Source organism: Anarhichas minor, unplaced genomic scaffold (assembly GCF_050575085.1).
Source record: "Anarhichas minor isolate MPS153535 unplaced genomic scaffold, ASM5057508v1 ptg000004l, whole genome shotgun sequence".
NCBI classification, from domain to species: Eukaryota; Metazoa; Chordata; class Actinopteri; order Perciformes; family Anarhichadidae; genus Anarhichas; species Anarhichas minor.
In genome coordinates, this window is record NW_027466450.1 from 13,664,596 (window position 1) to 13,732,748 (window position 68,153).

A 68,153-nucleotide genomic window follows, 5' to 3' on the forward strand; every position below is an offset into this window, starting at 1 on the left:
CCTCTGTTAATGTGGCAGTCGTCGTATGATCCATGGATGTATTAACAGAGCTAGAACTAATCAGCAGCCTACTGCAACACAAATAAACCCTGTGTCCCAAAAAGCACTTTCTCTTTAGACTGCGTTTATAAAAGCAGCGGTCTCACCGCATGTCCACGATGCCATTCTTGCTTTTTGTGTCATTTTATGCCATGTAGTCTCAATGTAAACAACACATACGTGTAAACATATAAAAGAGAGAAAGACTATTCACATTGGTTGTGACGGGGGGTGGATGAGTCAAACAAATGGAGGTCTTTCAACCAGGAGAACAATGTTCCTGTCCCAAAGAACTTACGTTAGTGACGTTTTTTACATTCGCATGTGGTGTTGTTTATGTTTTAAGTTGTTTATGTACTTATTTCAAACCCAACCGTGATGTTTTTCCTAAACCTTAATACGTGGTTTTGTTGCCTAAACAAGCAAGGGGCTGCGTTGGTGTTGGCGTCCTGTTTTTAATCCAGCATTCCTAGCTATAGCTACAAAAAAGAATGCTCTGTAATTCATACGTACCCCACAAAATTAAATCCATGTAATCATGAACTAGACGGCAAAAAAACATCACAGAGTAGGCGGGAGAGGCAGCAGATCGGTCAAACAAAAAACTATCTGTACCCCAAGGAGACCGCTGTTTGTTGAAAAACGAGAAATGTGAAACGAGAAATCAGCTTTGATTTATTTGTCCTTTTGCTTGTATACTTCAGTGACGGCATAACCATAGTTATTTATACCCAAACAACGATCTTTTCCTAAACCTAACTAAGTATTTAACAATATTTGTAGTGGCACAGGACGATTCAATCTGGTTTTAACTGATGCCACCATGAGACGGCAATTGGGCACAGTGGTTTGTGACTCTGGAAAGTTATCAGGACACACTAAATATGACTTTAGTTTGTTCATAAGCAAAAACTTTAATTCATGCAAATGTGGTGAGTGAATGTTTTTTTCCACTGCCAGTGTTTATGAGCGAACGTGTGTCGCATCCGCTCATGTTTTTCCTTTGACTTTGTTTGCAGTCATACAGCATCTAAAATTCATGCAGCGTTCAGTCTGAACAAGAGCTGTGATCAAACACAAGTCCACAGGTCTGAGCGCACCTTGTTAATGCATCCATGGTTCAGGACTACCTTCATGCATTAATCCAGCTTCTGTGCTTCCTGCAGACGATGCTCTCTTCGGCCTCATTAGATCCACATTTAAAACAATATCTATACTCGTGGCAACCAACTACTGGACCATTTGTTACAATCTGTTAAAGACTGAAGAAAAAACATGATGCGTCTGCAAAACAAATGCCAATTTTCTGCACTGTTAGTCTGAGAAGAACACATTGAAAAGTATGACTTTCACAGTGGAAACATCTGCAGTTAAATCCTCTTAATTTCCTGTCAACGTAATCTCATTTTACAATCTTCATACTGCATCACATCTGTGGAAATAATCCTTGTGAATAACAGAACTTATTGACCTCAACAATCATTTACATTTATTCACATACATCTGCACAAAATACAAATATAGATTTATTCACGTCTCTCTGTAACATCATTATCTTGTGAGCATCTGTTTTCAGACGTAATATATATTTTTCTTGTTATTTCCAACAGAAAATACAGAGGAAGCAGGAGCCTTTCCTTCCCCTATTTGGCAGCTTTATCTGACCTCTGCAAGAGTCTGGAGTCCCGGTGCGCCAGGCTCATCCTGGATCTCCCTCCCCCCGACTCTAACATCTAATAAGGTTGCAAGAAATCCAGTTTAATCCCTGTTGTTCCAACCAAAAGGTATGATGGGAGGAAGAGGCCACTCGACTGGTAACAGGGAGCCAGCGAAATGAGAGGGGGGCGAGGTCACTGCAGCTGAGCATCCGTCAAACAATTAAATTATGTGAAGAATCGACTACATTTTTTAACCTTTTGTCCAAAGAGATTGTCAGAGAATAGGTAAAATATGCCACCTTTTGCACTGGCCATATGCCCATGGTACATGGTCTGTTCCCAGACTGGAAGATATTGATTGATTCAATATCTTTACAAAAGAAGTGAAAAACAAACAATGTGTTTTCTGAGAATAATTTCATGTGCTGGCAGTGTGGAGGAGTCTCTAAAACTTTTATACATTTTGTTCCGTGAAAGAAGCACTGATTGACTGATTCTTTTTAGGTTATCAAAAAGAGTTTCGTTGTAACAAAGAACTCACTAACTTGATTCAGCTGATTCAGACCCTTGTGATGAGGAGTGGATCAGGAAATGTAAAAGTTCAGACTATAATTTCTTGAGAGGTTGGGCAACTCATGACGTCAGTGTTTCTTAAATCCTGACTGGGAGGCACTTTGTCTTTGGCATTTTAAACCTCAAACCCTTCGCTTTATGTCAGTATGGTGTGACCACAGAAGTGAAAGGTTTTATATAATCCGTGAGTTTCAAAGGATCAACCTTGAAGCAGGCTTTTATTCACACACAGCTCTCGTCCTTGCCGCCGTGACTTTTGTCCGGCATGAACTTCTCCGTTTCCTGTCCAGGTAAAGAGAAATCCGTCACTTCGCCACGAGAGTGAGCCACTCCGTTTCGTAACTTCTCGATGTCGCCCAGGGACAGCTGGGTGGAGCTGTAGGCCAGCGGCGGGATGGTGTTCACCAGTATGAGCTGAAGAGGCTTCTTCTCCGGCTGGTACTGGCAGCGGACGTAGCGCAGGAATGCTGCTCGGTATGTTTTATTAAACAATGTGTATACCAGCGGATTGACCGCCGAGGACAAATATCCCACCCACACGAAAACGTTCAGCAGGCCTCCCATGAGTGCTGCGTCGCACACCGCCGGGTCACACACCACCACCAGCACGTTAGTGATGAAAAAAGGGCACCACATGACCACAAAGAGAAAAAACACCACCCCGAGGACCTTAGATGCCTTCTGCTCGTTGCTAATGGACTGCATTGTGCGGCGTCCGAAGAGCGAACCGGAGATGCTCCCGCGGGCGCCTCCCAGGCCACCGTTGCTTCCTCTGCCACTGGCCTCGCGGCTTATCGAGCGTCTGAAGAGTTTCTCAGAGGACAGCGAGGTTTGCGGCAAGAAGCTCAAGGTGAATGTCGTGCTCCATTTAGGCCGCGGGACCAGCTGGTCCAAGCAGAGGGTGGCTTCGTTCTGCAGCGCTTTGATGGTCAGGAAGTAGGTGACGACCATGATGGTGAGGGGCACGAAGAAGGCCACGAAGGAGCCGACCAGCACAAAGTTGTTATCTGTCAGCAGGCAGCTGCCATCTTTGAAGACCTTAGAGTGGTCTCTGAGTCCAAGAACAGGAATCGGCATGGAGATCCCTGCAGAGAGGAAGGAAGCAGCACAGAGATGAGAAGAAAATTACAAACCCAGAACAATCTCTGCCATTTATGTACATGTTTGTGGTTGTTTGTGTGAAAGGAAAGCTTGATTTTCTGCAGGGGTGGAAGAATTAGGGTTAGAAACACTCCTACACTACGACATCGGAAAAAATAAACCTTTTTAATTTTTGAACTTGGAAAAGACAAAAGCAATTGAAAAGAACAAATTAATCCAATTGGAAGTTTGAAGAATTTCAAGCATTTAACAGCCATCTCAATATGGCTGAGCTGTAATTCGTCTTTAAATTCTTGAATTATTGTATTTTTTCCCCTTGCAGCAGCTAACTGCTGGCAGCGAAGGTACGGTCTGTCAAATATTTCACCAGAGAAGCAGTGCTATTTGATAGTCCCTGTTCCTTTTTAAATCTGTCAAAGTTTCCATTAAGTCTGGGGCTAAAGCTTTATTTTTTCCCATTTGGCTGTCTGTCACGGTGAGGGAGGAAAGTGCAGTTTGGCCTCCACCTCTCCCTGTCAACAGCCTCTCCTCTGGGTTGAGTCCGAGGTCCGACCATCTCCGCCTCTCTCTCTGTGGCCGACCCTGCGATCAATACAGCAGTTCAACTTGTATCATTCTCTGTATCAATCTTTAACCTACATTTCTGAACTGGTTTCTCAAAGGTGAAGTCCAGGAAATAGGGCCGTTTTCAGTCTTGATCTCCCAGGGGAAATATGCTGCCTTTATTATTTAGTTTCCACAACCTAAATTATTATTATTCTTCTTGCTGTTTTGTCGTTTTTCTTCAGATTTTTTATATATTTGCCTCTCTGGCCACACACTATTATGAAAGGTTCTGGATAGCTGTATGATAGCTGCACACACACCGTATCAACAGGAACTCATATAACTCCTCATAACAAATATGAAGGAAGTGAGGAGAGAGAGATAGAAATAATGCAGGGGAGAGGAAGAGGAGGAGGGCGAGGAGGTTGGAGATTGACAGACACAGCGAGGGTGGCCAGTAATGGCTGCTGCACGTCGGGAGCAGTCGGGTCAAAGACGGATAATTCTCATTAAGTCTGGATGGTTTGGCAGAAAAGCAGCTGGAGGGATTCAGTCGGAGGGTTTTTCAGTTAACAAATGTTTATTTTATTTTTTACCTTACGCCTGTTTCATACTCTACATAAAGACATCATGGGTACTGACATGCTGATGAGACAGAGCCAGGCTAGAAGTTTCCACCTGTTTCCAGTCTTTATGCTAAGCTAAGCTAGCTGTCTCTGGTTCTTGACCGACCCAACTGTTTCAATTATTCTTTATATAATCAGCGATAGCCGTCGCAGCAATACCGGCACACGACATCCTCCAAACTGCAGACACTCAAACTGCATCAACTTTTCGTCGAAAGACTCTTTAAGAGAAAGACGACGAGAAACTGTTTGATTGACAGGTGATCTAAGCACCGCAGCGATGGGACCCACCAGACCCCGAAGCTCAGGGACAAACACTTTTCTGGCATCTGCTGTTATTAAAACTCCACGGTGATAATATTCAGGCTAAATGTGGAGTCGCCGCAGGCTCCTCATTACAAAATGAGATTTAGAGGGTGAATACAGGCTGTCTGCTGTGAATATGAGGGTCTGTGTGTGTTTAAAAACGCAGCTGATTCGTTTTCTGACTAATCCCGGTCATATTATTCAACATTAGAATGTTTAAATGTTCTGTGTGATTGACTGAAGGTGAAGAGAGAGGTGGAAACAGACTTTTCATGAGAGTTGTATACAAAGAAAGAAATATCGTGACTGTCTGCTTCATATCCAGCGGATCAAGTGTGATTTGTCGAGGTGACATCGTTGATTTGAGCACCTGGATTCACTGTGTTCTTCAGATAACCCCCCCTTGAGCATCCATCCCCCCACACTTCTACATAATCCACAAATCACAAGCTAGTTTTTGTCAGTTTTTTTCCTTCCTCTCTTTCTCTCCCTGATGGCAACTCTCTGCTCTAAATACATGAAATCAGAGACATGAGATGGTGGAGAGAAAAAAGAACTTGACAGAAATGGGAGAGAAGAAGAAAGGGCATCAAGTGAGGAAAAAACAGAGGGGAGGGGGACACTTTAGACACAAAGGAGCTGACGGCGGAGAGAGAGGAGATGGAGACTTTCAGGGTTTTATTTCAGAATGCAACAATGGAACTCAAGAAGAAAAAAAACGCGGCTTGAAAACTTCAAAATCTTTACTGAAAACTCTTCATTTTGAGAAAATTGCTCTTTAAAGTGCTTTTTATTGCATTGCAATCAAGCTGTGATTTACTTCAGTTGTCTGTACCTGGTGTAACTGTGAGGTGACACATGTAATCATTCAACATATATTTATATTCAGAATGACTAATACTATCCAGGGATGTCATTATCATAGATATCCAGCATGAATAAACGTCCTTAACTCTGCTTATGAATCGAAAAAATATGCAGAAATCACCTGACAATCATTTAAAAAAGTTTTCTTCGGTATCAAAGTAATCCAGTGATAGTTGTCTTTACATCTATACACTGCAATCGAGCACACACCTACATACACACTCAAACACATACTGACACTAGATGCCCATCATGCATACTCTCACACTGACAGAGAGAGACACATACACTCAAATGTCCCAGAACATTCCTCGTCTTTCGGTCCTGATGAGATCAGTTTCTGGGTCATAACAATGAGGGAAAGAAAGATGAGGGAAAAGGAAAAGAGCATCTAAACCCCACAGATACATAAAAACTCAAGAGTCAGGGAACAAATAAACAGAAACACACACACACACACACACACACACACACACACACACACACACACACACACACACACACAATGGCCTTCTTTCTTGATGTAACAGCACTTGATGCCAACCTCCAGCTCTGTGTTGCATCTGCCAGGCTGTGTGATTATTACACTGTGGGGGTTCAGATCACAACAGCAGCTCTGCATGGATTAGAGCTTTAATTCCTGCTAAAAATGTGTTTACTCTCAGCACTGACAGACACTTTGAACACAAGTGTTTTGGTGTCAGAGCCTCTATCTTCAGTGTAAGTAAAGAGTTGGCAGCTTTCATATCTTTTTCATATTAAATCCATCCAAGACTCTGATTGTTTACTGTCCTCATACGCACAACTGTGAATACACCAACGGTACTGTCAGACACAAATGTCTTGAAGCCCCAGATTATGATCATTTTGTAATGAATGCCAATGTTTAAAAAAAAAAATTACTTTCGAAATTATCTGCATCGAGAAGATCGGAGAAAGATTGTTGTTATGTTAAAATAAACTATGGTTCGACACATTGGGACATATGCTAATTCGGTGTCTGAGAGTTAAGCTCCTCATATTGATGCCACTCTCATGTCTGTGTGATAAATATGAAGCTGCAGTTAGCAGCCAGCTAGCTTTCTCTCCAAAATGCAGTGGAGCAGAAGTATCATAAAGCATAAAACGACAACTTCAATATTTTACTAGAATACTAAATGAGCAAATCATTTTTCTATTTACGATGAGATATTATGATGTAACTGATGTAAAATGTAAATTACAAATTACTCTAAATAAAATGTGTTTCTAATCATTTTAATAAGTGAAAATATTAACCATCTGTGTGTGAGTCAAAACAGACAGATTGTGTGTGTGTGTGTGTGTGTGTGTGAGTGTGTGAGCGCACAGTGATCTACATCCTCAGACAAGTACAGCATTTGTCCAATAATCTGTCTTCTAATGTCCATATATCTGCATGTATCTGCGTGTGTGTGTGTGTCGGTTGGTCTCCCTCCAGTTTCTGCATGAGGCACTGTAACACTTCCACTGGGAAACACCGAGCCGTCTGTCTGCCTGCACACACACACACACACACACACACACACACACACACACACACACACACACACACACACGCTGTTTGGGCTGCTGCTCCTAACCCTGTTATATAGCAGCACGCGCTGCAGTGTGTGATTTTATTGATGTGAAACACATCTGAGCTGCTGCATGCAGAGTTTGACTCTATTTATTGACAGTGGTGGAAGAAGTAGGTACTCAGATGCTTCATTTAAGTAGAAACACCACAGTCTAAAAAATACTACACGTAATATTATTATAGAATATTATATTTTAATGTTGTAGTTCATCAATATGGAAACAAGTTTAGACATTTTAATTTGTTTACTTGTCTACTGCTTCGTATCATATGTTTTTATCGAATAGAAAGTAACTATACGTGTCAAATACATGTAGTGAAGTAAAAGGTATAAAGTAGCAAAAAATGGAAATACTCAGATGAAGTCGTCTATTGACAGAAATGTATTATAATATTCATAACTATGTTTTCATTGGTGTACAATCACGTTCTCTGAGAATGAGCCCTTCATATCTAGAGAGGGCCTTTCTCGTTTTTACTTAAACCACCATAGGTTCTCTGCACGGGAGGTTAACTTAGGTTAAATTCTCAGCAGGCGAAAAAATAAAAAACAATATTTAATCGCAGAGACGCAGATGTCTTCCTTTTAGACTTCACCAAGCGGAAAAGTGAAAACAAGCCTCGCAGGAAATGGTTTGTAATGAATGCGGTTTGTGTCAAAAGACGTTTCCACACCAGTGAATCAATATTTGTCGTCTTCGTGCTCAACAAGCAACTCTGGAAATTCATAAAAGTGTTTACACTTTGTTGTTTATCCTGCAGAAGCAGATGGAGCCTCACATTGATACAGTTTCACAGACGAACATGCTGAGATACTGACTCTTAAGATCATACGGTCTTCATATCTCAAGTTCCTTATTGGTGAGTTGCATATACATACGTATGAGAAGTGGTATGCACAATAACAAATCTCAAGAACAGATATGTGTATTTAAGTCAACATCTTTGATGATGTCCATTTTATTACGTGTATTTCCCGTAATTCAGAAAGTCATAATGATTATTATCCAAAAGGTATTTATCTCAAAGCAACGCATTAATCTTCTTTCTGTGAGACAACAGTGCTAACCACTGAGCATCACGCTTCACCAGCAACAACCAAAATGGGCTCAACGTGCTGCCTACATAGCCTCCTGACCCAGCTCGACAGGCAGCAGCCTCACAGGAGCAGAATATAGCAGCAAACAACACCAGAAGATCTGAAGGGGAGAAAAAAAGACTACAAATATTGAGGCGCGTATACCTCGATTATTCATGTCTTATGCTCTTCACACATTTAGACATTTTTTATATAGTACACAAAAGATAATAAAGAATTCATGTTGTAGGAACCAAATGCTGAAGTCGTTTTTTTCCTGCATGTTTTTTTAAGTTGCTGCTGTCACCTTAAACTATGTGAAAAGTAAATAAAGTGAAGCAGGGAAGTGAAGTGAGGTATTGTATGTGTGTGTGTGTGTGTGTGTATGTGTGTGTGCGTGTGAATAAACGCATGAATGTTTCAGTTTGGATTATGTAAAGACACACACACACTTCCCTACTTCTATCTTTGTGAGACAGCTCATTGACATTATGCATTCCCTAGCTCCATCACAACTAAATGCCTGACCCCAACCCTTACCCTAACCTAACTCTAACCTCAACTTTAAAACCTAATCTTTTAAAACCTCACTCTGAAGGTCTAAAACTCAAATCGGTCCTCACAAAGATACAAAGTACACACTCACACACAAACGCACACATTACCAGCATGCATTCATGCGTGCCAGTGTGTGCACGCACACCCCCTCTCCTGCTCTGTGCAACGCTGTGTAAGTCCTGATGTTGCGTCCAATCAGATCAGATCGTAACCACAACTCACCGCGGGAGCAGGCTTGACTTAACGCCAGCCACCACACTCCCACGAGGCAACATCAGTGCTACTTTCTCCTCCTCCTCCTCATGACAAACCCGAGGAGGAAACCAAGGCTGTGTGTGAATAAAAATTAAAAATTAAAACGTAATCTCGTTGGGCTCGTAGGTGGCACAGCGTATCGTGGCGCGGAGGCCGGCTGCGACTCCGCCCGAGGCCTCCCTGCTGCTCGCCATGCTGACATCACATTATTAAACTCTTTCTCCTGTCGACTCTGTGGAGCTTCAGCTCAGATGTGTTTTTTTAGCTTTAGCCTTCAGCTATTTACACATGTTAAAAAAACGCACAGAGAATCTGCCGTGAAACTGTGTGAGAGTCCAACAAAACGCTGACAGCGAGAGTTAAATCTCCGCTCAAGCGAGAAGGAAATTAAACGAACATGTTTGAGCAACCTGAGTTACTCTGATAAAATATCAAATTATCCAAACTCAACTAATTAGGAACCTTCCTACTGAAGCTAGAAAACAGATAACATTACTCTGGAACAAACAGAGCTACGTGAGGAACACACTGCTGTTTTTGCCCATTATCTACAAACTGTCCTCTTCACTGCTGAGAGTTTCACAAAGACAACTTTCACTTTTTAGATCGATGTCTTATCTTCAAGGCAGCCACTTAACCTAGCACAGAACACTCCTACTTTCATTTATACCATTGTGTCGTACAGTTGTGATCAGGAACAGTTTTAAAGGAGAACTGCACTGATTTCACACATTTAGATCAGTTTATTTATTATGGTATATACCACAGTGAATAAATATTCTGTTACAAGTTTTGTATAAAAAATGGATTTAATAATCTGCAAAGTAAACCTACTTCGTCACATGTTTTTCTCATAAAACAGTGATTAGAGCAGCATCGTAACAGCAGCCTGCAGCCAGAAGACTTTTTCGGTAGAAATTAAAGTCTTTATAGTAAAGTAAAGTTCTTTATTTGCACATGAAAATAGGTGGATGGAAAGTTATTTAATAGATTGGCAGGTCTGAACTATGATCAACCTGCCAATGATCTCAGATCAGTTGTTCAGATGGAGACCGGGACAGTTCATTGGTCAGCATCTTAGTTTGAAATAGGTGCTCATATTTATTGAACTGCTCTAAAGTTTGGATTAAAGTGTAAAATGCTTTGAATGCAAAACAACAAAAGTCACATCATTATTTTAAGAGTAACTACTTAGTCTTTGTCTTTCTCATATGTTGCTCAGTCAATTCTCGGGGGTTATAGCGTCCATCGTAATACAACTTTGATGAAAATAGTGAAGGTTGACTGTTATTCTTCATACACGGATCACAGTTATCCCTACATGCTTGAATAAATGATGAGTTCTCAGCTGAATGCTAAACAGGCTGATGTTGCATCACAGAAAAAAAAACTGTTATGTCTCTGAGTCATTTCTTCTTGTAGCCTCTGAAGGCTGAAAACAACACAGACGGTTTTCCTGTTAGAGACAAAGCAGAAGTGGTGACACCTACAAAGCAACAAAAATAAATACAGAGAGACATAATCAAACTGAGGAAAAGGATCTGTCACTAAACAAAGAATCAACTTGTCCCGCGTACATGACAAAATACAGAGGCATGAAATCAGAACACGGGATTAAAGGTTGCATGTTTACAGCACAGCCTATAAGTGATCACAGAGCCCACAGAGCAAACCACATGTCCCTAAACCTGATCAAGCTGTTTCCTGTGAACACGGAGGTTTATTTTGAAAAGTCTATGCATGTAACAAGCAGAGAGTGACACGTGCTCTATTGCTGCTAGAGGGGTACGTAGAGCATCGTAGTTCAAGCCCAGCATTTGGCAGCGCCCCAAAAATAGCCGTGATCCATTTTCTAACTATCAATGACTTCACCTTGCTTATGTAATTTCTACATCAATGAGAATTCAGCCTACCTGGGGTGCTGCCAGGAAATGGAATACATACCGCCTATTTCGTGCAATTTGTTGAAAATATGGAGGATGTACTTCTAATCAGCCTGATCAATACGCCTGTGACGCATCTTTACATCGGGCCCGGTCACAGAAATGAAATGAAATGGATTTATGTAGTCGGCTCTGCATGAGAGGCTTAAATAATCATGTGAACTGACAATATAACCCAGTATCCATTATAACACCTATTATAACACCTTGAATGAAGGACTTTGGCTTTATGTTAGGCCCGTATTTCTTTGTTTTCAGGCACTCGTATTTATTACAGTTATTACAATTCATCCCGAGGGGAACACAAATGTCTGAACCACCTTTCATCTCAATTCGTCCAATGGTTGTTTATATATTTACGAAGAGACAGAACTTTATTTGTCCCGCGGGAAATTTGCAGCAGTTGCAGTACAAATAGGAAAGACATCAAATAAAATATAAAAAAGGTGGAAATTAAAAAATATAAACAGGTATTTAACCTTAAATATATAAATTTGAGTCTGGACCTGAGAATCTGATGTTTACTTAAAGTAAATATCATTCAACCATGTCATTCTTATGTCTTGTTTCATTGTTGTTTTTCAGTAGCAGGTGGTTTTATCTGCTCAGAGGAGCTGAACAACACAGTGAAACATTGAAACGTATATCTCCAGATCTCAGATGAATTACACCGCATTCATTTATCTGGAACAGAACGTAAATGACGAGCGAATTCCCAGCTATCGTGATTTGGATCTGGACGAGGAAGGAAGGCTAAATTAGCTATCTGCAGCTCCGGCATCACTCGGCCATTAGCACACAGGGCAGAATGACAGCGCTAATGAAGTGGAGGCAACAGGAAGCAAAACACAGACCTCTGGGCCGCCGAGGAGCTCAGAGGCATTAAGCCAAGGCTGACAACTCACTCCAAATGAATTAATGCCTTTGCTTTTGGTCAATACAGTTTGGAGAAAACACAATAAGTGTAAGGAGGGTTATTTGGTTTAATGAACAAAGGAAGTGGAGACTAGTCGTTTCTTCAGTTTGATTGGTCGAGCTCCCCCTTCCCCCACCCTCACTGGCCTCGTCCTCCACCCACCTGCTCCACCTGCCCCTCTTAAACTGTGAACAATGTGAGGAACTGCTATTGAACTCATTCACACCAATATGTCTTTGAAGGTGTTTAATTGGATTTATTGTAACCGGCATATCGACCGACTACGGTGGATTCGTTATAATCCTACAGTTAGTTGTTACAATGTTCATTTGTTGCAACCAGCAGGAAGGAGTTTCTCTTTAAACTGTCCCTCCCAACCAGTTTTGTTGTTGACCCATTGAGACGTACAGATATTGGGAAATACAAATAACCCTGAGTAGTTTCTTAATAAATTCTTAAAATCAGGTTTAAGCTGAATTAGAGCTTAAAAACAAACTCACGACTCAGGCTGGAATTGTATTTCTGCAAAGATGCATGTAAACAAATGTGGAGACCGCTGTGAAGAAAGGTGTTACACTGACAACACGTGCCCCACATTAGCCACTGCGTTCATACTTCATATGTTCATATTACATTTACTGTTATTACTTATTTTAAATTTCAGTTTATGTTGAACTGGCTGCCTGATCAAAGGCCGTTAATTGAGGGACAGCTGTTTTGGAAGAAGACTTTTTGAATTTACAACAAACTTCCAGATTTGTCCTGTTTGGAAAATCTTCCTGCGGAATTATTAATCCATGAAAAAGAGAATCCACCTCTTTGATCCTCTCGTAAAAGTGAAACATGACAAAATACGATTTTACAAAATACCTTGAGACACTAGCATAGCAAATGTAAGGCTACAAACAACCCATAATGCAACACTTTCTGTAGGAGCTGGTGTTACTCTTATATAATTGTCCTTGAATGTAAGACAACCCGACTTTTTTTGTAATTTCCAGATCAAAATATCATCTTGTATTTGGGACAATATGATGCTTTTTATCATTGAGAGTGTACACTCAAGCTTCTTTTCTGAACCTTATAGGCTTATCAGCACCATTCATTTGCTCACAGATAATGACATCTTAATAATTTATTCTTTTGACCATACAGGTGATCTGAGAGTCTGAACTGAGCTGCAGCAGAACAGACAAGGAGAAACATTAATGAAAAATATCATAATAATGTGACCTGAGTGTCATTCTTTATGAGCATGATGCCATAACAAGCATCTGAATGGCAGATATTTATAAACAGGCAGCTGAGTTTTACTTGAAATTAGAGAAGAAGGAACAAAAAAAGAGGAACATTAATGTGTTGTTGCAAAGAGGCTTTTCTCCAGCGTCCTTCACTTCCACCATTAGAAGACTATTCAGCAGGACTATATCTTTCATCATGATGCTTTTGAGCTGCCAGATGATTTGATATTTGCCAAAAAAGTCACGTGACACTTTAGTCCCTGACAGCTGTATCCTAACAGATCAATCATGAGTTTCTATTGTCGCATTGTCGGTGTGTTTCCAACAGCCTGAAGGACAGAAAATATTCTCTTGATGACAAAAATCATCCTACCAGCACCTCTGAAGCTCACTGATTAACATGTTGTATATCTTGTGTGTTTCATCCGTACAAAAACCAAAGTGTAAAAACGACATGTTGTGGTTTTTATTCGGTAACTAGAGGTCGTGTTGTGTCTCTTTCTGGTCATCTTGCGTATCTTCGTGTTTATTTTGTAGTCGTTTTGCATCTCCGCAGTTGTTTAATGTCTCTTTGTGGTCATTTTGTAGTTTATTTGTGTCTCTCTGTAGTCGTCATGCGTTTCTTTGATAGTTGTTTTGTAGTTGTTTCGAGTCTGTAGACGCTGTCTGATATGATTCTAAATATCACAGCACAAAATATCATATGAAAGCATCAAAGAAAGCCTGAGATGCAGGTTATTTTTCTTTCTTTCTGAAAGCAGAGTTATTTCTATTCTGTTGTTCTGATTTAAATTGCTTTACTAGTCCTTCAGTATTTGATTAAGATGTAACTGTAGCTTCAGTATGCAGGAAGAAAAACAAAACTAAAACAATTATTGGTATGGTCTTTGACATGTATGCAATATTAACCAAGAATAAATCCCAATGAGGACACTTTTAATGAGCTTGATGACTTACGAACAAGTCATGTTTACGGTAACTTTAAACAGGCTCTTGTCCAGAGTCCCTCGGGCCCTTTCAGTAATCCAAACATACAAGTGACATTACATTTGTCAAGGTGACATTTATTCATATATCACATTTCATCCTGTACATTTTGACATTCATGTCACTCTCCCGAAATAAGTGGTGCTCGTCTTTTATCTTCTAACATCGGGATAACTCTACAGCTTTGTCAGCAGTAAATCATTAAGAGCATTGAAGTCGAGCTGTAATGTTCCTGCCATCCATTCATTAGATAGAATCTAAGGGCTGGGCTCACTGCCACCTGGATAAAAATGAACTATTCCAACATTTCTCATTTTAATTAGCTGTATGTGAGAGCATGTTGAATAACAAACAAATCAATTAGGACAGGAAAGTGGCAAAGCTTTCTGATAATTCAACTTCAATCAAACAATAACTGATGGTTTGTTTTTTGCAGCTTGCTATAACTGAAATGTTATCAGCTGAAACTCAAACTTTTTCCTCCTCCTTTGTGCTGATAATGGCCGTGCAGATTTAATGTGCACTCTGCTGCTCTTTCCTCCTACGACCTCCATGTTCTGCAGCCGCGTCATTACATTTACTGCAAATCTAAAGCGCCATTGACCTGAGCAGCTGGATACCAGCCAGGCAGGCAGAAGCCGAATATCAGGACCTGATTGTTCCCTCATCTCCATAGAAATTATATGGAGTCATAAACGTCACTTTTATCTGGAAGAGGACAAAATTGCATTTAATGCGACTGCCCTCCTACTCTCATTGTGGGTGGTTTTGCCCTCTCTCCGCTCTCATCACCGTTTTACCTGCTGCTTCTCCACAAAAAAGAATTTACCAAAGCATTTCTGAGAAATTTTGTTCATCTGCAATAATGAACTTGTTCAAATTTAAAATCGGATCTTTGAATATGCAATTCTCTCTTTCTCAAACACAATACGAGCCCACTTTTTCAAACACAACTTTCAGCACACAACACTTTACTTTTGATGTTGTAACACAGCTTCAACATTCATAAAAAAATAGCACCTCATGTTTGAATATTAAGCTATATTTAAAAACTTTATGTAGATTTAAGGCAAATATCAGAGCTTAAACACAAAATAGACCACATGACATGAACATCATGTCTTTTCAAACAGAAAAACGAGTCTTTCGTTTCAACATGTAAATAACTGAGTGTGATCTTACCCACTGAAATCGTCCACACTGCCATGATCTTGATGCGGGCCTTGGTGTGGGAGTTGAAGCGGCTGTGGTGGATCGGGTTGCGTATGCCGATGTATCGATCCAGAGAGATGGCGCAGAGGTGCATAATTGACGCCGTGGAGAACAGGACGTCCAGGTAGATCCAGATGGGACAAAGGTCAGAGGGCAGCGGCCACCCATAATCTGCCGAGGAAAGGGACGAGTTGATAGATGGAAAGATGAAGAGAGAAGAAGTAAAATACTGTTAGTGTCCTGGTTCTGATCAACCCTTTCATAAAAGGTTGACAGTGGATTTCAAAAAGGTTTTGCTTGGCTGAGATGGAAAAGAAAACCGTATTACAAATACATTCAAAATCTGATTAAAATGAAAACCAGCAAACCTTTACCTTTGTGAAGTCGCAACATGAGATGTTTTTGCATCAAAAAATTACTTAAATTATCAAAATAGTGGCCAATTAATTTTATGTCAGTCGACTAATTGATTAATCACCTAAGATTCGTATGTTTTGTTTCTATTGTAATGTGTAAAGTGGCTAAAGCTGTCAGATAAATGAAGTGGAGTAGAAATAGAAAGTAGAAAGAAAAGAATAAACTAAATGTACATAGTTACTTTCCACAACTGGGAAAGTCAGTGTGAAAACAAACGTACCAGAACTATCGGCCGCTCTGGAGCAGCATTTGTTTTCGTCCCTGACTGTATTTGTTTTAATATAACTGGCCTCTGTATTAAAAAGCATTGGCGGGGCCGCAGTGATGCTTTTGATGGACTCGTTGCCCGTCTGTAAGCTAATAACACAGTGACCACGCCGTGATAAATGGAGTGAGTCGTACAGATGGAACATGGCCGAAGGCCTCAAAACCTGAGCGCACGCTCCAGATACATGCACACGGTCAGAGGCTGGAACTACACACATGTTACCTTCACATATCACACACACACACACACACACGCAGCGGTGTCCTTCATGGCCGCCTACAGCAGCCATCTCTATATTTAGTCCAGTAAATTGGTCTTTAAACCACTCAGCTGCAGATTGAAGTGACGTTATACAATATTCAGAATACATGAATGGAGGCGGATTCTATACATCAAGATGAAGTTTATTTGAAGAGGTAATTTCACGCAAGGCAGTTCGAAGATGTAGAGCATGAAATCAGAAGGAGAATAAGATCATTCATTTATTTAAAAAAAAATGGATTCAACAAGATATTTTACAGCGTCTTCATTCTCTGTATCGACGGACGAAAATCTATTAATTAATAAATCTTTATTTTTCAGTCAACCAAACTGTTTGATACTCAATTGATAATCAGTTTCCCTTATAATGGAGTCTTGTTAATTTCACTTCCTGTTTTATTTTGCATTCACTTGCTAGCTACTTTACTTCCTGCCATCGTTTAGTTTCCCGCCAGTTTTGTTCCTCACCTGTGTTCCATTATCTCGTCAGACCTCCCGGTACTTAAACCCCTAGCTGTTCAGTACCCATTTGCCAGGTTGTCTCAGTTCTTTGCACACGAGCGCTTCAGTGTTTGTTTGTTCCTAGTGATTTACCTCAGCCTGTTTCTTTGTTTTTCTGTATTCCCCAGCTCCTCCTGAGGTGTTCCAAGGCCAGATGAGATATATAATCCCTCCAGTGTGCTCTGGCTCTATCTCGGAGCCTTGTATCAGTTGTACATGTCCCGAAAACCTCCAAAAGAAGGCGTTGAGGAGGATCCTGATCAGATGTTGAACCACCTCTGGCTCTTTTCGACATGAAGGAGCTCAGCCACCCTGCAGAGGAAACTCATTTGTGCCGCTTGTATCTGTATCTTTCGATCACTACCAGCTCATGGGCTTTGGGAATAAGAAACCCATCTTTATTTTTCTTTAAAAATAAAGGGCAGGGTGTCTACATCGTGTTCAGGGTCAAGATGAAGCATTTACTCCTCCTCCTCTATATCCTCTGTCGTCCTCTGTCTCCATGCAACAGGTGAGGGACGACCTGATGAACGCTTTTATTATTTAGGAGATGACTCATCCATGTTGATCCATGTCACCATAGTCACCGCCAGACCCTCATCCTCGTCTGAGTTCCTCTTTTCTTTCAGCTTTCCATTTTATCGTCCTCCTTTTGCACTCAAATGGTGTTTGTCCTCCGTCCCTCTCTCTCTCTCTCTCTGTCCTTCGTTGTCTCTATCACCTTTTATGAATCTCTCTCGCATTCAGTCACAAATAGAATTCTTCCTTCTCGTGCTTTCTACTTCTCCCGAATTAAAGTTCCCATTCAGTCTGTTATGTTTTGTTTGTTTGCCTCATTCTCTATTTTCAACAAATTACAAGTGGAAATGTTGAGGATTATTACAAGTCATCAGGACTCATCCTCTGAGCACCATAAACATTTGCGCCACATTTCATAGCGATCCATCTAATAAATTGAGATATTTTACTCTGCGTGGGACAAATACACTGATGATATTCAATACCTCATAATGACAACGCAAAATCAGGATTCTAGAAATTTTTTTGCAGATGTATTCCAAAGAAAAAAAGTGAAATATCACATTGACAGATCATCTTTGAGATGTCTCTACACCTCGATAGGGGTCCACCTGTGGTCAATGTAATCGATTGGAAGTGACTCGAAAAGAAACGTGTCTAAGAAAAGGTCTCAAAGCTGATACATCAGAGGAAAAACTGAGCCATGAGGTCAAAAGGAGCTACCTGCAGAGCTCACAGACGTGATGGTATCAAGGCACAGATCTGGGGAAGGCTACAAAACTAATATGCTGCTCCCAAGAGAACAGTGGCCTCATAATTATCCAATGGAAGGGTGCTTTCAGACTTTGAATACTGTTGTAAAGGGACAGAGATACACAGGGACAAATTGGCTGCATGGACGAGAGGAAATTAATTTAAAGTTAGTGGGCAGAAACATATGTTAACACAAGTGTTTTGCTTTAAACTGTGTGACTTGTGTTTGTTGTTTCTTGTCCAGCAGGGATGTTGCTCTGCAGTCGATCCTCTGTTCTGAGTTCCCCGTTGAGAAACACAAAGAGAAAAGAGAATTCACCCTGAGGGACTGATAAGGTTTCACGCTATTACCGGCTCCTCATCCTCTGATGGTGATGACCTGGAACCGGAGTGAATTATCCCTCGCAGAGAAATCCCACCGCACACCAACAAACGCACAAACACAGACACACACACACTGAAAAACATCCCCCCAGAAAATCCCACAGGGCCTGCTGAGATGTGACTTTTTGCTCCCACGCCTGCTGCTGCAGACAGAGCCGTCCCTATGAGACCGCTGCTGTGGTTTCAAACTCAACATGTTCTGCCGTTGTCACCTCTGCCTTGTTCCTTTCAAAGAGCCGACGTTTCTGGATCCCCCGGATTGTAAAACCTCAACACAGGAAAGGCTGCGACTGTGACATTATTCCTCAGTACCTGACACCAATTAGACCCAGTCAGCTCTGCACCAGAACTCAACTGTGAAAAGACACCCGTTTTCTTCCTGTTGAAAGCAGTCTTAACAAGCCGGCGTCTTAGAGAAATAAGCTCAAGTTTCACGGAGAATAAATCATTTAAGTGATTATGATACAGACTCCGCAGCAGATCACATGCTTTGAACAGCGCACTGAAGTCGTGTAACTTTAAAATCTGCTGGAAATCAGGGAAAAAAACCTGGCAGGAGTGTTTATTTTTTTACATCCTGCAGTGTCTGACAATGTATCCCGGTGTAATGGAAATGTTAAAGTAATAAATTTAACTTAAGTCAACTTTGTTTTCAGGGGCCTGCTTACTTTGCTTCCATGCACATGTTTGTAGTGAACAGTTACATTAAAATAAAAGACCTTCAGTCACTTTGGAACCAGCAATCATCACAAACACAAGAGCTGAAATGATCATTAACTGACACAAATGTAAGACAGCCTCTATCACACGTGAAGACTTCTTTTAATGTGCAGCAAGTTTATTATCTTTACGTCTTGGGTTGTTGGTGGGACAAAAGAAGACAAAGTGATGGTATTTTCTCTATTTTTGATGTTTTATAGACCAAAGAGAAAGTAATTGTTGGCTGCAGGCCTGTAAACATGTTTTCATCAAGAAGACAGAAGAGATTCTAGAATTCATGAATATGAAGCAAAATTAGATGCATTAGAGTTATGTGACTTAAAGTATGGAACATAGCAACCTGCTGACTTTTTGTAAATAATCTAACTTCTTTCTCTGTTTCGTGTGCGAGTTGTTCGTGAAACCACATAATTAAAACCACTGGATCTGAAACAGCTGTGTTTTCATTGTGTAACAGTGAAGGTTAACAATGGGTCATTCTTTCAAGTCTTCGATGTGTTGAGTCCAGAGAGGGGAACTGCAGGAGAACAGAGTGCAGAGTATCGATTGTCTGACACACTAAGAGATTCGATCACGTCGGTTGTCTCTGGGAGGTGAATCCTCGGTAACTGAATGCTGCAGACTGTTAATCACAGCGAAGCCTTTCATGTGACACATACTGTAGCCGACACTTTGGCTGCTGTCAGTTTGGAGGAACTACAACAAACTGAAGTGGAAGACCTTTTTTTTTAGCTCTCATGTGTGTTTCTGTGGTCTGAGTTAAAGAGAATTTAACCTGGAACATGTGACAGCTGTTGGTTAACATCTGACTCTTTTATACACAGCCCGAACCGCATGAAACAAAACTGCACTCGAGCCTTTTTAAACTCGTTGAACTTGTGTCGAAACAAAGCAACGACCAGGGAGTTTGACTCTGAGCCCACAGACGATAAAAAGATTCACTAAGAAAGAAAATGTTATGTGAAAATCAAAAGATAATTATCAAACATTTTAGTTTTTTCACACTCCTGCAAGTTAAAATTGGAAAATAAATGCTGCAAAAGGATTCTTACGAAATGTTGATTCAAAGATGGTCAATTGAAAAATCCTCTCAATTTCAACATATGCATGAGCATGGACGCACATTTGAATCTGTAGTTTGACAGTGACAGTTATTTGTGAAACAAGATAACGGGCACAATGTGCAATCTACGCGCAGGTAGTTGCAAATTACTTTTGTGAAAATAAAACTAAAGCAGCTAAATGGAATTCAGCCATAATTTATTCTATTATTTACATCTGCGATATGTCAAAATGTCTACCGTGAAAAAGGCCTATTATAGTGTCTCATTCATCACATAATGCAAGAGACCGAGTGCACAACTGCTGCATCAACAATACAGACCAACAAACACATATTTCTAATCTCCACCACCTGCGCATCAGAGTTTAATCAACCAGGGAATCGCATACACCTGTGTTTGATTGCAGGGACTTGATTTGATTTCATCTTCAGAAATACCAAAAAGAAAATAATTCATGAACCCTTCTCTTTTATTTTTTCCTTGAACAAACCGCTAAACTGAGCAAAAACACTGGTTTTGAATCCACTTTTATCAGACTGTTCACTGACTGAATGGGTCTGCAAACACACCAGGAGATGATGGAGTCAGACACTGCAGCTTAGAGCTTCGTGATGCAACTTTAAAAACCTGCTGAAACACAAATCAGAACAGAAAACAAACAAAAGCATTTTTTATTCATTTATTTATCAGGGGCCCATATGTAGAAATGGATTTCTGCCATTACGTGAAGCTGTGTTAAGTTAAGACAGAGGAGAAACTTTCAGAGAGGCATTGGGTAATTTGGTTACAAGGATCATGATTCCTGATTTAAGAAGAAAAGAGAAGTCTGACTGTTGTTTTGGAGGCACTTCAACAGAGAGAAAACATAGGGTGAAGGCTCAGAGACGGCCTTGTTCAGGCCAAGTGTGCGTGATGCTTTTAAAAGCAAAGAAATGTGAAGCAGAGAGAGTTTGTGGAGCAAAGATGAAGACAGACAATCTCTCTCTCACACACACACACACACACACACACACACACACACACACACACACACACACACACACACACTCAGCATGTAGTCTACATACTAAACAGTGACTCTGGTGATCACACCTGAATCACAATACATCAGATTCACAAACTCTCAAACCAGGCTTGGCTCAGCTTGATCCTCCTGTCTCCCCAAATCCAACTTGTTTACCTCGTCAGAAACTCTGCCAGATGTCAGATGAAGCCAGGAACACACACACACACACACACACACACTCATGCACACACACACACACACACACACACGCTTTCAAATACCTATAATCACTCCTCTCCGAACGTGTTTCTAGACCAACAAGATCAAAGCATCCCTTACAAAATCTGGAGTGTCCTTGAAAGAAAAGGCTATTGTACAAAGTACATTTATTTTATCTACATAAAACAGAGACGCAGCGTTCTAATACTGACCCAGTTAAGTAGATCTGGTATTGCTTTAACATCACTCGTCCAGATTAAACAATCTTCTGTTCTGCAGTGTTCAGTTGCAGCACTAAACTAATATTCTTAAAGCTACCGCTGATATCTTGCCACTCGCTGCATGTGCTTCACAATAAAAGCATTTTAATCTAAAGACCGTGGACTTTACTGTGAACTTGGAACTGGTGACGGTGAGTTTCACGGTTACCAAACAAAACAAAAACAGCTTTATTTTTCATGTTGAACATAATATTTCCAATATGTTTTTATCCACAATAAATGAGTTTCAGTTTGGTTGTATTTTACAAAATGCACTGTGTATGGACTGTATCTCTATTAATAAAGTGGTTCCTTTCAGCTGCGTGTCTCTTGGTGAGATATCTCCAAAGGTTTCTCATTAAATTGGATTTGATCGAATGTACGAAGGATCAGCTGATCATGTGAGTGGATATTTACTGTGACAAGCTGCTGACTCAGCAGCAAAACAGGTTTACATTCAGGTGCTTTTTTCAGAAAGAAGCTCTGCTGGAAATCTATTTTCTAATTGTTCGCTCCCAGAGAACCACAGCACCCAGCAGAGCTGAAAGAAAGTCTCAGCTGGGTGAGAAGTGCTGGTAATTATTGCCAACGTTCCATCCAAAGTATGTTTGCGATGATAAAATAAGTTGATTGTGTTCGTTTTCAAGAGCGCTCGGCCTCCTGAGGCGGCGGGATGGCAACGCCAGAGACGAGTCGACAGTCAAACAATAGACAGCAGAGAGCCGAGTGTGAAGAAGGGGATGCAGGGAAATTGCCAAAGTGCTGTTTTCGCTGTGAGTTCATATCCAGGTGGCGAGCTGAAGTCGGATTCAAATTAACAAAATTATGTCAGCCACAAAGGGTAGAAACAATGAAGATGATTGAAAAACTAAAATGTGTGAGAGTGAAGAGTGAGAAACACTACCTCAGGAGCAGTTATGACAGCACCAAAGTGACTGATCGAATGGCCTCCTGTTGACAGATACGTCTGGTGTTTTCTATATCTTTTTTATTATGAACAAATCCAGGACGGTGTAAGATTGAGACACAGTCGTATTGCACGTCGTGAAATATTCACGACATACAATACATACACATTTATTTTGTATCGCTCTGCCCAACCTCTTTTTCGGCAAGACATTCCGTTACAAAATCAAAGTTCCTCTAAAAAGTATTCAGAGGCAGACAGACACCATTCAAAATTTGCGTGCAGAAGTGAACTTTAAAGTTGAAGAAAAAAGCCCGATTCTGTTTGCACGCTTGCTAACGTTCACTGTTCTGTTTGACATTCAAGGATTTGTACTTGACATGTGAACAGCATGAGCTGGTCAGACACATCATCACAAGCTCCTTTACAATATTAATCCCTCAGTTCATCCTGATAAGCTTGTCAGTCCTTTGTCAGTGCGGCCCTTTGTGTTTTTTGAACCATTGTGTTGATGCCCTTCTGATTTCTGTGACCCAATACCTCTTTCTCTGTCTTCTTTCTGTGCCAAGCTGCAAGAAATCTCTTTGTATCAAAAACACAATTTGTATTTTGGTTTAGTATTTCCTGGCTCTCATTTTCAAACGGAAGGCTGAGACTTATGGGACGGTGTCGTTGCTGAATGCTAACATATTCAGTACGTAAAGCACAGGCAAATGGAGGACTGTAAACAACCTGTTTGTTCGTTGGACGTCTTGTTTGGCTTCTTTAATTTAATACTTTAATTTAACAAGATGCGAGGATTGATTGAGTCAGTATTCCAAATCCTCTTTCATGGCTGATTGTTTGTTTTGACTTATTTATGTTATTGCTTTGACAAGAAGATGAAAATTGCTTTAATATAAACAAGGTCATTCCTTGTCAGACCACCACAAAGAGTGATTTGATAAAGACAAAAAAATCACTAAAATCTATCGGATTCATTTTAAGAAGAATTTGAAATAGTTACGTTTAGGGAAAAAAACTCACATTTGATCTTAAAACAACACAATACAGTTAATTTGTGTGTCCACCACGAAAGATTATCCTACTTATTTCTACATTGGCATTGTTTTCGTCCTGAGCGACACAAAAAAAAGACAATTCGTGTCCACGTACACACAACCAATACATAAGTGACTGTTTCACAAACTCCCATGGTACTGGGCTTCTGACTCGCATCCTCTTCTTCAGTTCAGAGCGAGTCGGTAATGCAACGGAAGCTGTTCCATGACTGACAAATAACTTTAGCAGTTTACCAACAACAATAGTTTAGTCAGCTATAGCTACGAACCCTTCATGGGTCAAACTCCAGTTGTTTTAATCAACTTCAGGAAGTCGAGTTGCGTTCCAGGAGCTGTTTAAACTCACACCAGCTGCCTGAGTTTCAGTGTGAAGTCAGGAGGTCTGTGAGAATATAAAGTCTTAAAAGAGGTACAGCTAGTGATCCAACAACTACGTCCTGAATACTAAACAATGCTCTCAAACTCATTAGGGCAAGATGTCCTTACATGAAGGACAGACTGAGGCTGAATATGTGTGTGATGACTTTTGAGTGTAATAAGTTATAGTAAGGCATTCAAACACACATTCATGTTATTAAAGGTACAATATGTACAGGATTCAGATCATTATTATAGCAGCAAACAGCTGTTAGCTAAGATATGGTGGAGTTTTGTTTACCCGAGCAGAGAATGAAGCAGCTCTCCCTCTGTGTGTGTTATCTGAGCTCATGGCTTTTTCGACGTATAGCCGGTACTTTTAGTGCATGTTCGTGAATGTGAGCGTGCACCACTTGCTAGCTCAGATCGGTCACAACAGCTGATCATTATACCTGACTGTCTATTGCATGGTCTACTGGCAATGGGAAAGGAGGCTATTGCCTATTTTTTCCATGTTTAAAAAAATCCTAAATGTGCGTGCTAATTTTGCTGGAAAAGGGGTATTTGAGTTCGTAAGCTTCTGCCTGATTTCTCTTCTCTTCCTCATCATTTCTTTCTACATATGAAGTTAAAAGTAGTTGTGTGGTAGAAGTTCACAGCCCACTCTCTGTGTTAACGTAATTGCACAAATAACAGCCCTGATGACTGTCATTACACTGTCAGCTGTGGCAGCAGCCACAACAAAAACATGCTAACAGCAATGTGTTGTGTGTACGCTGTGATTAATGTTTCCACCCACACTGACCACTTAATGTACACATTCAGCAGGAGAACTAAAAAACTCCAGCTTTCTCCTCAGCTCCTGAAAGTCATTTTCTTTTAAACAACAAGCACTTCATCTGTTACTGGGAAATGTTTTGCAAACCGAGTTTGATTTGAAATATAAATGTAATGTCCTCTCGGTGGAGTAAGTGGTATGCATCCTAATCCTCAGGTTGTTTCGGTCTGTCTCTGATGATGTGACAACACATGGCCTGTTCACTTCATTACATTGCAGCGTCTTAATAAAACACAATTTTCTGTCAGTTGCCCATCTCATCTAATGACACTTTGTCGTAGTGGAGACAAAGAAGACAAGAGATCATTTCTAAATCATTTAAAAACAATAAATTCAGTTGAACAGTTGAATGGGAACAAAGCCAGTCTCTACAGGTCTAATCCTGCAGTTTGTTATAAAACAGCCTGTTAAGCATGGTTACAATACAGGACAGAAACCAGGTAAATATGTCCTCTTCATCCATTCTCATTGTTTTCTCTTCTCCCATCTGTCCCCTAAAGACCTTCTACAGTGATTATATGACTCTGATTCCTTACATATCTTTCTCTAGTGTGTGTGTGTGTACCAAGTGCCAGTATGTTAATAGTCTAATAGTCTAAATGTCTACTGTAATTGGAAATAATGATTTAGTCTACTAACTGAACCTGATGATAACCACCAACAGAGACACAGACCTGTGATGATTTCACAAAAGAAAATATCTCTCCGCTTTATTTTTTGTTCTTTATTCTCTTAAAGGTACTTTAAATGCTGGACTGCAGTGGTGGATAGTAACTAAATACATTTACTCAAGTACTGTACTTAAGCACTACTTTCAGATACTTAAGTATTTCTATTTTATGCTGCTTTATATTGTACTCCTACATTTTGGAAGAGATCAATAATACAAAATATAAACAACAAATACACTATAAATTAAAGTAAAGATTAGACTTTATTGATCCACGGAGGAGGATTCACTGTCTACCGAGCAATGTATATATGTGTACATAACTAAAATGAGCTCTTCAAGGTTGTATGCCTTACACCCATGTCTGTCCAAAAGGTCATCATTTTATACTATTGGACATTTGTTTAATTCTTGAGTTATTGCCAAAAATGTTTTTTTATGAGGTCCCAATGACCTTTGACACACAAATCTTTGAATCCAAGTGGACATTTACGGCAAATTTGAAGAAATCCCCCCCAGCTGTTCCTGAGATATCGCGTTCACGTGAATAGACGTACATGGACGGACAACTCGAAAAACATAACGCCTCCGGCCACGGATTACGCCAGCGCATAGAAATAAATAATTAGCTCCATCACCAGCTGCAACATTAAACACTTTAATGCATTGATAATTGTAATCATATATATATATATATATATAATGGTCTATTCTGCATAACAATTACTTTTGGTACTTTTATGCAAATACTTTTGTACTAGGATTATCACTCATTGTATTTGGTCTGAAGGTAAATTATCCCTTATTATATTTACCTTTGTTTTCATGTGTTTCTCATGCGGGTTCATGTGTTTGCTCTGTCTGATCTCATTGCCAAACCTTCTCATGTGTAAAACAGATTGTCTGCCGGCTAATTAAACGTCTGTTTAAATATTTTTTGTTTAGCTCTGAACTGTTGTACAACAAAGGCAATTAAGACACGATGCCATGATGACAAAGTTCCCTGCAGCTCTGCACTGATACACACAGGAAGGTTTCTCTCGTTCTCTCAAATCTTTTTGTTGACGTTACACCAGTATTATTGACGTATCCAAGATGTCCAAGTGAACTGGCGAAAACAGGTTTGTTATTTACAGCACACATCAAGACAGTTTCAAAGTGACTTATGTGCAATTTTCCTAAAAATAAATGGAAGAAACTAAAGAAAACTGCACTAAAGATAGGAGAGGAACACGTTTACTTCAACACACTGAGCTAGTTGGAGGCCTGCAAGTCTGAATAACTAAAAAAGCTGGAAAAGCTTTAAAAGAGTCGGATGCTGTGAGCCAAAGAGACATTTATTAATGAGGTCAATTTGTAATGGTGCGTTACAGATGTCAAAAACTAAACACAAAGGGAAAGAAATAAACAGATGTGGAAGATCTTTTACTTCATTAAGTAAAAGTAGAAATACTATAATGTATATGTTCTCTGTTACAAGTAAAAGTAATCCATTCCAAATCTTACTTAAGTTGCTTAATTGAACTTAAATAATTTTACCGAAAGGAATATTTAGAGACATGGCGGCTAAACTCAAAGTACAGAACCACATGTAACATGAAACAGTCCTGAACCTGATTTTCTTTTTTTTTTTAGTACTGAAGCCACACCGGCTGATTGGCATCAGCTGTTTCAAATACGCTTGACAATCATTGGCTTATTCACAGCTGTACAGGTTGGCCTGCTGATTAGCTGCTGCTGCAGCTCCCTCCCCCACCCTAACCTCCTTTTTTTATTACTCTTGATTAACTATGATTTATGTCGCTGTAGTTGGGATTAGCTCGGTCAGCAGAAACGTCGTTGCTGTTCAGTCTTTGAAAGCAAACAGCAGAGCCATTTCAAACTGCATAACTATTTGCTGTGAATGTGGGCTGCAGCTAATGCTTCATTATTGATTAACCTCCTGTTTGTTGCCTTCATTAATCTTTTAGTCTATAACAGTGTTTCCCAATTTTTTTTCTGGGGGACCACTTTGTAAAGATGACAACATAAACACCACCCAATTCTATAACTTGTGAGAAGACGTACATGGACACCAACCATTTTGAAAAGATATAGATTTGAAAAATCACAATTCTGTTTTACGCATGTTATTGAAAACCTGCACATGTTAAATACTTTATTAATGAGACCAAATAATTGTCTTTAGGCTCTTAACAAGCTCTTGTTTATTTCCTCTCATAACTAAAACAAATAGACTCTAGCCTTTCATATTAAATTACATTTTATAAGTAGGCTACAATCATCAGAACAATACGAAGATTAAGGCTCCCTCGTGTGGCTTAAAAGAGTACTGCAGATATAAATAGGTATATTTAAAAAAAGATAATGGAATTTATTTGGCAGCCCTAATAAAATGGGAATTTGGGAATGACCGGTCAATAAAATGTCAGGGAATAGTGAAAAATATCCAAGGTCACATCTTTAAATGTCTTGTTTTGTCTTCAACACTCCAAAATCCAAAGATATTCAGTCAGTAATGAAATAATTGGGGAAAAGCGACAAATATTAAAAATTAAGGGCCTTGAATTGGAGAATTTTGCAGATCATCACCATGACAGTCTTGTACAACGCCCACCAACTTTACAAGAGTTCGATCTTTAGAGATGTTTCTTTCATGCATTTTAATGACATTCCGATCAAAACGATAATCTGCTGATCATTACTTCATGAGCGCCAAAGGCACACAATCCTATGATTTTCATTTGATTAGGTTTATTTGTTTGTTTTTTTGCAATGAGACAAAGGCCCTTCCCCCTCAAAGACAGAGGCATGTACAGACACTGCGGTTCCATTAAAATAAATAAAGTGTGTAAGAACTGTTCACTGAATGTTAATGAGTGGCTGATTGCTCTTTTTTAAACAAGCTCCTTCTTTAGCTGCTTAGCTCTTTGTCTTCTTTCTTTAGTGGCCCCGTCACTGTAAACAAAGTGCAGCGGTCAACATCTATTAAGCTTCGCTCATATATCAAGTTAAGCAACTATGAGCTCCAAGATAGCTTATGTTACACTATGAAACCATTCATGAACAGTTCACACTTAAGAAAGGCATGAAGTCATTATATAAGCAGCAATTACATTATCTGTTGAGTCCAAGGCTCTGCACTAATTAACTCATTAATCAGGACCAATTAAAAAGGAAACATAAACAGTGTGACCTATGTTTTTAGGCAAAGGAGCCATAACTGCAGTATTGATCACCAATAATAAAACACAACTTGTATTAATTTATGCACAAAAGAGAAGAAAAGACGAAGAGGTGCAGAGGTTAAGTCACCGAAATAAATGGTGTCATTGTTTAGCAGCTTTACGGGCTTTTTCTCAATCATAATTAGATGAATAACAGCAGCAGCAGTGGTAATTATAATAATAAAGTCAATATTTATTAGAGCAGAAGAGACGTGAATCCAAAGAGGAGCAAAAAGGGGAAGTTGCTTTAAGCAACTAAAGTCAATGCAGTCGACTGTTCCGGAAGCAAAGCACAAGTCATCAGGGAGGGACATGACTGGGCAGCAGAGAGCAATATAACTACATGATTAGTCAATTCCAGTGAATAGAATGGCAAGATAAAACGGTGGCAATGTGAGGGCGAGTACGATTAACGCTGCTCTAAACACTAAAGCTGCTCAGGGCCTGAGAAAAAAACACATGAACTGAAGGTACGTGAATACACACAGTTCAATCAACATGTCTGCACGTTATTATTGTGACCCTGCAGACATTTAAACACGTGTTTAGACGGTCGTACATGTGAGGAGCTGACGGGCGTCTTCAGTGGATTGAAAAGGGAGTGTCGTCCCCCGTGAGCGTACCAAATGTGCTCGATCCAAATTACAGCGTGCCAAAGCAGTGTGTCATCATAAGCCCTAATTATTCAACATTAATTACATGCTGCTCTCAGGAGTAAGTAGAAAAGTTTGCATGCGTGAACATCTTCAAAGATCGACAGCCAGGAATGAGAAAGTCTGTCATTCTACTTTCGCTTAGACTTCGGATCTACGGGACTGTTGCCATTTTTAGAAGTACACATTTTATGTTTTTGGAATGTTGGTGATATTTTCTTCAGGTAAATTCAATTGACCGTCATTGTATTTGAGTGGAGAGAGAATTCTCAAAGTCTGGAAAAATAAAACAAAAACTATTGGAGGGGAGTAAGAAATTATTATCCTATTATTTATTTTTTAATGATTTGGGTGAACCCCACCACGAGGACAGGGCTTATGAGTTGCCAAATGTATAAAAGGCCATGAGACTGCAGGTCCGTGTACACAGATTGAAAAGAAAGAGAATCAAGAGGAGAGTATATGTTGAAAGAATTAAGTAAATAATGCTCAAACGAAAGTCTAAAGTGACTGGACTTCAAACTTCTTGATGAAATTCATAATTTTTGCAGTAAATTGTCCCAGTTCTGGACCCAATACTGGTATACTACATATCTTTGAGGCATATCACATTTTCCGACTATCTAAACTATTATTAAACATAATTAGTTTTTATTTCTAAGTCATGCCAAACTTTTGACGCATCCCACACAGGAAATACAGGAGGCTGCTGTATGTCAGACCTCAAAAATAATATGTTGATTCCAGGACGGTTTATTACGATCGGAAGAGTTTTTGAATGTCACAATTACACGGAAATTATATATGAAGGGTTTTTCAATGCTGATTCCAATTTTCTTTATTCAAATTCTGCTTTTTTTCAGCAAAAATAGGATCAAATTTAAATTTAGCAGTATCCATCCTGGGAATATGGAGAAGGTTTGGAACCAGCATTTGCCTGAATTTATTATAGTGTGGTAAGATTTACTGAAAATATATATAGCTTAAATATGTACAACATTTTTAACACATCGTGCACCAAATGGCAGATTAAAATTCACACAACGAGCAAAATTTCTATCCTGACAAAAGGTTTAATTCCTCATCTCCACTGATTCCGCTGTTTGTGTGAATAATAGAAATGGCACAAAAATCAGCTTTCCTTCTTTCAACATATTTAAACAGGGTATTATATAAGATGTTAGCTATTGTACCGCTTTAAAACAACTCTGGAGTCTGCACTCACCTCTCTATCTCTACTGTCTCAGGTGTTCATCTGCTAACCTGCCGGTTACTCCTGCTCCCCTCCACACTCGTATTTTGACATTTTCCTTCCACGTCTTGACCTTTTGCCCTGCTGTCTCACATCTGGCCAGCAGAGCTTGATAATGGTTTTGCCCTTTTGTTTGCATCTGTTTCGTTTTGTTCCGTCTGGTCATGTGAGAGAGAAGAAGGCTGATGATTTTGAATGCCTGCCTGCCTGCCTGCTGCTGCAGCTCTGTGTTTTTTTGTTTTTTTTGTTGAGGCCGCTTTGTTTTTTCGCTCTGCAGCTCAGAGACACACAAAAAGACATAATCTCCTCTATCTCATGCAGTTGCGCACAAATGGATGAGCACAACACTGGCTATTTTCCACTTGGGATGCTCTATCTCACTTTCTGTCCTGATCCCTTCCTCATCCTTTCTTCTAGCGAGCGAGGAATTAGAGGTTGTTTTTGCTCAGGGCGACTGCCTCATCAAGGCGGCTGCGAAACCAGCGTCTGAGGACTTTTCCACCGTTATATAAGACTTGTTACACCCGCCCTACTTCTCAGAGTAAAAAGTGAGCTCAGATTATCAAAGCCTAAACTGTGTCCAGAGCCTTTCAGAGGGCTTTGGCTCTAACGGGAATGTCCTCCACAGCAACATAACGCAGAATTTCCTCAGCCATGTTTGATCTATTTAACCTTTTCTGTCTCTGTCGTTTGTTTGTTGGCATTTGGTCTATGTCGGTGATTCAACAGTTCAACAATCGTGTCATCGTGTAATCACTTTATCTGTAATTGCCCTTCTGGTAGGGGGTCTAATGAGGGCGATGTTAAAATGTTAACAAAAACAAGAGGGTTAAAGTTGCTCCTGGAAAATGATCCAGGAGTCAGTCATCTTCTTGAAGTAGCTCAAAATTTCATGTCAGATTTCAGATATTCTTTTAGAAACTAAAGTATTGATTTCTAATGATGTCTCATATTTTTTTGTTGGTTTGGAGCTGTGTCAGATAAGGCTTTTACGGTGTCCTTCGCCTTTTATTTTCCGATTGAGGTGAGCCACTCTGCCCCTGCCAATCAATACATCAATCAGAATCATGCACACTCCTATAGTTAGCATGAGCAGCACAGGCCACAATGGCTAAACAAAGAAAATGACACAAGGCACTTGAATAGAAAATAAGACAACGTCATAGATTTGCTGTGTTTGGCTTCTTCTGAGATTGTTTCTGAATAACTTCATCAGCACATGATTTAAAGTCATCATGTGCTCCATGTGTTAAGGAGACAGATCATGCTCATTTATCGGTCCATACTTTGGGTTTCCACTACAACACGTTTACATGCTTTAAATGTTCAAAAACCTCTCTGACTGTCTGTCTGAATACACCTGTATTCACCTTCTATTTCAATGCGTTTTAAAGGAATTCAGTCACTCGGCAACAACTTGGGCTCGTGTTTACTTCCTGTCAGCTGACGTCATTCACATCATACTGCAACAAGGAACCTTTTATACATTTCTTGCACTGCAACGGGAAATACACTGGGACACATTTATAATGTTTACTTTCAAACTGTGAAATGATACATTTAGCGTGTAGTTCACATCCCAATCTTGACTGCTCGTTTAAACGCTCAGTTTCTGAATAGTCCTCCATGGACGGAGCGTTTTTATGTTTTCACAGTATTTATACAGCACTTAGACCTGCTTTTTAAAAATGAAAAAAAAATGAAAATCTCACTTTCCAGTGTGAATCCAGGAAAGAAACAGTAAATCTCTAAATCTCATCCTGCTGCTGCCCGTCCAAAGAAAGACGTCAAAACCTGAGAACTTTGAGACAGACGTGTTTGTCCTCTGTCTATCATACCCTCTGAGAGGAAAGCCAATCACATGGATGAACAGGGAGAATAAAGCAGGAGTGAGGGAGAGGAGGGAGAAAATAAACCCCAAAATTGAGAAAAATCCATATGACTATGTTATTTCTGTGCCTCTAAAGAGCAGAGGTGGGACTGGAACAGGAACAGAGATTTTCTCTGGCAAACTGGTTGACTCGGCAAGCTTCCACTGAGCTCAGACTGGAATACTCTGTTCCCATAGGTGCTCTGTTTTCCACTGTTGCCTATAGTGACCAAAGGACCAAAGGCTGAGAGAGAATTTACCACAAGAGGCATTGATTACTGAAGCAACTGAATTACAAAAACCCTGTCGTGAGTGAAAGGAGGGGGGTTGAGTGGAGGCCGTTTTATGCTAAAAACTATTTGAGTGTGTGACGAGGTTTGCAAGTGCACATCAAACAGATACAGTTATGTCCAGCTCACTTAAAACCACTTAAGGTGTTTGTATTCTCCTAGAGCTACCAATCAATCAGGCTTACTGCCGTTGTGTAATGTATAATGACGTTCGACTGAAGGTCCCGGAAGAACAAGTAAGATATATAAATGGATTGAGCTGCTAATTTCACAGCTTCAGCAGTAATCTGATAGCACAAACAGTGAATGGGATTTCAGAATGAGAAGAATGAGAAGAACTAAGAATAATTAGGAATATGTTACCATTTGTAAGAACAACCTCATCAACACATTATATCTGGAGAAATCAAATTACTGTGAAAACCTTCTTGGCAGTCCATCCATTAATTGTTGAGATATTTCAGTCTGGACCAAAGTGGAAGGCCCGATAGGCCGACACCTCCATCCCTGGAGCCACGCTGCGACCTTGGCTAAAAACACGACGGTCCCCAGAGCTTCGTCAAACTGCCGAGGAGATGAGACAGCTCCAGATACGGTAACACGTACCGATACAACACTACGGTACATGTGCTCCTTACAAATGCTGCACTGCGGAAAAATACAAGTTCTGGCTTGTTTTGTGGTGCTAAACGGACAACTCCTGTAAAGTCACTTTACATTTCACAGACATTTTAGTATTAAAACAATGAAAAAAAAAAGCGGATAATTATTTGATTTGACTGACTCACATTAACTTAAGATGAATGTTGGAGTAAATTCACATTGGAAACATGTTATGGAGATATCTTTAATGTCCAGTATGGACAGGAGGAATGATTACAGCAAACGAACTCTGTTCCGATGTTTACTTGGCCACCTGACAACTGTTTTAAGACCGACTTGAAAAATTGTGAACCTGACCTTTAAGTTTTTTGATGACAAGTCGTGACTTCGTCACAAATCTCTATTGTAATTGTGTACCATCTCTCTAAATCTTTTAATTTGTACTGCACTTGTTCCTGTCGGCAACAGTGTTGGAAACTTTTGACTGTTTTTCATAGTAGTGCGCAAAAAAGAAGTGATTTCAAACCAACTTACATGAGGGTTTTGGAGGAGATATGTTTCAGCTGACCTTCCAACACAATGAATAAAGAACAGCATCGCCACCATTTCTATTTGTGTGTTCCCTGTTTACAATTCAAGTTTGCCAATTAGCTAAAGTTGCTCTCTAAAGGATTCTGCTAGTTCTTTGGTTCCTAAACTTTTCACACTGCAGTAAATTTAACTCCACTGATTAACAATTTTTTGCCTCCGAAGCAGCTCAGCCACTGACAAATGTTGACATTTGCTAATAGCAGATGTGATGAACTGCAAAAATCCGCTCGGAGTTTAAATCGTCTGTATGCTGACTTGAGTCACAGTCCAACAAACCGTAGAGTGCCTTCACCTTTAAAAGCATTTTGTTTCAAAGTGCCATCGATCTCTTCGGGGGGAAATCAATGTCTTCTTGAATATCTCCCGAGAAATCGGGCAAAGATGCAGAAGCCATCTGTTAAAAGGAGCCAATCTCAATATGTATCTGTGTTTTAGATGGGAGATAATTCAGATAGAAGCTCTCAACTGTACATTTCAACTATCATGGGTGCAAATTCTAGTCAAGTGAAACCCCTAAGTTATTCAAGCTCTTTAAACCAGCGAGAAGAGTGTCAGGAGGATTGTGTAAGGTGAGAAAGCACATCAGTCTGTAAAGTTTATTTTGACAGCTCATCCCCGGGGAGTGCTTCACAAAAACAAGAGCGAGGACAGGAAGGAGCAAACCCAAACTACACAGTATGAAATGGTATTTGCCTTCTGTATTTTCATGTATAATTTAGGAATCAAGCTCTTTGTCCACTGTGTCCACACAGCCTCAATGGTTAGGCTAATCCCAAATTTCCCAAGACAATTGAAATGTTTATTTTAGTCAAATAGATAGAACTTGATCTGCTAAATCCTCACTGGGCCAACTGACAAGATAAACACGTCAGCCAAAACAGTATTTGGCTGGTAAGCCGACGAGTGTTTCACATGCTCAATATGCTACGTCATATCAAATGTATGACTGTACTCCATCACTGGGTAAAGTATAGTGACTCAGAGGAGAATAATCCTGACAACAACGCTCATAATGTGTCCCAAAATGGGATTCAGAGAGCGATGACAAATTCTGAAATGTGGATAGAAGGTTTCTGGGGTTGTTGTTTCACAAGAGAAATCTTTTTAATGTTGGACATTTTTTCATTAGCCTCTGACAAAAACAGGCCAAAGGGGGCCGTTCACAAATGCCTTTCACGCCGCTTTCTTCCTTTTATCGAAGGTGCTTTGGGGGTTGCACTACTGTCGCGCTTGCCGTCTCTAAGTAACCAAAATCTACGTGCTGCGAGGATGATGATGGAGTTGCGATGATTTAGCAGTAAGTCTGAAAAATAGGCTCTTGGAAATACTTGTGCATGTGAACACAGAGTCTAAGTCTAAGAGTCTACAGCCATGCTAGCAGCTTTGTGAGACTGTACTGAACTAGACACACTGGTGCATTAAATGCTATGAATGGCAACTTGTTCACAATAATATGCTTACATGCTGCTTATAAGTGTTTACCATTTTAGCATGTTAGCATGCAAACACTTGCTGATTAGCATTAAACATAAAGTACAGCTGAGGATGATTAGAAAATATCTGGTTCTTAAATAAATAAAAAGTTAAAAGGTACAAGCCTATCTCCCCATTCCCGACTTTACTCTAGGTTAGCATAGATGAAAGAATAAAGACACTGAAGATGTTTTCACTCTTCTTACGACTGGCTTCGGCACACATTTGATTGATGGTTCATCTATCCGAATCGTGTTTCATGAGTTTACACTCCCCGCTGCTCGAGGGCCTTAATTCTTCAGTGCTCCATTGACGTAATTTGCAGTTGCTTTTACCTTGTTTATCGTAATCATACTATATTGTCACGTATCGTCTCAACTAGTTTAATATATGATGGCAATACTGAAATGACCACCTGCGATTCCACCTGTTATTTCATGCATGAGTGCCCTTAACCTCATCAATGACCCCATTAATAATCTAATCTTCACAGCCAGGACATCAACCACAAACCAATCTATGCCCTCATTAATAACCATTCACATCCTCATCTCTGGATTTCCTCCCATAATCTTCTTTATGACATGAATAATGACCTATCCCATGGCCACCAACTCACTCTGTGATATTATCGCCGTGCCCTCTCACCCTGAATCAATGCTGTGTTTGCTCTCTAAATCAGTAAATGAATGTGAATCGCCGATCCTGAGTAGCAACATGAGAAAATAACTGCGGCGTGTGTTTGTTTTTGGCGTCGGCGTGGCTAATGACTTCTTTTGTCTTCTCATTAAAGAGCGGGGTAGGCGAGTAATAAGCACCGGGGGTCGTTCTTTTTGGAAGCGCTCTTCCTTCTGACTAATTTACCACCGCTCGTTCTCATGCAAATGAATTTGCTACTTAGGGCTTAAAGCCCCTTATGTGAGCAGCGGCTCGTGACATCTCCAGAGACACAGGGGGAAGCTCAGGGAGGCAGAAGAGCCAGGATCAGCTGTAAATGGGCAACAGTGAAGGACAGTGGATGGTGTGTGTGTGTGACAGATAAACAGAAAAAAATGAGGGCGAGCAGAGAGGAAACATTCAGCTTCCTGAAGCTGACCGAGGGAAGCATTAGTCAGCTGCCACCTGAACCACCAGCAGAGGGACATCAGTGTTCAGGTACAGAGGAGAGAAGAGCTGCAGGCTTCTGAAGTTATGGTTCCAGACTTAACGATTTATTCTTCATGCTGGTATCATGGTTTTAATGATGGCAATGTCAGTCTATCGGTCGATCCACCACTTTGGTTCAGACTGAAATATCTCAACAACTCTTGGATGGATTGCCATGAAATCTTGCACAAGCATTCATTAATCCTCACTTCTCTTCCAGCGCTGACATTTGTGGTTCAGAGTGAAATATATTTCCAACTGTTTCATGGATTGCAACGGAATTTACTGCAGATATTGAAATTGTTAAAATGTTCACTCAGCTCCTTGGATGGATTGGTACCAAATATTACACAGATATCTTACGGACTTGTAACGATGAGGTTAACTTTTTTTTCTTTCAAGTCAATTGTCTCAACAGCTATTGTCTGGTTTTCTATGAAATTTGATTAAATGAGATTCAGATTCTATACAATATTTTGATAGAGACCCATACTTTGGGTTACGGCAACATACCTGCAGAACTAATGACATTACCATCAGCCTCAGGTGTACTTTGTGTTCAGCAGGCAACAATGTATGCATGTGCATTATTTGAAGGGCTAACGGTCTCTTGCAAAAGTTGACCCAGTATCACTGCTCTTGTCAAATTTAAAACCTGTTACCCCATCGGCTAAATACTGAACTTCCACTACTTTGTATGTCACGGTTAAACAGGTGTGTCTGTCAGTCTGCTGTGTGCACTGTATGTAAAGGGAGCTAGGAGGCGACAGGGCGCATGGACACTCAAAACAGGGTGGTGGGTGGTGGGTCGGGTGGTCAACATGGGCCCAACAGCAAGGTCTCCACTCACTTCGTCTTTTCTTGCCATGACTGCTTCTTTCAATCCACTTTACATGCAGATATTTTTTCAGCATTTCTTCCTGTGGCTCGTTTCTTCATCCCCGTAAACTCACTGGTTTTGCAGCTTTCTGTGTGCATCGAAGCGGCACTCAAAATAAACACATCACTGTCAACAACAACACTGAACACGGCCATCAGCGCTGTTCTCCATCTGCCCACGAGAGTCACGCATGTCACGGCAGACATGAGAGTGAAAACAAAGCATTAAAAGGAAATGTCAGATTTTTTTTGTCATTTCTTTTCTTCATGCTGTCATTCCAATAATATTTGGGCCACTTTACTCTGCAGAGCGAGTGAAGCCTGAAACATGCAGGCAGGTGCAGTTTGTTTTGTCAGACAACAATTCAAACACTCTGAGGGGAAAACGACTGTGTGCCTGTTGGACTCGAGTCAGCAACACACCAAATGTCAACTTAATAAGGCTCAATATCAGCGTCACTCAAAGCTTACCGTAGAGAATGGTCACCATGGAGACCGGCATAACCAGGATGCCGAGGAGCATGTCGGCGACCGCCAGAGACATCAAGAAATAGTTGGTGGCATTCTGCAGCTTCTTCTCCATGGAGACAGCCAGGATCACCAGGATGTTGCCCATGACTGTGACGGCGATGACGAGTAAAATCAAAAGCGCTGCCCAGTTCTTCTCCACCGCCATCTCTTGTTGAGGACAATGAGACCCGTAAATCCTACCGCCCTCCTCGCCATAAACTCCTCCGACGTTACGGTAAGACAAGTTCCCTAACTGTACGTCAATGCCATTACGGGGCGCGCCATTCCCGTGACACCCCGGGTTTGTCACGTTATTGATTCGCAGGGTGATTTCCTCAAATCTACGTGGAGACCAGGTATTGGACTCCAGAGTGGTTACGACTCTGACGGTGTTGGAGATCAACTCTGACACGTTGCCACCACGCAGGTTCATGGTGTCGGCTCGGTGAGGGCGTCACAGCCAGAGACAGAAACGCCTCAGGACTGCTGCCTGGAAAATGGGTCAGAGTGGAGACAGAAAGAGGGAAGTCTTGTCATCATTTACTCACTCTCCAAATCCTTTCCCCAGGTGAATGCCATCAATATAACACCATATAGCACTCGAGTAATGAATTGTATTTCAATATGCGCTGTCACGTATTTACTTCATCATCTCAAATCGTCTGTCAAAGGATCAACAGATGACGATCTTGTCCGCACCGGCAAACAAAAATAGCTGCTTGATTCAGCATAACAAAAAGCGCAGCTGTTCAAGCTCAAAGGACAATTTTCAATGGATAGAAATTAAATTGTTTGGTTAATACCGTGACTGTGTGCAGCCCGTCCCACAGCACTGGAAAAACAAACAGGAAGAATAGTTCCAGTTGGGCTCTGCTCGAAATATTCCAAACCAAATGTTGGAGTGACTTTGACTCACATGTTTTCAGTCATTTAAAATAAAAAGAAAAACCTCTTCTCATCTTCCGATTATAGAATCCATTTGAAGCTGGAGCGATGGGGGACACAGTTGCAGGTTTCTCATCCTTGAAGTCTGGGCTTGTCAAAGCTGCACTCATGATAAAAACATTAGGCCCATCTGAATCCCCAGATCTTACAAATCTGAATTTCATGTCCTCCAAGTCTCTGTCTCTTTTCAAACAGACGAAGCTTGACCTTTAGTCTTTGATTGTCATGATGCAAACATCCAAGAATGGTTGGAAAAAAATCACTAATCTTTTCATTTTCACTCTTAAATGACACACGCAGAGAAACACGTAACTTATTTCAGTTTGAAGCCGATCTTAAGAGGTCTTCTTTGTCATGGTGGGCTTCCCCTCCACTACATACCTGCACAGATGTAATTGCTGCGTGTGTGCGTGGTCATGAATGTGTGTGGAAATCCTCTAGTGTCCTTGCTGTTTTGTCCCAACTCATCCCTGCACCTGTGAGAGTGCGTCGGCAGCCGACAAAGATTGATGATGAACATGATGATATTTGACATGTGTGTATAACCTCAAGACACTTCGCTAACTTTCTCCTCTCTGTTGCCTCTTCACAGACATTCAGTTGGTCGATAAAAAAGTGCCAACAGGAAAAAACATCCCTGTTTTCCAAAAACCAGAGATCTTAAGTATTTTAATTTTTCCTCCTCCTGCTTTCATAAGCCCTCAGTTGAGAATGTCAGTCACTCTTCAAATCCTCCACAAACCAACGCAGATCTGGTTCGGTATTCCTTCAGCTCCAACAAAAATCTTCAGGTTCTTAAAACCTTCATCTTTCCCTCTAAGGATATTTCCACATCTCTTTCCTTAAGAAAAACAAAACGAAGAAGAAAGAAGTCTCTTGTTCCTTATTTAAAACCGTCAGCACGCAGAAGAGGTTTCCTGCAGATTTCAGGATTCCAGAGAGAGTCGGTAAGTTGTTGAGTCGTCTTCAGTGATGATCAGGAGCTGAATGATTTTCTGCTATCACTCTCCTCACGCTGCTTCTCACATTCAGCCCCTCACTCTCTCCGCAGCTCTCTCACTGCGCTCTCTCTCTCTCTCTCTCTCTCTACCCAGGGTCTCTCTCCCTTGTTCCGTATTGGCTCTCTCTCTCTATCTTAAGCGTCTCTAATTCGCTCTCACATTCGGTGCATCCTTTTCTCTCTTTTGCTGAGTCTGAAAGTCCTGTGCTCTCTGGTTTTTCTCACTCAACTGTGCTCTCTGTCTCTCTGCCTCCATACATATATGTATATATAATACTAATTAATTGAAGGGCTCAGTCATCTCTCATCACTTTCGTCTCATTAGTCAGGTTTCTATGGAGTTTTTCTCCTGTCTTTATTCAAGAGCATGGTCTTTAAATTTGAGAGCATGACTCATTAATTTTACTTCATAAAACCCATAAACCCTGTCCTCACACTCAAATAGCCCCTGCTTGCGCTTGGATTTTAGGTCAAACTGTATGCTTAGACTCAGTTATGTTATTGCTTGCACAGAATTCCTTCTTTCCAGCTTCAGCCCTTCTCCTCACACCTGGGCTGCTTGTGTGCTCATGAAACATGTGCACAAAAAAACGTTAGCTTGATGCATAGTTAAGATAAGCTCTGTAGTGCTCCGCTATGTTTTTTGTGAGTGAAGGTCTGCTGCCATAGTATAAAACGCAGAAGCAGCCTGAGTGTGAGGAGAAGGGCTGAAGGTGGAGCTCAAGGAATCTGTGCAGGCTACAGAATATACAGTTTGAGCAGAATCAGAGCAAATCCAAGTGCAATAGCGGTTATTTCAGTGCTAGGACAGGGTTTTGAGGGAAAGCATTACAAAATCTGACTGTAAAATCAACGAGTCATGTTCTCACATTGAAAATAACATGTTCTTATATAGAGATTGGAAAAAATTGCATTGGTACCAACTGTCGCTTAAATTTTAACCGAATTTCCAGGAAAGAAAATGCAAATTTCTGCTTGTTTCCATCCACTACTTGTAAGGTGAAGATCATGTAAATGGCACTGGACCGTCGTGAAGGTTATTTCCTCTTCTCGTGCCCCCCTTATATCCTTATAGCTGTTTTTCCTTCAGCATCGTGCAGTCAACCAGAGAAGAAGAAAGGAAGATGAAGAGGGTCTAGCGGTGTACCGGCTGCCTCATGGTCTACTTCCTCCCGTCGGACCTTCATCCAAGTTGCAAAGCTGCCTCGTGCAGGCTAGCTAGTGATTACCCCACCGGCCAATTGCCAGAACTGTGCTTGCTTGCCTACAGAGGAGCTGCGGCGTAGAGTGACGTCATGGACTGTACTTGTATACCGCTTTTCTAGTCTTCTGACCACTCAAAGCGCTTTCAACACTATATTTCACACATTCACACCCATTCATACACTGATGGCAGGGGCTACCATGCAAGGTGCCACACAGCCTTTATTTGTTCACGGTTAATGATACTGTAATGAAGCTGTTAATGCTCCATCTAATGGTGACTGGAGAAAGACAGAACCCAGCTTTGTATTTGACCACACAAACCATTGACAACTTGACGTGGGGTTGTTGTGTCAGGTGCAAAAAATTACATTTAAATCATGCAATTAAAATGTAGTTCTTTCATTTCCCCTCAGGTGAAGTAAATGCTGTTTCATGCTTCGGAACAGCTGCTGAAATAAAAAGCCTTGATCTCACAGAAGCTGTTCAATCACAAAACCTCATAATGGAGATTATCAAACATTATTCTCTCGCTCTTTTTCTCATTTTCTTTTGATGAACCTCTTCCTGTGACTCACGCACTTAAGGAGTCTGTTCTCTGACGTCACAGTGTACTGTGTTCATTTTTCCATTTCTTTTTCACCATTTTGTATTTATGTATTTTTAAAGAGAAGAACGGCTTAATCCTTGTTTTTGTAGTTCAAAGGAAGGATGTATTGTTGTACTTCTCCATGTATTCTGTCTCTATGACTAATGATTCTCTCCTGTTTTTTAATGCCTTTGTGTATTTTTTCTATTTTGAAGGACATGGGCAACATTTTACATGTTTTTTAGTGTATAACTCTAATTTCAGTTGGCTATGAATCGATTTAAGCGGATTGCTTAATTTTCCCCTCAGAGACAACAAAATATATCTTATCTTGTCTTATCTTGGTATAGTTTTTAAATACTGTACACACACTGTTCATGTTTACTAATTGACATAATTTTTTTTCTCAGTTCATGTTTAACTCTGAAGCAAATTCGGATTTGTTATTGTAATCTTAGACTTTTATATTTGCACTGTTCCCACTTTGTATTGTAACTGTTGTCGAGCCAATTCCCTCTCAATAAATAAAGTTTTATATTATCTTATTTTATTAGCTGTGTTAATTTAGTTAAGTCCACTTTATTTACCTTTCTCTATCACAGTAACTGCTCCACACTTGAAAAAAATAAAATATTATAAATAAAATAATATATTCATTTTCATTCATATTCCACTAGTATTAGAAAGTGTCAAAAAATAATTTAATGCAAAAAAGTAGTATTTATTATTTACATAACAAGATATTCAAGATGGTTATCTGAAAACAAGGAACTATATTTCACTTACATGCTACGTGTTAGGTGACTGTGTCTTACATTAAATAAGATATTTTTGTAGTATTTAGACAAATATACTTGGTATAGTTGGTGAGTTTTCGCAGTGCAAAGAAGGAATGGTTTGCAGACACTTCTGCATGATTCCTGAAGCTGCTTCTTCTGATGAATTAAGATGTTTCTGTTTAAAACAACAGGGACAGTAAGTGTCCGGTGTGACTCAGACTGAATGAATGAAATGGTCTCTCTGAGTCTCCCTCTCGTTCTACCTCATGCTCCCTCTCAGTCAGAAGGGTAATTACTGTCTCCCGTGTTCACCTGCTGAGTCTCAAAGTGTCTCTCACACTCCATCATTTACTGAATCTTCTCTCTCAAGCTGACTGTCTGTCAAACTCTCTCAGGCTCCGTCTCTCCCCACTTTCATTTTCTGATTTGTTTCCTGCCTGTCCCTGTTGCAGGAATCTCACCATTAAAGAGCCTCTCTAAAAAACGTTATTGATGGATCAATCAGCTAAGGTCGCGGCCATGACACTGTTAACTCTACTTGACATGTGAGTGTGTGTGTTTGTGTGTGTGTGTGTGTGTGTGTTGCACTACACTTACACGCCCTGAGCCAAATTTAAACTCAGGTCACTGCAGTCAGGACTTTAACTAAAGTAAACTCAATACATCAGTGTAATATACTTTGTTACAAGTGAAAATTCTGCATTCATGAATATACTTAAAGTACCAAAAGTAAACAGACTCATTATGCATGAGGGTCTGTTTCAGAATAGTGGATTTTAACTGCTGTTGCATTTCTGTGTTCACCCCTTTAATGTTGCAGCTGGTAAAGATTGAGATCATTTTAGTTATTTTATACACTGCTCAGCAGTATAATCTATAACAATACATCTTCATTTATTGGCTGATTATATTTTTGTATTAATGATTAACTTAAGTGGCTTTACCTATAAAAACAATCAAATTAGATTTAAAATATAGTGTTGTAAAAAGTAGAATATTTCCCTCTGAGATGTAGTGTAGTGGAGTCGAAGTATACAAGTAGCAGAAAATGGAACTAACAATGAAATCTAATGTGAAGAAGTATTGGCAGAGTTTAAAGATACTGAATAGCTACATGAATAGCATCAAAAAAGGGTTGATTTCATAAAAGTCTTAAGGATCAGCATAGTCTCTTATCCAAGAGATAAGCATCCACGATAGACAGCACACACACCCACACACACACACACACACTGACCTGCCTTGTAACACGAGCAGAAGGAGGGAAACAGATAAGCAGGAATGAAAAGGGGGTGAAGATAATTTAGCAATAGATGGACAACAGAGATAAATGTGAAGAGTCAGCAGGAGGGAAAGCAGATAAAGAGGACAACAGAGATGAAGAAGAGACAACAGCAGTTTGTCTGTTATCCTTCAAACCTAAACAACTAAATCCTCCACACACACACACACTATATGTGCAAACAATGAAACACACAGTAGATGCACTTTTTAGTTTAATTTTTCTTAAATATTCTTTAGTTTTGCGCAAAGCAGCTGGATGAGAGAGAGAGAGAGAGAGAGAGAGAGAGAGAGAGAGAGAGAGAGAGAGAGAGAGAGAGAATAATTCATACCTTGGAGTGAAAATCCCAGGACTCTTAATTTTGTTGATTTTTTAAATTTTGACTTCATTTTAAGGATTACACGCTCTCATTGTTGAGGGAATCCAGCCCTTCGGCACATGAAGTCCTTTCAAAGCCTCAGTGGATGAAATGAAAAATGCAAACTGAAAGCTGTGTTTCTCTTTGTTCATGGAAAGCAGACAGATGTTTTTTTTCCCTCCAGATAAATTCACTCTACGTCAGTGATGTGTTTTCAGTAATAGGAGTCAAATATTACTGACACTATTTCAGCAGAAAACTGACCAATTAAAGCTGCTCTGTGTTATCATTTCAAATATGAATGTAAAATCCTATAGGTGTGGTACTGTATTTACTGTAAACAATTGGTTGTATTGTGGTGGGGGTGATGATGCAATATCTCTCACAGAGCAGTTTTATTGTTACATTGAGAATAAATAAATTATAATTGATTTTGTTCCCAGGATGCAATTGACAACGCCATAACTTACAAAATCCTCAATTACATGACCCCATTTCCTTTCAACTTTTAAATTCAGGCCACTACCAATGATTACAGGCTAAATTACACAAAAAACACAAACTACATCCTACAAAATGATCACACGGTTGAATCAACAGCTAAAATAGTTTCAATAAAGACTATTGAAATCTTCATTACTTAATACACTTTCTATAAATGGTGGCAGGGACAGTGGGATCAAAATCTTATATCTTTCATCTTATATAATAATCGTTTTTTCTTCACTTCTTCCACCATCCAAAAAGCTTAGATCTGTATGATGAATTTCTCTTAAAAAAGACAACAAAGGCCAACACTCCTCCACGTTCTGTCTGTGTGTGCACTGTTGTTAATCTGCAGCATCCGGCACTTCATAAAAAAAAATACATTAAAGTCATTACTGTTACTACACAGGGAGGAAGACATTTTCCATTCTGAGCTGTTCATTTCCTCAACATCACACCAACAACCTGCGGTAGGAAATTGCTTTTGCAATGTAAATGATACAATCTAAATCTAAGTTATGTGTGCAGCGAAAAATGCATCACCAATCGATGCTGAATGAGGAGGCTTTTATATTGTGGCTTCCTTACAGAGATGCAGGGGTGGAGATACTTGTGTGTGTGTTTTGTAGGTCAAGAGAGTTCACAGGGAGCTCCGGCTAGCCGATCAAGTGCTATTTGATTCTGCATATTTAGGTCTTTCCTGTAAAGAAAAACAAAAAAACAGGAAGCTATAGGGTTTCAATCAGATATTGATTGGCGTTTTCAGTAGCCAATTGCGCTGAATGTATGTTACGTTCCCCCGCCATCGATGGCCTGGACTGGGAGCTTCAAGTGAACACGGATGGGCAGTGGACCGAGACTGAAGACCGACAGAGGCCAGTGTTTGACAACAGGGAGTACAGTACCGAGGTGGACCAAATTTGCATTGCTGCTGATATTCTTATTGCAAAATATCCGCAGGCGAGTACTTCGCATTTTTTACGATTATTCATCACGCCCCCGGTGTGGTGAGGCCGTTAACATTTTGGTTGCCCTGAAATGTCTTATCCAGTGTTTCGTACTTAGCTCCACCTTCTCGCGTCACTTCTGCCGGGAAAAAAACAAGATGGTGACGAAGTAAATGCCAAACTCAAGGCTTCAAATCCATAGTCCACGAACAAATGGATGACGTCACGGTGACTACGTCCACTTCTCTGTCAGTCCAACCTGGACCTTGGCATCAGTTCTCCACTATAACTTGTTACTTCTCATCTTCAGGTTCTCTGCTGCATTTTTATCAGCCATCACTTCTTTTTTAATATGCATATGTGTGCAAATGATGTGTGTTTACAATATTTCCTTCACTCTGCAGCCTGACGTCTCGGCCAATTAAAGCAGTCGGTCAGTTGAAATGCTGATGGCACATTTCCTCAGTGACGGTAAAACACTCATTTGAACTGAACCAACACACACATTGATTTTTATATATTTGGGCAGTGTGTACATTTCTGTGTGTATGTGTTGGCAAACATTTGCTCTGTATTTGGCCGATCCTCCATCTGATGGGGGTTTGAGCACAGCAACAGAAAAAACTGTTTGGGACTATTTACCCACCATTTTATTTGCACTGCATGTTGTTCATTAATACAGTTTCCTATGAGGGCAGTGTTTATCTCGCTGTTTTAAACATCTTTTAAAGTTGATTTAATGAGTTTTCGCAAATGCTGCAGAAGGAACTCTTGATAGAAGTCATCCAAGCTTTACATCAGCAGCATCACTGCCCAGTCATGACTCATTTTTAGAAAAACAGCACAAAAAGGAAACAATGGGACTCTGTGTTGCTCTAAAATCTTGTTTATAAGCCCATTTAGCTTGGTAGGTTTTCTGGAGAAAAAAATGCCGCCAATGTGCCACAGATCAATTCCTGCAGGAGAACGTTGGTGCATGTATGTGTTAATATAAAATATTAGTGAAATGACCAGTGAGTATACATGTTTCCTGAATCCTCTAAACCAAAAATCAACATTGACATCCTCTTGTCAACGAGAAACAACTTGCAGTGCTAACCGTTAAAAGTTATCGAAAAGGGAATATAAATCCCTACGAGCTAACACACTCGTTAGCTTAGCTTAGTCGCTAACTGGACAATTTGTGCTCAGAATTTATTATAAAGATGCATTTGTACCAGTAACCCTTGCTGCCTACCAGGACATTTATGCAGATCAATTTTGCCTCCTCGATTGATTTTACAGCAAATTTTGCTGATTTAAATCCTGGTGTGTCTCGGCCTTTATTCGTGTACAGTTGTTTCAAGTAGACGCCCCTCCTCACCTACATACTGGCCACAGTTGTGCTGTATGGCATAACGCAGGGTATTGTCTTCATTTTCTGTTGAGAAACAGTGTTGCCAGTGTTGACTTTTAAAATAATTGGTTAATGTGCTTGTTTGTCTTCATTGATACATACTGTATGCGTGAATAAGTGTTGAGCAACACACTCCTGTAGATATAAGCTTAATGCAAGCAGAGGAAATACCCGGAAGAACAAACTCAGTTTCTCTCATACGCAGACACTAAAGTGCAAAACACACTGAGAAGATGAGTCAACAATCAGCAGCAGGAACTGCTAATATTGAGCTGACACCACGTTAAGTCCTTAATCCTGCCTGAACACGTCACTGCGGCGTCGCTTATGTGACAGTGGGATCCCTTCGGCTGTCGACTGACTCACACTCAGACTCACTGCCACTGAACTCACCGGAGCGGGTCGAAGAGAAGGAGCAGATGGAGGCACGAACTGCGGAAATGTCCAAAGCAATTTCTGCAATTGTTGTTGAATCGTGCTAGACCAATAAACTTGCGTTGCCTGAAGTTTATCCATCATTAAGCCCGCATGCCCCTCAATCGAAACTCATCTTTGTAACCTTAATAACAATGGATCATATTACATTAGATTCTGTCCTTCTAAAAATCCCTGTTCTTCGCTGTTTGGGTCATTGGTTCTGCACCATTTAATAACAATACTAAAAATATAAAGTAGGAGTAGAACAGACATTCCCATTCAAATCAGCGTAGCAGGATGGTCAGAGCGGCAGCCATTTTTATGTGTACTGTTGCCATTGTGGCTGTTGTTTATTAGCTTCCGTATAAACTAAACCGACTTACGTCTGACCTACAACAAGCAGTGGAGTAGTAACGTTACGGAGCTAGAGCCAGAGTAAATGAGTACAATTTAACAACTTAGTGCTTCACTCACACACTCGTGACAGCGTAGGAAAGCACATCGGTTTCGCCGGATAACTGACTATTTCTGATAACTATTTTCTTTCAAAACAAAACAAAAACGTAAAATTAAGTTCAGTCAACAAATGTTGAGCTTACTGATAAGAGCTGCTAGTTTAACTTCCAGTAATGGTAATTTCTTCACACGTAAAGCAGTTTCAAGTCTGATCCCTCCTCCACTACACTGTCTAATCATTATAGCATTTGCTGAAATGTTAGTCACAGACCGGATTATCACTGATCCTGGTCTTAATGTCTGATCAGGCACTTATCATGGAGCTTTTTGTACAGTCCACTCCTTCGATTTTAGTATAGCGTTGAGAGAAAAATGTTTTACTTTCAAGTCACGTCTCAAAGACCTGAGCTTACTTGTCCTCTATAGTCTTGAGACTATACTTATACTTATAGTGGATCAAATTGTTTAAAACAGCTTTGTGCAGAACACCCACTGCAGGCAAACATGCCCCTGCTTCCTTCTGTCAATCCTTAAAAACCCTTCCTCAGAACGTTTTCTGTCTTTTATTTATTTGCGAAGTAATGAATCACTGTTGGTTTTAGGATGTTTTGTGGTATTTTATTCTGCTGGATGTTTGGTGCCAGTAATTCAAGCTCAGGGCAAAGTGCGGCTCCATCAGTATATTAATCCTCATCACATCCCTCTCATTAAACATGACATGGTACCTCCACCATCATGTTTCACATCAGTAATCACCTCCCTATTACTTTGTGAGCAGAGAATTTAATTAAAGCAGAAATGAAATGAAACCACAAAGTAGATTTAGTGTGATGGAAGGGAGCAATTAAACTCTTTTATTCTTTATTTCTGGTCGAGAGATTAACTGGACTTTAGTTCGCTCTTGTTCTTGTTCCTCTCTTCCTCATTTAAACTACATCGTGTTTCATAATTATGATTGGGGGTTTTATTTGGTGTTGTAATTAGGGCGACATATTGTAAGGGTGTCTGCACGAGCTTTGTTAAACCACAATGAATACTAAATGAGAAAAAAAAATCTAAATACCAATGAGTCAATCAAAGTCTTAAAGGTTATAATGGAAATCAATGGAGCCTTCAAACAAAGGTCTTTTAGAAACGGACTCTTAGGAATGTGACTTCTTTCATACTGAGTATATACTGAATGGACCGGTTGGCCAGAAGGGCTGCCGCTGCAGCCAATGCCAAAGCAAAAGCGTATGTGTGGAAGGCTATGGAGGCTATGGAGAAGGACTTACGCTTCAAGGAAGTTCTGACAAAACAGTAGACGACTCTGAAAGGGACAGCAGGGTTTGGCCCAGGCTATGTTCAGAGGGGATAGAAAGTGTGGACCCGTTGAGGAACTCTTGAACCTAACCAACATGCCCTCCGTGGAAGAGGCAGAGTTTGAGCACTCAGGGTTAAGTTGCAACCATATCCCTGGCAAAAGTTGCTAAGGTAGTCAAAAAGCTCCTTGGTGGCAAGAAGCTAGAGTTGTATTTGATTCACCCTGAGATGCTGAAAGCTTTGGACATTGTTAGGCTTTCTTTGCTGACACCTCTTTTCGGTATCTTGTGGAAGTCGGGGACAGTGTCTGTGGAGTGGCAGAATGCAGAGGCGGATCTCAATTTTAGAAAGGGGGACGAGGCAGTGTGCTCCAATTATAAGGGTATCACAAAACTCAGCCTTCCTGGGAAGGTTTACTGCTGTAAAGGAGGCTCAGACCGATTGTCAAACCTCAGATCCATGTTTAACCAATGTGAGAGCTGAGTCTGTATTCTTGGCAAAAAGTCAAATATGTGTCCAGTGGGTCCTGGCCTCCGTCAGTGTTGTCCCTTGTCACTCTTACTGTTTTTGATTTTCAAGGCAGGATCTCAAGGCGCAGCAGAGGGGGAGGAGAGTGTCCGGTTTTTGGGACCTCAGAATTGCATCTATGCTTTTGCAGATGATTTGGTTCTGTTGGCTCCTTGAGAATGTGACCTTCGGCATGCACTGGGGCGGTTTGCAGCAGAGTGTGAAGCAGTCGGGATGAGAGTCAGTACCTCCAAGTGTGAGCCATGGTTCTCTGATGGGAAACAGTGGATTGTGCGGGAGTGAGTAACTGTCCCAAGCAAGGGAGTTCAAGTATCCCGGCTTCTTGTCCCCAAGTGAGGGTACATTGGAGTGTGGTGTGGCATGTCCAAAACCGACACTAGAGGGGTACATAGAGCGTCAAAGTTTAAAGCTTATGTTGTTCAGGGTAACTTTACTTACATTTTGGGAACTCCTCCGTTGTTAATTTCATTAAAATGAATAATCTGATCTATAATGTGGGTTTTGATTTCATTTAAATTTAAAAAGGTGCACAAAAGTCACTCATAATAATTCACTAACTAACTTTGCTGTTATTTTACAGTATCTCACCACCAGAGTCCTTTTACATTTGTATGAATTAATCTACTATACTTCCACTGACTGTGCTGCTTTACAGACCGTGCTCTTCAGGGTAAAACTTGGACTTTTCAAAGTAAAGTAAATGAGTATTCAGTGTTTCCCTGAGATCCTTAACTCATTAAAACACACCAGAGCTCTTGCAGGGAGAGGGAAAAGGAAAAAGGAATCAAACCACATTTTGGACCCCAGACCAATTTTCAAAAGGATTTATAAAATTGAAAGGTCGCTGGCCATACCCTGACACACACACAGACACACACTTGTTATAAGGCTATGATGCAGAAATCCTTCTTTCGAACTGATTCCCTGATGTAATAACTATATGAACATGATGTACACATTTGTGTTTGCTGTTTTGGGACCAGCCACCCTCACTTTCCTGCAGGACCAATAATAGCACACAGCTAACACACATCTGTCTGCCTCAGTATCTCTCAACACATGTACTCTGTTTCACTGTGCTCTCTAACCCTCATTTAAATAAATACCCATCAATCGTATGTTCAGTGTCTACAGATTAAAGCTCTGTCATTGGAGACTCAAGCATGATGTTGTGTGACTCTTCCATCAGGCTCTTTGGCCTTTGTTTTATTTGTTTTCTTGTTTGCTGTGACAGTGACAATGTAATTGTCTTGCTGTGTTCAAGAGGAGACTATTCAAAATTCAAAGCGAAACCAGACCTAACAGTCTACAGTTATAGCAGCTCTGTGAGGCTGTACTGAAACACAGCTGTGCTTTGATCTAAAATGCTAACACCAGCATGCTAACACGCCCCCCAATAATGATGATGTTTAGCAGGCATAATGTCTACCATGTTAAATTAACTTAACAACTTAGTTAAGGGGGTTCGCATGATAAAATTAGCTAGCAGTAAACACAAACAACAGATGAGGCGAGTGAGAATGTCATGAGTTTGCAGATATTTGGTCACAAACCAAAGTATTTGACACATTAAAATGTATTTGTATTTCCTAAATTGAATAGAACTACAAATGTATACTTCTTGTTACATTGCCTCTATCAACTGATATAGAATATTGACTTACGAATACCATATTTGGACTCTTTGGATTCTTTGTGGGCGTGCACACGCTGTGAACATCCTGAGCTAAGTTTTCCTGTCTAACCACCAGTCGCACTCAGTGAGCACATGTCATCTGATGACACACCTGCTCCCCATCAGCTGTGTATGACGCCCTTGCCACAATGTCTGTCTTGTTGGAGGGCTGCAGCCATGCTCTTCTCTGGTGGACCTGCTTTAGTTTTTTGCCTGCTGCATCTGTAATGGAAACTGCTGGACCCCATGTTGTGTCCGCAACTACAAAGCAAAAGTATAGCACCTCGAGAGCGCAGCAGCAGGTCAGTGCTTCAGTATCTACTGGATCACTGAATATGTTAGACTCAAAGCCTAAAAAGATGCTTTTCATTACAATTACTGCATAAGTGAAATGCAAGCTGTCATAGCCCCTGTATGAGACAGCTGTATTGATTAGGATTCCTATGGGTTCATTCAGACATCTAGAGCAAGTCCAATCTGTTTAATCCTCTTCTCTCTGTTTTGAGTTTGGTTGTCTAAAACAATAATGTGTTACAGAACATTATAGATGAGCACTCACTCATTTTCTTCTCACATTACTTTTCATATTTTTTTCTGTAATCCACAAAACACAAACTTTTTAGGCTCTGTCTTCCTCTGCGTGTGCTAAACACACATTACTTTCATAACAAACAAAAAAGTAATGTAAGAACAAGATTTGTTCCTATAGCATGCTAACATGCTTACAGTGCAAATTCAGTGGTGGTAGAAATACATAGCTTTTACTTAGGTGACAGTTGTAATACTGCTCTGTAAAAATTGCTAAAGTCATACATTTGAGATTTAAACAATATACAAAAATATGTACAACAACAAAAGACTTAAATATTAAAGTAAAAATATGTATTGGGCAGAACAGTCCATTTCAGACAGTTATATTATTTTATGTATATTTGTATATCATTTACAGTATAAGTGAAATATGAATACTTCTTCCACCACTGTATAAAATGCACAGTTGTACAATTTATCAATGTGTTCAAAGCACAAAACTATTCATTTTTGAACATTATTACTTTAATGTTACAGCTTTTGGAGGTGGATCTCATTTTAAATATTGAAATACTTTATATACTGTTGGATAGTTAAATATGTAACGCTGCATTGCTTTGTTTGTACAGTCCGTAAAGTGACAAAAGCTGTCAGATTAGTGTAGTACAGTAAAGAGTAGAATAGCTCCCTCTGAGACGGTGGAGTTGAAGTATAAAGTAGCATAATATTGAAATACTCAAAGTAAAATACATCCAACAGTTGTAGGCTGATCTCAACCTGTACCAAAGTGTTGGACCCATCTTGGACTGAACCTTTCCGACCTCTGACCTCTGTCCTAGCACTGCAGAGTAAAACAGAAAATAATAGTTTTCCAACAAATGGTAACTAATCCACTATAAAAGAAGAAGCTTTTAATCAGTTTAGCGAATCCCTCGGGATGAATAAGATTACATAATGGATTAGTTCAAACTCCATCTGTTGGCTTCTTTTGCTCTTTAATACAAAATTTAATTACACAATTGAGCTTTGAAGATGTTAACAGTGATACTATGGGAAAGCTTACAAATCCAACTAAAGCTCCTCTGGTTCCAAAATAAAATAATTTAATATTATTACTTTTCTCCCTTTGGTACCGTGTTCACCCTAGTCCAGGAAAAGCTAATCTTTTTTTTAACAGTGTGGTCATTTAAAAAAAATCTAAGTATTATCTCATTGATACGTCCGCTTTAGGCGGTAACATGTGAATAACATAGGGTTATGGTTAAATACATTTTAGGTGACAGACGGCAGTAAAGAAAGAGGAATATCGGAGCAACACATGCGGAGTGTATCGGCCTTCTCATGCAGTTCAAAGGCGGGTCCAAGCTAAAATGGGGTTTTTAGTACTTGATTATTTATTCACTTACTTGCTTGTTTATTTTGTTGCCTATTCTGCTCACTCACAGTCACATCAGTTTGGATATGAGGGAGCAGATTAGACCGTCACTTGATTGGCAAAACAAGTTTTTTGCACTTGGCTGACGTGTAAAAGTCGGCGTATCGTTAAAAACAGAAAGTGAGAGTGTAATGGAAGTAGACTTGGTGCATTTTCTTTTCCCAATTTTCTGAGAACCCGGTTCGACTTTGTGCTTTGTTTGGATGGAAAGCTTTTTCCCCCTGGTTGTTGTGCTCAGCAGGAGGTGAGCGGTCATCAGTGATTTGTGTTGGTTGTGCCGCTCACAATGTGAATTCACAGATAGTGCATTGACTATAAATCTACTGACTATCAGCTCACTGAATAATCCCCCACTAGTTTACTGAAAAATGTTTAGTAAAAAGAAAAATGGTTCAAGAAACAGGAAGGTAGACTGCACCCAGATATCATCTTCTCTTTCATCCACGTCCACTGTGGAACAGCTCAATGTTTGAGTGAAGAGAAAGCAAAGCAGAGACACATTTCATCACCAATGTCTTTGAGGTTTGTCAGTGTAGGCTTTGACTTTAAAATGTATAAATTGGCCACAACCTGCAAAGTCTTTTTGAGTTGATTCAACGTGAGGACCAACGAGCTGTTTGATTAAAATGTATGAAGCTTAAAATTGGCAGTTCTGGCATTCTGAAATCCTGAAAAATAATAAATAAAGTTGAGCAAACAACTGAAATTGTTATAATAATTGATTTTCAGTTGTATAAATCAGAGGTTCTCAATAGTTTTTAAGCCAAGGAGCCCACACGAGATAGAGAATATATCGGGGAACCCCTCAGATGTCCTTTCTTTGTTGACACATAGCGGGGTCGGCCGTGCGTGCTTTTAGTGCATGCCTTCCATTTGTTGAATCAGTAAGTAACAGCAAGTTTATACCTGAAACCACTTACCAGCTTCCAGCAGTTGAACTGCTCAGTCAAACGGCAACCTCAGTCCGGTCCAAATGCCTCTGAACATTTTTACAGTCGCAAAAAACGCGTCATATGTCAAATCAGCAGAGATTTCCAATATTTTAGAACTAAACTCACAGGCAACTTTATTGCTGATGGCATATTATTAGCTAGAAACATACGTCTTTGCTGCTTGATTGGGATCAAGTGTAACACTGTTTTTAATTAATAGTGTGATTGGTTTCCAGTACACACTCAGGTATTTCCAGGCCATCTTTGTGAGAGATGTCTGTATCTGTTGCACCAGCTGTTGGGTTACTGTCTGCAGAGAGAAGGTTGCCCTTCATGTAGGCCTGCAACTCCTGAATAATGTGCCGTTTGCTGAATTCACTCAGTTTATATAAATCCCCCAAACAGTTTTCCAATTACACACAGGGCAGCTGTCTTGAATTCTCTCTCATTCTCAGTCATCTCTTGAAGAAAGAAAATAATTCCTGGAGTTATGCAACTCTGGTATTTAGAGATGCACAAAATACTGCTTTCTTTTTGCTCGTGGGGAAAGTGGTCCAGACAGGACTTCATGAACACGTCTTGCGTTCATTGTCGTGCCTAACAACACCCCTTAGCTGTTGAAAAGTCATTGTAAATCACGACCTTGAGGGCCTTATTGCTTTTTTTAAACTAGTTACTTCATAAACCTGCCAAGGTTTCATTAAATAAACACACAGCAACAGAGAATGCAATCATTTATTGATAACAAATAATCATTCTGCTGCCAAGCAATGTAATTCTTCAGTGACATTTCTCAGAACAGTTGCAAAGAGAAATACAGTCACAGTGGAGAGCATGCTTACAGGTTGGTTGGGGTGATTGTTGACGTGTATCTGGAGTTGTCGAAGTAATGTTCAATCATGTTAGCGCTCCTTAAAATTGCGCGGTGCCGGAAGCACAGGAGGACATTGCTCCAGCATCTTCTCTCGCTGTAGTTTGGGCATCAATAAGAGTGCCGGCACGATTCACACGTATACCCCCGTTACTGACATGATTTCTTTTGCCTCTAGGCCGGCAGCAGAACGTTTTTGGATAGTGGTGCTTTGCAAGCAGTGGATGGTGTAGATTGTGCAGCTGCTTTATGAATCCGTGGCTACGTGGAGCCAAAGAAGTTCACCCCCAATGAATCATCTAGTATTTCTAATGTTAGGAGAATGAAAATAAAGTTCTCATCCTGTTGCAGTTAATATTACCATTGGCAATATTATGCTTACTTTCCCCTATAGCTGTTGTCACGCTAGTCAAGTTGCAAGCTAGCTAAAGTTACATCGATACCATAGATCCATAGATCCATACATCCATAGATATAGATCCATACATCGTTGGTGCAGTTTGTCCACTTTGGATGAAGATAGAAATCACTGTCTTCTCTCTTTGTTTCTTCAGCTTTATCTTTATGTTTTTTGTGAATTTATCTAATGACAGTGTTGCGTCCTACTGACTGGATGACCAACAATCTGAAGGAACAAGCTTTTTAACGGTCCGGGTGTTGTTTCGAATACCATTTCCCTGTCTTTGTGTTTCCCCCCATACCTAAACCTGAATCATATTCAAGGGATGAAACTATCCGTTTAGCATGCTGCTAAACTCACAGCTGCACTCTCCGTTGAAAATAATGGCCTTGTTCTGTGCAGAATGAGCTCTGTGGCATATGCGCACTAGCACACCTCTCTGTCTCTTCTCTGCCCCCTCTCCTCCCCTGACTCATGCAGCCAGCAGGTATGAGTCACCCGGCCACATGTGGAAGCACCTCGCTCACGGCAACAACAACGCTGTTCAGCCTGTGGACAATCAGGTCCTTTTGGAGCTGCCCTGCTTCCTCTGAGTGGAGAAATGACATGAATGGATAAAGAGAGTTTAAGCATGATTTTTAGGTATTTTTCCAATGTATATTATCTCCTCTGGTTCTCTTTACAGGATTTCTTTGCAATTTTAAATCTGTAATAGCGCTGGTCAAAACTAAACTAGGTCTAATACTGAGGACCTTGTGAACTGAAAACTGCTAGCGTCAAATACTGCAGATGTTGCTCATTTCAGAGCTTTGTTACCAACTCAGGATGTTCAGTGTTTGTCAAACTCTTATTCTACTCAACTCTATATCCCTATATTCAATTCTAATTTAAATATTTAAATATCTGTTCGTATATGTAGTGTGTGTGTGTAGCATCGAGAGGACTACAACTGCATGTCAGTGTGCAATCCTAATGAGAATAAAACCTTGAACCTATAGTTGTATAAACAAATTCAGTGAATTCATTCCTATGACTCTAGTTTGTTCGCAGGTCTTACACATTTAGGGGTAAAAACACAGCGTTGGAATCGATAAAGCTTGGTTGTCGTATCTGTTCAGATATCTAAAGCATGCTTACATATTCTGCGCTTGTTGCATACTTTTTTGGAAAGAGAGAGTGTTTGGATTTATTTTGTTGGCTTGAAACTTGTGGTGCAAATCAAGGAATATACATGTTGATGTAGTCCTATTGCCATTACTGAGTACTCTATGAAATAGCTGCTGAGAATTTAACATTGGCAGTTCATTGCAGCTGTGTGTAGCAGCACCACAGCCCAAGCTGAGTAAATCTTATATTCAAAAAAATTCTAGTCCATTCTTTCTGAGACAGAATGAAAGAAAGCTGACAGAAGAGGGGAGAAAGCTGCAAGAGCTTTACGACTTTCATGCTTGTCATGAAAACTGAACAGTAAATGTACTTTAAACGTTCCTCTCCTCGTCTCTTTATTTACCTTTCTCCCTCCCTCCACCCTCTTCTTTGTCCTCAGTCTCCCCCGTCTCTCACCTCTCCCGACCCCGGTCTGTCTGTCAGCCCCCTCTGTCTCCATCTTTACCCTTTAATATCCCTTTTAGTCTGCACCTTGCTGCCTCTTCTTTGATCTCGGCCCTCAGCTGTTTCCACTTTCCTCCACACACACTGTCTTTGCTTTCTAAGCCCTTTAAGCAGTTTGTTTCCCTCAGCAGTAGGTGAGGCAGATTAAGCAGAATTAGTTCCTGGCAGACTTGCAGAACCTCCACTGAATTTTCTTTCTTTTCCTGCTGTCACGCTCCTCTGATTCTTTACCTTCATTTGCTCCGTTTGTACTGCAGAAGGGGCTGCATCTCTTCTTCCACACTTTACTGGCTTTTTCAAAGACATTGCAAAGTCACTTTCACTATTTCATCTTGTGAAAAGGCTGCTTCCCTTCTCACTGAAGCCTGTTTAATCAATAGTTGATGTTTTACATTAGGTTTATTTATGTGATGCAAATGTATCCGGTTACATAAATAGTTGTTTAATTTGTATAGTTTGTGTTTTACAGTGGTTTTGTAAACTTGAGTCCAATTTAACATCCAAGTCGTAATCATGACTGGAAACTTAGATTCTTCAGAATTTTTTACTTTGACTTAATAACCAAACAAACATGGACGCCTAACATTGTTGTTTAATGTAAATACACCCGTAAATTCAATGGATATAATGTTATATTGTCGTTGCAGTATTCAAACTCGCTCACAGCCAACTCTGTAAACCTTTTTCTTTTTTTCTAACTGCAATTTTCTCCCACAGTCAGTGAACGCATCCCCGTCTATACCACTGTATCTTTCTGCACTAATTAAGATCGAGTCTTCAGTTGCGTCCTTTACTAAGAAAGCTGTCCAGGAGATCTTATTGAATATTCAACAAAATGTATTAAAATAAAGATCATAATCTTTTTGCTGTAAATGAGTTTGTACTTTTAATTAAATGAAATCTTGAATGCAGTATTTTACAGGAACAGTATTTTCACAGAGCAGTATCGCTACTTTTATTTGATTAAAAGATACGCATACTTCTTAGACCACTGTATTGATATATGTGTGTATATGTGAGGATGTATTTGCTTGGTGTGTAATCAACCTCTATTTATTAAGCGCCTTATTTTTGGTGTGTATTCCCCAGACGAGTCGTGCAGAATGAACACAAAACGTAAAAATATTGACATTCATTTCCTGTGCAGCAGCATTTGTGGATGTATTTAGTATTCATGTGTATGCGTGAATCCTTAAAGTACGAAAATATTCCACATCATGGCACAAACAAAACACGTATCTCAAATTCCAGCTTGTTTTGAGCTTCAACATGTACAGTGAAGTCAAGACATATTCTTCCGTGTGATCATGCATCTGAGTGTGTACATTTTACAGTGTGTGTGTGTGTGTGTTTGTGTGTGTGTGTGTGCGCGTGTGTGTGCAGAGTTTTTGTGATTCACCACCTCTCTCTAATCCTGGATATTGCCTGCAGCGCCTCTCTCCCATGGCTCGCCCTCCCAAATACCACCTGACAATCAAACTCTGTATAAGACGGTGCGCTTCAGGTGGCTCAGTGGGGCTCTTTGAGTGTGTGTGTGTGTGTGTCCGTGTATGTGTGTGTCCGTGTTTGTGTAAACATGTGATGGTAAGAGGACGAGCGCAGACTACAGGGTTGGTAATGATCTTGCATGACACAAAGAGAGAGACGAGGTCGGCCGGTTCACCCACCGGCTTAAAATACTCGACAAGCACCGTGTCCCCCATCTGGCACTTCACGGAAATGTCAGCAGGGTCGCGTCATCTTCGGTTTGCTTAAGCTTACAAATGAATGTTCTACTTATTATAAATATTGTTTATTACTGCTAAGGAAACAAATATGTCAGAAACTCTTATTCTTAATACATTTTGTTAAATTTAATCTTTTATGTTTTCCTATTTTGCCTTATGCTTTCCAGTTGTGAAAGAATACTAATTTTAGATACGTTTTAATATTAATAAGTATTAATACCCCAATATATATAAAAGGAGTCCATTATGTTTTGTTTGTAAAATCTTTATTTGCAAATTTACTAGTGAAGTCAAAAGTGAATTATTTCTCTCTGAGGTGCATTGAGTAGAATAAAAGTGTCCTTGCATATAATACTTTAGGAAATGTATTTTTGCTACATTCCAGCTGTTCAGCAAATCAAACAAACATTTTATGTATAAAGTGTGACTCAACTGGACGTATCCGCCCTCTGCAGCTCATCTCACACAGACAGACGGGTTGTTTACTGCAGTCGGCAGGATGTAGGTCAAATTCCTTGATTCTGAGTCAACAGGGGGGGAGAGGAGGAAATGAGGAGGTAAAGAGGAGAAGAAGTGAGTGAAGTTGGGAGGAAGAGGATGAAAGAGTGGTGAGGAGGAGAGCGGCGCTTCAAAGCAAACCAACAGATGATTGATGGCTAACGGCAAAGAAATTAATGAGATAGAGAGCGGTGCTGTCTGATAGAGAAGAGATGGAGAGACCGTGTGTGTGGATCTTGTGCTTCTATCACAGCACCAATTACAGTTGAAGAGATGGAGAACAGGGCTGTTTCACACCTTACTGCAGCACATTCAATTATCCAACAGTGTCACACTGGATACATTCAGAGTCTTACGTTTAGTTTCACAAATCAGGAGAGGAAATGGAATACGGGGTTCTTCAAGCAGACAAAAAACTACAGAGTGACAAACAAATCGTGTGACTAATGACTCCGGTGACAAAATGTCAATGTTTACTTTAAGTTGCATGCCAGCTGCCCCTTTTTATAAGTAAGAAAGAAAGTATGAATTGGCCCTAACGGACGTTGATTCGGCTCAGTGAATACCTCTGCTGCAAGCTCAGCGACGGGGCAACAATGTGTGACACACTTTACAACCACACTGACATCGTTAACTTCCCGTATTGGAAAAATACCTCTTCCAGTGCTTTGTGGTACTTTATGATAGAGTGCGATCAGCTGTATGCAGCTGCAGTGCTTCTTTTATGCTTTATGTTTAATCCTGTGAATTGTTAAATATATATTTGTATACATATAATGTTAAAAGGCCGTCAGTATCAGACTCTGACAGAGTGAGTCTTCAGGTGAACCTTCTTGTTTAGTGATTAATGTGTAATTTATTTAGCCATGAGATCATTTACTGATGCTGTTAAATATGAAACACTGAATGAAAAGTAATTTAATTAATAAAAGTTAACAAGCTAATAAAAATGAAAACATGGAGAAACTCATTTATTGGTAGACAAAGTCATTAATCTGTGTCTGCTGGTGTCTTCGTCAGTTTGAGATTTGACTTTACAGGAAACCCTGAAAGTCTGAGTGAACTCTTCACACTACTTCTGTATGTGATCAGTGCAGGTTTTCTCCAATAATAATCATGACATATAGATACAGATATGTTCATTTTTGTATTAACCCATTGTGGTTAAGTGTCGCTTTGTATACTTACTTTAAGACACCATTTTGAAATCCATACACAGAGAGCTTATTGTGAGAAGACTTACTTAATATTTTTTTTCCTTTAAACTTGTGATATTAACTTATAAATATCATCTTTCAGCAGAACTGGACTAGGATAATACAATAGTATATTAAGTGTTTATCTAGTATACTGTAACTCTTTGTTGCAATATTTTGCCTGAAAAATATCTTTGAATTTTATTACTAACAAAACCTGCTTCAACAAACCTCCAAAATAGTTACAAACAGCTCCGTGTTTACGGTTTCAACAGTCAATAATGTATAATATTTGTGCAGCTTTGGAGTGTTTGCTTTGCTGCTGGCATTTCCCCAGAACGCTGACTGGACTGTTCATCATCCTGCACCTGACAGAAAAGAAAAAGAGAAAAGATATATGATGCCATATATTAGTTTTAAAAAACACAGAATCAACAGGGAAAGAGTAGTTGATATTATGATGTGCCGAGGACACAGACCTGCTAGTTTGTCTCAGCTACACCTTTTCTTCCTGCGCTGCCCATTTTATCTCCCCACTGCTCTCGCACGTGTGATCCATGCAGTGACTAGTAGAGCGGGAGCTAAAGCAGCATCTATCTCCTCTGTCATCCTCCTGCTGGACCTCCTGGGCGAGGGACGGGTCAGGAAGGGAGCAGGTGAGGAGGTGGCAGGCGCAGGTTCTGTTCCAGTTACAGACAGGTGTGCCTACATGTGCCAGGCGACCTCTGCAGCTCATCCATTATACACTACCCCGTTCCTCTGCACCTTGCGCGGGCTCCTGGTGGCTGCTCCACTACGATTCGAGACGCTGGTACTTACCTATCGTGCTGTGAATCATCTAGACCCACCCTACATCCAGGACAGGGGGAAACCATACACCCCAGCCCAACCACTACTCTCTGCTGCTGCCAATCAGCTTGCTACTCCATTAATACGAAGGATGAACGCCTACCTCTCTACAACATCTTGACTGTTTGCTGTCCTGGCTCTACAATGGTGTAACAAATACCCATTGACATCGGACAAAATTTGTTCAGATTGCACCTTGGAGCTGGTGCAGCCAACCTTGGCCCACAGAAAATAAACTCTTTCTCTTATTGTCCGTTAATGTAGCACTTGAAGTACTTCGGTATCTTTTCTGAAGTACTTGTATGATTCCTGCACACTTTTGGGGTTGTACCGACATCGTTGAATGCACTTATCGTAAGTCACTTTGTATAAAAGAGTCCGCTAAATAAATGTAATGTCATGACTGAACGGTGCATTGATGAAAACATCTGGGCAACAAATCATGTGTGATGCCAGACAAGCGATCATACATTCAAGTTTAAAAGCAGGCGCTCCTGATCTAATCAGTTGGCCAGACCACCGGTAATTCTCCCAGTGATCCCGGGAGGACTTGTCGTGTGAAATCCATTTTTCTTCTAACTCTGTTGCGCAATAATCTATCAACAATCTATATATTTATTTCTCTGTTGTTAGTTTAGACTGATGTAGTCATGCCGCTCTTACCTGCTGAACTCACTTTGGTTTGCTGGTGCCATATAGTTGTTGCGACAGGCCATTATTCCCAAACCCCAGTAGTCCAAAAAATGTTCCATTGGACTGAAAGCCCAACAAACACCCATCATTCGAAAGGTTTCATGAGAATGACTTTCCCAGTCACACTATTTCTTTCTTACTATGCTGAAGGCCTGACCTGCAACACTCTGCATCTGTTTGGCTTAAAGCCTTTTCAAAACTGTGACAAAAACTAAAAATGAAAGGAAAATGTGAAATATTCGCTGGCAATTTTTCGCATTCACACCTTTCACACCTTTCACACCAAGGCCGACACAATTATTTAATGCATTCCACAGACAAATTTAAATCCCAACGGACTGATTCATGAGTTATTTTTATTCAAATGAACCCACACTCACCTCTACACACTGGAAACGGGCTCGTTGTTTCATGTGTGCAAAACTGTGAAAAGTTACAATGTGGTGGCATTTCCTATGAAGCATGTTTGTGTAACGGGTGTAAATTCTGAGCTTCATTGGTTTTCATCATTCATGACCGGACTGAATCATAGGTGGCCCGTGTGTTTATTATTATTTGATACATGGCCGATATCAGTCTGTCCAGTCCATTCTTATAATTAGAATTCATATGCTGATTATGACGCTTCACATACATATCTAATGAGTTAAAATTAGGTGATTACATTTTGGACAGACATGGATGTAAACTGCAACATGACCGGTTAGCTGAGGTATACAACCGCAGGGTGGTAATTCTATTTTATATAGCCCGTAAAAATGGGGAGAGACCTCCAGACTCTTTACTCTACCACTGGTGTGCTGTGACAACACATTATCTTGAAATGCAATGAGCCTGAAAGAGTCCTTTTCTGCCAGATCTGACTGCATAACAGCCTAAATATACAGTTCTTTGATATATCTTTGTATTTTTCATACTCTGTGAACCTTTTCACCTCGTTACACCATATAAACTGGTGTCAGTCAGCAAGTTTAGGCAGTTTGGGTGCATTCGCTCAGTGTTTTGCACGATAATACTGTCATTTTGGCTTTTTAGTTGTTGTTTTCTTATGTTGTTGCCTATTTAAGAACCCAGGACGTGTCGCAACTGTTGGACAAGAACAACAACACTTCTTCTTTAATCTTTCTTCATTACTTTGAGTTATCGAGGCTGCTGTGCACTCACTTCTGTTCTGTCTGTTTGTGCCTTTTTCCGTCGTTGTTTTTCATTTGACAATAGCTGTCAATACAAGCAAAGCACCATGGGAGTCTCAACGACTAAAACCAAGATTGAGCTGATTGTTATGAACCCGCTGTTGTTAAAGAAAGCCGAAAATTGGTCTTGCCTGCCTTCTTTGACGTGCTCTCAACACATTTAATGGCATTTGTAACACACAGCTTTAATTGCCATCTTGGCATTTGAAAGCTTTGCTTGTTGCAGCTTCTGAAATCAGAAAAATGAACATTTCTTGAAGGAAGAAACAAGTCCACCAGCGAACAGAGGCAAGTCATTCTCTTTGATAAAGCAACTCATAACAGCTGTGGCATTTCCAAGCTCCCAGCAGCGTTCAGAGGGTCGCAGATATACGGTGATAAGAGTTAACTTTGTACATAATGAAAACATGAATTGTATTATTTATTAAACAATTTGAGGTCTCTCAGGTCAGTCATCAACATCGGCAATATTTCTCAGCTTAAAATGTGTTTTCCCAATAAAACAACGGTTTCATCATTATTTTTTTCCATGTACCAGATTTTGACTTAAAGAAGCACGAAACGTAGAAAGAAGCCAAAAAAAGAGAGAATAATTCTGCTGATTCTGCTTATTGGAAAATACCCAACAGCTGCTCAGTCAATTTGCTACAAGAGAGACAAAGTGAAAAGACGATCTTCTGCTTCTAGTTCACTGAGTTTTTTGCCTCAGATGGCCGTCTGCTGCTGCTGTGTATATCTGGACTGTTATGTCTGACGGATGGTTAAACAAAGAGTGAAGCTATTTCCTGAGAAAAATACTAAATATTTTACGAAACCAGTCTAAATAACGCTGCCAGTATGACCCGGAGCAGGATTGTGTTTGGGATTAAACACATAATGCAACAGAAAAAATAGCTCGGAATAAAAAATTGAAAGAGGTCCAACTGGTGTTCTGTTTGATTTATTTATGTGTAGCACAAAGTCTAAACCTGCAAACTGACACAAAACACACATAAAAGCGGACACACACGCAGCAGATATCTCAGGTGTCGGCGGTGTAAAGATAAGAGCGAGCGATGCATCTCTGCCTCCTAGACTCCTTCGAGTTCTTTCAAGAGGGCCTACAAGCCTCGGGGCGGTCTTCCTCACTGCCTGTCACATTTCTGGGGCACCACACAAACACTTGCTCACTGTTTAAAGAGCTTATATAACATTAGAGGCACTGTTGCCTGCTGCCTCTCAGCTCCTCTAAAAAGATCCCACATCTGCTGTTTTTCTGGATTAAATTACTGAAGCAGCTCTCGTGGATGGATTCTGAATTATGGCAAATATTAAAGACTATTTCATGTCATTTTTCTTCTTGTCTATAAATTAAAAGGACCAAAACAATAATGTTGTTACCTTTGGGCAGAGCCAGAGCTAAACTAACTCACTGCAATGTCACTGTAATGTCAAACTATTCTTTTAAAGACACGTATTGCTGCAGCTGTTGCACTCTACCTCCTCACAGCTTCTTATTCTTCTCTCTACCGCCCTCTGTATCTCCTCATTCTCTCAATTACCCTCAAACACTGGAGCAACCTGCACCTGTATGGCAGCTGGATCACTGTAATTGGACTAAATATATCTTCAGCAGCACCGCCGGGAGAAAGAATCGCAGCCTTCATGTGGAGGGCGAAGTCATCAATATCAGTGCGGCGGAACGATCAGCTTTGTTTTCATTAGACTGTGTGTAAACAAATGAGCCTTTCATGCGAGCGTGAACAACTGAATATTCGGAGTCACCTGGAGAGGCTGCAGCAGATGAATGTGTTGTTAGTGTCAGCGGGTCGAGTAACAGCCGTCACGTCATCTCATCCACTTCAGAGGAGCTTAATGAAAAGAGAGTCCAGGCCAAGTTCACTGACATGAAAGACACAAATATTTAAACACAAATCTTAATATTTAAGTCACATTAATCAAACAAACTGGACTTTGGGGTGAAGTGTGATCGGGCCTGGCTCTTTGAGGCCTCCTTTTCAGTAGCATTTATGTGCAGCACCCAAACATGTTTGCATGCAGCAACCCATTGACATACCTACTCACATATAAATATCATTTCAAGTCACATTTTAATATTTAGCAGCCAAAGTACAGCGCGACAAACTATTTTAACTACACTCAGCCCACAGTCCTGTAAGTTATGAAAACAAATTTACCAAAAATATCAAAACAATGAAATGCATTTATTCCTGTCCCTTCAGTTTCCCTCTGCAACGTTTCAGACTCAGTGTCGCCAGACTTCCATGTAGTCTACAGTATGGACTTTTCCAAACACACATTTCAATAAACAACCACCTCCTCAGTGTGCTGTCAAAGTGTGCACACACACATGCTTTAAAGCTACTACAAGGAACTTTACTTAAGTGTTGATTCTGCCGGTCCCGGTAGACAAAAGCTGTAGTGTTTCTGAGGACCAGAGTCCCTTTAGAAAACCTCTCATTTCACTGCAGCAGGGTCTGGCAGGCTGCCCTGCTCAGTCCTGGTTCTGGGTCTCCCGGGCCTTGGTCTCTGTGTCGGTTGGCTCCCAGGAGGAGGAGCTGCTGCCGGCTGCAGAGCTCTCTTTTTCCTGCCGGAGCTCCGACTGCAGGTTGAAGGCGGCTGCGAAGCCGGATCTGGGTCTGGCTGCAGTCTGAGCTGAATGAGTTGCGGGTGAACCTGCGTGATTTCATCATCATTAAAATTATTCAGAAGTAGCCAATCAAACCTCTAGATCACCTGGTAAAGCATGCAACCCATGTGGAGTCATTGGGGTCAGCCAGGGTTCGATTCCGACCCACAGCTCTTTACTGTGTGTCATCCCCTCTCTCTCCCCCCCTTTCCTGTCATTCTCTAGCTGCTCTATAAAGGCAATAAAGGTGCTAAAAATAATCTAATCTGGTTCTACATTAGTGTGTTTAATTTGCCCTATAGCCACGAACAGAGAGGACAAAGTGACGAAAAGGTAATCTCTTGTATTTGCTCAACGTCATCCTTAATACTGATCACATTACCAAATTACATCAATTGAATTAGTTTAAACACAAAAATAAAGTATACACACAGACAAATGCTAATCAATCACATGAAACAATAAACAAGTATTAACAGAAACAAATGTGTGTAAAAAAGAATAGAAGAAAGGGGGACCCGATGGAAGACATCATGTCTTATAGTCTTCGTAATGTAGTATCTCCTTTGTCTTCTTTCAAGTTATTAAGAAAGTTAAAAAAGTCTCTGTGGAGATGGATGATCTTTCCGTTTACATTCCCAGAACAGATAAAGAACATTTGACTGATGTGATTTGAACGGCTGCCTACGGAAGTAAAACATAAATGATTAGACTTTCAATTTTTGAGAGGGGTCATGAATTATTCTGCATCACTCTGAACTGTTTTGTGGCAGTGAGTTACGGGATGTTTCCACTTCCAACTCGTCACATACATGACGCTTGGTCGGGGGGGTCAAACTGCGGCGCTGCACTGCGGTCGCAGTAAACACGTTAACGTTGTGAAGTCAAACAAAAATGCTTGCTTAGGTTTAGCCAACAAAAGCACAAAGGTTTAGGAAAGAATATGTGGTTTTGGTTAAAACGCATCACAAACATTACAGAATAACTCAACAACACTTTTCAAGCTACGGTCTTCTGGTAGAACATTGTAGATGAAAGCCTGGTTCGTCTCACACATATGCTAAAGGCTGCTTTGTGAGTTGGCATCAGACGACGCGTCGGTATTTGACGCCCTGGAAAAGAGAACGTGCTCGATGTTTACACTGGAGAGGATGTAAAGACTGAAATAAGTTCCAGGCGTGGTGGAAGTTTGGACATAATTTCCTCCGTGGCTGCAGGTTCATGAGGGCGTGATGAGTCGAGTGTGCAGACAGTTCAGGGTAACAGTTCACAGCATCAAAGCCCAACATAATGAAATACCAGTTTATTCTCTCCCGCTGTTCTGACAGACGGAGCACGCTCAGAGCCAGAAAGGGAGCTGTCAATCAAGCAATAGGCAAATAAAACCATCTGCACTACTGTCTTCCTAAATCCACATAATGTGTGTGTGTGTGTGTGTGGTACAGTGTATCTACACATCGACAGAAACATTCGCTGCCGTCTGGAAGTCGTGATGTGGCGTTCGACTGCCATGGCAACAGCTGCTGTCCCTCTGCTCCGGACTGACATTGATTGGCGCTGATTGGCCTATCAGACGAGCAGGAAGCCGCTGTAATTGGCTGCGACGTGAGAGCTGAGGGAGGCAGGTGGGGCTCTGCTGACCAACGCAAAGGTCAGCCTGCTTATTGGACGTGTGTGTGTGTGTGTTCTGTTGTATTTCTGTCTCTGTGAGGACCGATATGAGCTTTGGACTGACAGTGAGGACATTTTGTGCGCTAAAGAGGGTGAGGACCTGGTTTTAGGGTTACGGTCAGAGTCAGGTTTGGGTTAGCGGTCGGGGGCTAGGAAACACATGATGTGTGAGGGTCCTTACAAGAGGGTACAAACGTGTGTGTCCAAGGAAACTAAACTGCAATTTTCAGCCACTACTTTGGTCCAAACTGAAATATCTCAACAACTATTGGATGGATTGTGACGCTATGTGACATTAGACATTCATGTTCCCCTCAGGATGAATTGTTATAACTTTGGTGACCCTCTGAGT

General features: G+C 40.4%; 1 protein-coding gene across 1 annotated transcript; it reads right to left on the reverse strand.

Moving 5' to 3' along the window:
* Positions 1-2,492: 2,492 nt before the first annotated feature.
* Positions 2,493-38,635, reverse strand: htr2aa (5-hydroxytryptamine (serotonin) receptor 2A, genome duplicate a). Its single transcript, XM_076112225.1, has 3 exons — positions 38,164-38,635; positions 15,474-15,674; positions 2,493-3,355 (listed from the first exon to the last, which is right to left on the reverse strand). Exons 1-3 carry the CDS (start codon positions 38,633-38,635, stop codon positions 2,493-2,495), a joined length of 1,536 nt encoding a protein of 511 aa, XP_075968340.1.
* Between the last annotated feature and the right edge of the window lie 29,518 nt (positions 38,636-68,153).

Excerpts from the sequence above, each read along its gene's own strand:
- htr2aa (XM_076112225.1), bottom strand. The coding sequence starts at position 38,635 with ATGAACCTGCGTGGTGGCAACGTGTCAGAGTTGATCTCCAACACCGTC. Across the intron at positions 15,675-38,163 it reads CATGGTGACCATTCTCTACG|ATTATGGGTGGCCGCTGCCC; the intron begins GTAAGCTTTGAG and ends TTTCCTCGGCAG. Across the intron at positions 3,356-15,473 it reads AGTGTGGACGATTTCAGTGG|GGATCTCCATGCCGATTCCT; the intron begins GTAAGATCACAC and ends TCCTCTCTGCAG.